This window comes from Sorex araneus, chromosome 6 (genome assembly GCF_027595985.1).
Source record: "Sorex araneus isolate mSorAra2 chromosome 6, mSorAra2.pri, whole genome shotgun sequence".
NCBI classification, from domain to species: Eukaryota; Metazoa; Chordata; class Mammalia; order Eulipotyphla; family Soricidae; genus Sorex; species Sorex araneus.
In genome coordinates, this window is record NC_073307.1 from 163873299 (window position 1) to 163925671 (window position 52373).

General features: G+C 57.4%; 2 protein-coding genes across 2 annotated transcripts; both read left to right on the top strand.

Annotated features, from left to right (window-relative positions):
- Window positions 1–2331: 2331 nt before the first annotated feature.
- On the top strand, window positions 2332–27743 carry POLA2 (DNA polymerase alpha 2, accessory subunit). Its single transcript, XM_004618412.2, has 18 exons — window positions 2332–2724; window positions 5651–5775; window positions 6613–6704; window positions 7577–7634; window positions 10647–10753; window positions 13032–13225; window positions 14183–14271; window positions 15930–16085; window positions 16743–16805; window positions 17674–17716; window positions 21396–21520; window positions 22331–22369; window positions 22755–22828; window positions 24824–24932; window positions 25028–25134; window positions 25936–25995; window positions 26170–26296; window positions 27329–27743. Exons 1-18 carry the CDS (start codon window positions 2646–2648, stop codon window positions 27479–27481), a joined length of 1800 nt encoding a protein of 599 aa, XP_004618469.2. The 5' UTR covers window positions 2332–2645; the 3' UTR covers window positions 27482–27743.
- A 17843-nt stretch (window positions 27744–45586) lies between these two features.
- On the top strand, window positions 45587–51749 carry CDC42EP2 (CDC42 effector protein 2). Its single transcript, XM_004618413.2, has 2 exons — window positions 45587–45705; window positions 50484–51749. The coding sequence occupies exon 2, from the start codon at window positions 50750–50752 to the stop codon at window positions 51377–51379; it is 630 nt and encodes a 209-aa protein (XP_004618470.1). The 5' UTR covers window positions 45587–45705; window positions 50484–50749; the 3' UTR covers window positions 51380–51749.
- The last annotated feature ends 624 nt before the right edge of the window (window positions 51750–52373 follow it).

The window sequence follows — 52373 nt, forward strand, 5'->3', positions numbered from 1 at the left end:
ACATGATACTGCCCAGGGGCCAGAGCAATAGTACAGCTGGCAGGAATCATGCCTTGCACACAGCCAGCCTGGGTTCTGTCTCAGACACCCCGTATAGTCCCCTGATCCCTGCCAGAAGTGATCTCTGAATGTACAGCTGTATGTAAGCCCTGAGTACCACTAAGTATGCCCCCAAAACAACACCACCAAAACCATGATGTCTTCCAGCTCAAGTTGCAGCAAGACAAGATTTTATTTTTTTCCCTTAGGGCTGCATAGTATTCCATTGCAAACAGAGACAACTTCATAATCCGTTCATCTATAGCAGATGGTTGGGTTGTTTCCATACCAGACTAACATACACGGTACTGCAGAAAAACATAGGTATTCATCTGTCAGCCAGTGTTTTTTTGTTTTTGGAATCGAAACCATGCAGTGGGATTGCTGGGCAATATGGAAGCTCTTCTCTTAGATTGGAAATAAGTCTCCGTTCTGTCTTCCAGAGGCTAAACCAGCCGACATTCCCACCAACAGTGAATGAGGGTTCCCCTTTCACCAATCCCCAACACTGGTTGTTCCCATTCTTTGGCTATACGCCATTACCACTGGTGTGAGATGCTATCTCGCTGTTGCTCTGATTTGCAAACATTTCCTTGATAACCAGTGACAATCAACATTCTCATATGTCTGCTAGCTGACCCTCCATCTCTTGGACAAAGTATCTGCTCATTTCTTCTCCCCATTTCTTAATGGCACACATGTGGTTGAGGACAAGACGGTGTTCTTCCGCCAGCAGGACCCCTGTCCCTCATCTTTCCTTGTGATGTCGCCTAGATTTTGCAATCTTGAAAATCAATGCTCTGGTCAAAACCTCATACATGCCTGAATTGCTCCTGTGTAGACATTCAGTTTTCTTTATAAAAATTACTAGACTATAACAGGGGCTGTAGCAAAAATGAGTAAAGCACATGCCTTGCATGCAGCCAAGCCAGTTCAATCCCTGGGACCACATAGAATCCACCAAACACTGACAGGAGCGACCCTTGAGCACAGAGCTAGGAGTAAGCCCTGAGCACCACCAGGTGTGGCCCCAAAACAATAACCAAAAAAGACAAACATCTTCATCCGTAAAACTTTAGGTTCTGGGGCTTGAGCGACAGCACAATGGGGAGGGCGTTTGCCTTGCACTCGGCCGACCCGGGTTCAATTCCCAGCATCCATATGGTCCCCTGAGTACCGCTAGGGGTAATTCCTGAGTACAGAGCCAGGAGTAACCCCTGTGCATCGCCGGGTGTGACCCAAAAAGAAAAAAAAAAACCTTTAGATTCTGGCTACTTCACCGACAATAAAGGCTGAACGGAGACACACATTTCTAAGCTTACTGATAGATGCTTCCCTCGTGTTCTTCGAGCCAGTCCACCGTCCACCCATCAACGGAGTGTGGTGCCTGGGTACTTAGATCCTATGGACCAGCGAGATTGTGGCTGCAAGCATTCGGCGGTGGGGCTGGAACAGCGGGGAGGGCGTTTGTCATGCACGTATCCAACCCGGCTTCAATTCCCAGCATCCCATATGGTCCCCCGAGCACCGCCAGGAGTAATTCCTGAGTGCAGAGCCAGAAGTAACCCCTGTGTATCGCCGGGTGTGACCCAAAGAGGAAAAAAAAAAAAAGAATTCGGCGGTGTTTGCGGAGGGAATCTCTCCCCGTCAGTGCCCGGGCTTCGCTTTCCAGCTTCCAATCGAACCCTGGAAACCCTCTGGCAATCCCAAACCAGTGAGTCCCAATGAAACCAACCAAGTCACCTTCCCGCCCCCTTTTTTCCACCGACCTGCCCCAGGTGGAGAAAACAGAGGCGTCAATGTAACGGCCCTGGCTTTTACACTCCCTCAGGGAGCCACTGTGTTCCTGAACGGGGGCGCTCGCAGCGCAGAGAGGCCACGGGACGGACAGGGCACGTCCAGCCTCTCCCGTGCCCGCTCAACGTTTGGGACATTCGCGGGCACAACATCCACGACAGCACCTGCACGGCAAGGCACGGGACACAGGGTGACATGCCCGCCGCATCGCGGGGCTTCGCCGAGGCTGCGAGGCCAGGAAACGGGTCTCCGACGACTCGGCGTCGCGCCGCACGCCCCGATCCGGTTTTCGTGCCTGGCAATGGACGCCTGCGCAGTCGCCCGAACCACGCGCCTACCGCCAGGCACCGCCCAGTGGGCGACTTGGAATTTCTGCGCAAGCGCCTTGGGCCGCGCCTGCGCACTGTGGCCCGGGAGGCCGGAGGAAACAGCGGCGGCGAAGGGGCGGGCTTGACCCCGGGTCTTACGCATGCGCGCGGAGCACAAATCATTTGGCGGGTTTTGCCCGCTGCGCGCTGTCTCCGCCGGACGCTGAGGTGCCCCGCGGCGGCCCTCAGGAAGCTGGACGCTCCCGTCGGAGAGTCTCTCTGGAGATTCCTCCTCTTTTCTTTCGCGGCGGGGGCTGGCACGGGAGCTCCCTCACTTTTGTTTTGATTTTTTTTGAAGTATTTCTGCGTCGGCTGAGGCGAACACGGCCTGACGTCTCTGGCCTTGGGGTCACTTTGCGTTTGGGCCGCGCCCCCCCGGAGGCTGAAAGGACCCAGAGGAACGTCGGGTCGGGGCCCCGGGGCGGCCCCCTGCGGCTCGCCATGATCGTGTCGTCCCAGCACCTGGCGGAGGAGCTGCAGCTCTTCGGCCTGGACTGCGACGAGGCGCTGGTTGAGAAGCGTGAGTCCCGGCCCGCGCCCGCTTTCAGCCGAGGGGGTGGTGAGGCGAACTGTTGGAGCCGTTGTGCCTGGGTCCCGGCTCGCACACAAACCGTTGTAAAAATCGACGTCTTTTCAGGAAGGTGGTGCTGGGGCGGGTGTGCAGGGCGCTGTTTGGGGCTCTGCAAGGTAACGGGAGTCCCAGACCCCCCCTTCCCTGTCGCGGCTCCAGGAACCCCAGAGAACCTCATCAGAGCTGGGAGGGGGCCTCGAGATTCAGTTGCCGCTCGGGAAGGGAGTTCTGGGGGCGATGGACACCCCCACAGGGAGCGGTGACAGCGGGAGGTGGCGCCCAGACCGTCCTGCCGGGCCGTGCAAGGAGCTGTTTGCCCCAGATCTCAGGACACGCCGTTTCCCGCTTGAGAGTGACCATGACAGGTCCCCAGACCAGACCAGAGCACTTTGGACTTCAGGACTGGGTGCAATTTTAGAGCTTTATCTTGTGCCTGGAGCCTTTTTTCTGAAAAGAGACTTTTGGGAGAGGGTGTGGGTCTGCATCCGGGGTGCTCAGGGCTTATTCCTGGCTCTGCACTCAGGGGTCACCCCTGGCGGGGCTCTGGGGACCTTATGGGGTGTCAGGGATTGACCCTAGGTTGGATGCATGTGCAAGGCTAGCGCCTTCCCTTCTGTACTATCGCTCTGGCCCCTGACAGGAGACTTAATTGAGAACCTTGGTCTTGGGCAGAAATGTCGGGTGCGCCTGACTCCTGACAGCCAAAGCGGGGTGTGTCAAGGCTCCAGCCAGGCGCTTCCAAATTCCCTGTTCCCCAAGGGGGTCCTAGAATGCAAGGCTTTTGCTTTATCCGTGCTACCTGCCATCCTTGTGTGTTCCCAGCTTGACTGCCCTTCGCTAACCTAGTCATTCCTGCTGCACTTTCTAGATGCTTCTTTTCCAGCTTCATCAGTGCTTTCTGTCCCACTCTCAGCTGATATCTTCCGACTTCGCTGAGAAGACAGACGCCACTAGAAAAGTTCCCTGAGTTCCCACCAACATTTGCCTGCGCCCCGCCTTCCTGCTTCAGTGGATAAATCCTCCATATTCCTCGAAAGAGCCCCACTCCTCCTCGAGGCCGTCACCCCACGACTTGCCTATTTGCCAAAATATTTTATCTTTTGGCCAGCACAGGAAAGTGGTTCTTTGTTTTGTTTGTTGGGCAATCTCCCTTAGCTCAGGGGATCTGCTTAGGGGTCGCTCCCAGTGCTGCCCGATGGACCACCTAGTGCTGTGGGTGGAGCTCAGTGCTCCCCCACGCGACACTTGTGCTCCAGCCCTTGGAGCCATCTCTCCAGCCCGAAGCAGGGTTCTTCGTCACATTGTTCACATCCCACTTCCCGCTCTGGGTCTCCCCAGTTAACAGTTACTCAGGAGGGCTGTTTCTGCTTGCCCTCCCACTTTCCTCTGTAAACCTATTTACCCAGGTTTCATCCTCACCTCCTCACGGTAACAGTTTTCATCAGGCGCCTGATGACCTTTATCTGGCTAACACCCGCGGTGACCATCTTGAGTGAGGCAGACATTTCCCCGCTCACCGTGGCCTCTTCTGTAAGACGCAGTGTTTGGGTGGCTTTGCGCACGCTGCTCTTAGTTGCTCTCCTACTTGCTTGCTGCGCTTTCTAGGTTCAGGCTTGTCCTGTGGTGTCCTGACTTGGTAGCAAAGCCCAGGCTTCCTGCTCGAGCTGCAGGCTGGACATCCTGCTGCCCACTTGCTGTCTTGGGTGGTTGCAGGGTCCGCCTCCCGTTCCCTTCCTGCCTTCCTGCACAGTTAAGAGCTCCGCATCCGGGGCTGGAGCGATAGCACAGTGGGTAGGGCGTTTGCCTTGCACGCGGCCAACCCAGGTTCGAATCCCAGCATCCCATATGGTCCCCTGAGCATCGCCAGGGGTAATTCCTGAGTGCAGAGCCAGGAGTAACCCCTGTGCATTGCCAGGTGTGACCCAAAAAGCAAAAAAAAAAAAAAAAAGCTCCGCATCCTTGGGACCAGAGGTAACAGCGAGCAGATAAGGCACTGGTATCGCCTGTGGCTGGCCTGGGTTCCTGGGGTCCATCCCTGGCACCACATGGGCTCCCTCAAGTCCCTCCGGAGGTGATCCCTTAGCCCAGAACTAGGAGTAGCCCCTGAGCTACACAACCTTCCTGATGTTCTGGCTGCAGCAGCAGTGACCCAGCCAGTCATCAAAGCTCCTGGCGTCACTCCCGTGATGTGCCCTCCACACAGGCTGGCGCTGCCTTCCCCTATAGGGCAGCAGGTCGTGTTCTTGCTCAAAACTTCTGATGTCCCTGCTGCCCCAGGGATACCAGCGTCACTGCAGTGGCCCCATCTGCACCCTCTTACCCTTCCCACTCGCTCACCTTTCGTCTCCCCCTTCCTCATACCAGGGCCCTGCTGGCCAAGCTTCTGAGTCTTGGCCTGAACCTCTTTCCTTTGGCCCTGCCTAGGTGCTCCTTCACTTCAGGTCCCCGCAGCCTGCCTTCTCGGGGCGCAGTTTGCTGGCCCCCTCAGCTCTCCTCTGACAAGACGAGGTTTGGGCAAGTTCTCATGCTTAGGACTGTGATGATGATGGATTGACAGATTATGCTCCCATTTCAGAGTGAATACTGCAAGAAATGGAGTGAAAGGCTTGAGCAATAGTACAGGGGGGAGGGCGTTTGCCTTGCATGCAGCCGACTCGTGTTCAATCCTCGGCATCCCATATGGTTTCCCTAGCATTGCCAGAAGTAATTCCTGAGTGCAGAGCCAGGAGTGATCCCTGAGCCTTGCCAGGTGTGGCCTCCCACAAAAAAAAAAAAAAAAAAAAAAAAAAAAAAAAAAAAAAACCTAGCAAAGAATAACAACAGCAAAAGAGAAATGGAATGAAATTCTCACTTTCCAACTTTCCTTCCCTCCCAGTGGTGGATCTGTGCGTCCAGTATGAGCAGAGTGAGGAGGGAATGGTGGGCGAACTTATCGCCTTCTGTACCAGCAAGCAGAAAATGGGCCTCACCTCAGAGACCCTGACCTCCTTTGAGCATGAGGTAAGAAAACGGAAGGAAAATGGAAGGGACTGGCACGTGCCGTTTTCCATTTGTGCTCACATTGTGCTCACATGGCAAGATGTGAGAAATAGAAGCGAGGGGCCAAAAAAACAGCCTGGGTTCCCGGTGAGCTGGGCTGGGCTCCGTCTCCGGTCTCATCTCTGTTGGCCTCGTTTCCCACCCAGCGATCCTGGAGTTGGTATTTGTTGTCTTTGGAAGAGCTGCATGAGGAGACAGCATTGCCTCTAACTGCCCTGGGGGTGCTGAGTTCCACAGATAGTGGTGGTAGTATTAGAATTGTTTCGTGGTGTTGTGAAATAGGAATTTTTTTAGCCTAGCGTGCATCTTTTTAATTCTTTAAGATATTTGATATAGGGGCTGGAGCGATAGCACAGCGGGTAGGGCGTTTGCCTTGCACGCGGCCGACCCGGGTTCGAATCCCAGCATCCCATATGGTCCCCTGAGCACCGCCAGGAGTAATTCCTGAGTGCAGAGCCAGGAGTAACCCCTGTGCATCACCAGGTGTGACCCAAAAAGCAAAAAAAAAAAAAAAAAAAAAGATATTTGATATATTTGGTTATAATTTGTGGGGTGGGGGATGGGCCACACCCAGTGGTGTTCAGAGGTTATTCCTGGCACAGCACTCAGGGGTCTTGCCTGGTGATGTTTCGGGGGACCATACGGGATGTTGGGGATCAAACAGGGTTGGCCTCCTGCAAAGCAAGCGCCTTACTCTCTGTGGTTATAAACTTGTCAGATCGTTACTTCCCAGGTGTGGAAAATGCCTCCTCTTTCACTTGTCTCGGAATAATTCATTTGTTATTTTTCCTTCCTCAGTTTCTGAGCAAAAGGTTATCCAGAGCCAGGCACAATGCCTACAAGGACAGTGGGCACGCAGGAGCTCGTGACATTGTTTCCATCCAAGAGCTGTATCCTTTCCTGCAGAAGGCTTTTTCGCTTGCACAACTGGGCTGCTTAATTGAATCTACAGTGACATTTAAAAGCAAGTCATAGGGGGCCGGAGAGATAGCACAGCGGGTAGGGCGTTTGCCTTGCACGCGGCCGACCTGGGTTCGATCCCCGGCATCCCATATGGTCCCCCAAGCACCACCAGGAGTAATTCCTGAGTGCAAAGCCAGGAATAACCCCTGAGCATCGCTGGGTGTGACCCAAAAAGCAAAAAATAAAAAAATAATAAAAGCAAGTCATAGGACCCCCAAAAGGGGCAGGGATGTGGTAGGGTGTTTGCCTGATACATGGCTGACCTGGGTTCCATCCCTGGCACCCTGTATGTTCCTCGAGTTCTCTAGGAGTGATCCCTGAGCACAGAGCCAGGAGTAAGCCCTGAGCATTGCTGGATGTGGCCTCAAAACATACCCAAAAAAGCCGGCCATAAATACAGTTCAAAGGTTCAGTCGCTTGCTTAGCACGTAGTTGTACCCGTAACCCTGAGCACTGCCGCATGTGGCCCAAAACAAAAATGACAAATAATAAAATACCTAATATTACAGGTTTTAATAATAAAATGCCTAATATTACAGTAGTCAACTACTGTCCGGGTAACATTAAGAGTCGAAGTGTATCGTTTTTCTTTCTTCGTTTTGTTTTATTTGGGGGCTGTACCTGGCTGTGCTCAGGGCATACTCCTGGCTTTGTACTGAGGGATCACTCCAGGAGGGACTTGGGGGACCATATTTGGTGTTGGAGAGTGAATCCAGGTCATCCGCATGCAAGGCGAGTGCCCTGCTCACTATACGATCGCTCTGGCCCCTGTGTTGTTTTTCTAAGCCAATATTTTCAGAATTGAAGTGGAAGAGGAAGAGGAGACTCTCCTGAACGCTTACACCACACCCTCAAAGGTGAGTAGCCGCTGGAGAGATGCATTCTATAAGTTTTCTTTCTCCTTTCTCCTGCAACATTTGCTCGGCCTTTGAAGTTCTGAGGAAAATTAACCTGTTAATACTGTCACCTACATATGCCATTTGTGGGGGCCCCACAGTGCCAGGGACCAAACCTGGGGCTCCCGCCTGCAAAGCATGTGCTCCGGCCTTTTGCTTCATCTTCCCAGCCCCTGTGTGGATGTTTTTACAGAGTCCTTGTGAACACACAAGTATCCTGTTTTTGTTTCCCGAGAATGCATCATGTTTCAGAACATGATTCCTTCAGAATTACTCCTTTTCCATAGTTGCATAGTTTTCTATAACCTGGAGGAATAGAATCAAATAATCCAGGTCTGGTGTTGGACCCGTGTGACAGGAAGTGCGTGATTGTGAGAAAGCGCTGCCCCTGAATCTTCTGCCTAAAGATCTCAGTGACTGACGCCAGAGAGACAATTCAGGGGTTAAGGACCTTGTCTTGCAGGCAGCCAACTCTGCTTCATTCCCTGGCACCACTCCTATTGTCCCCAGGAGTGAGTGCTGAGAGTTGCCAGGTGTGGCCCAAAAAAACAAAAAGAAGTGACTGCATGCTTTGTGCCAGGACCCAAGTCTGATCCCTAGCATGGTGTGCCCCACCCACCCACGCACCCAGAGCACTGCTGGATATATCCCCAGAACACGGATGTAGGAAGAACACAGCTAAGGGGCTGGAGCGATAGCACAGTGGGTAGGGTGTTTGCCTTGCATGCGGCCGACCCGGGTTCGATCCCCAGCATCCCATAGGGTCCCCGAGCACCGCCAGGAGTAATTCCTGAGTGCAAAGCCAGGAGTAACCCCTGAGCACCGCCAGGAGTAATTCCTGAGTGCAGAGCCAGGAGTAACCCCTGTGCATCACCAGGTGTGACCCAAAAAGCCAAAAGAAAAGGAACAGCCAAAAATGACCTAGTGACCTCAGCAGAATAACTTTTTCTTTGAACAGCAGCATCCTTTATGCCAACATCAGAATTTATTTAATGAGCAGCTACTATGTGCCCCTGCCCTAGACCCACTGGGAAGGCAGTAGCGAATGTCCAGGCAGGGCTGGGCTCTCCCCGCTGGAAGCTCTTGTTTGCGGATCTCAAATTCCTTCTATTTCTGAAATAGGACCATGAATGTTCAAAAAACCGCACCCAGCGGTACTGTAGTCAGTGAGGTTTCTGTTTGGTTTTGGTCCTGTACTTGATGGTGCTCTGGGCCCACTCCCAGCTCTGTGCTTGGTAGTCGTTCCTGGCAGTGCTCAGGGGATTGTGCAGTGCCAGGATTGCTCTCAGGTCTCCTGCGTGCGAAGCATGCGCTCAGCTATTGAGTTCTCTCCAGCCCCACAGTTAACTTTCTATAACATAAGTCTGTGGAGGGGCTGGAGCAATAGTACAGCGGGTAGGATGTTTGCCTTGCACGTGGCTGACCTGGGTTCGATTCCCAGTATCCCATATGGTCCTCTGAGCACTGCCAGGGGTGATTCCTGAGTGCAGAACCAGGAGTAACCCCTGTGCATTGCCAGGTGTGACCCATAAAGCAAAAAAAAAAAAAAAAAAAGTCTGTGGAGGGGGCCAAGTGATAGTATATTGGGTAGGGTGCTTGCCTTGCACACAGCCAGCACAAGTTTGATCCTTGTTCAATCGCTCCATCCCCCACCCGGAGTGATCCCTGAGCACCTATGGGGCATGGCTTGAGAAAAAAATAAGTATGTGGGACGATAATCTTGGAGCAGGCCTCCCTGCTTAAGTGATATTGTGGGATGGGGACATGACTCAAAGGGCTGTGCACATGCTTTGTGTGGGTGAGGCCCTGAGTTCAATCCCTGCCTGGCACTGCACGGTCCCCTGAGCACCACCACGTGTGACTCTAGTGGCACCCACACACACACACACACGTACACACACACCCCACAGATCAGAGCACTGAACCATCGAGCACCACAGCCGGGCAAGACTCAATGCATCCCAGGTCCCCTGAGTGTAGCTTGGGAAGCCCCACACCCCAAAAAAGACAATTAGATTACAGGAAAGAAGGAAAGTGACTTAGGCGTGCCTGTGGAGGGCACGATGACTAACAGCGTCCAGTGAGCCCTGGCACAGAACCAGGTGCGTGAGAGGAAAGGAAATAAGGAGATTTTCCCCAGCTCACCAAGTAGGGACAATGGTTAATGCTTGCTCTTCCTCCCTGACGCTGCTTCTCTCTTAGACTCCACATCTCAGCTAAAGCAGCCTCCATTCTTCTGTTTGTTCCCGCTGGGAACCCCGAATTCCTGGGTGTTGGCGGCTGAGTGTGATCCCTGGGTATGATCCACCAGAAAAGAATTTTAAAATCTACTTTCTAGTTGAGCTTCTTAGTGGTGAGAGTGAATCCTGTTGTCCCTCCCGTCCTGTAAAAACTCAAACACGCCACCAGGAGGAGCCCGCGAGCAGGGAAGTCGCTGCCCGCAGCCAGGCGAGCGCTTTCCTTTGCTGGGCCGCTTTTATATCCCAGACCACGAAGCAACTTCTAGAGAAGTGAACTGCGGACTCCAGCCCCCGTGGAGGGCGTATTTGAATTCTTGAGTGACCTGTCGTGAGGTACTTGCTGTGTGATGCTGGGGTCCAAGCTCGAGCTATTAGCTGCCCGCAGCCCTCAAGAAACACGTGGTAGGCTTGGTCAAAATGAGTAAGAACGGGGTGCCCTCCTGTCTCGGGAGAAACTCACCGCTGCCCTAACGCAGAGCCCACAGGGAAAAGAAAGTGCGTGTGGGGATTGGACAGGCCCATTCAAAGCTTAAACATGTTTGGGGGGCTGTGGGCTCACGGCAGAATGACCCGGGAAGCGGGGATAGTGTTCTGGTAAATAGCGGGTCCCTCGCTGAGAGAGATGCCCCCCTTAGCGGTTCTCTTCTCCCTCAGAGGCCCTGGGTTTGAGCCTCTGCATGAAAGTCAATCCAAAGCGGGTTCCTGAGGTTTGGTTTTTCCCTTTTCTTTCTAGGGTTCTCAGAAGCGAGCTATCACCACCCCAGAAACCCCTCTCACAAAAAGGAGGGCGTCGGCCCTCAGCCCCCATCAGCTCCTCTCACCGTCAAGCTTCTCCCCCAGGTACTGCCGTCTGTCGTCTATCGTCCTGTCCCCGTCTCCCCACCTCACGCCCTCACCCCTCCTGCTTGCCCTTCCTGCATGGAAAGTTACTGATTCTTACAGTAATTAAGGAAATTCACTTTCCACCCACTTTCTCAGGCCCATTTCCTTGATGGGGAACTGATACCCCGAACTGCAAACAACCTGTCTCTTCAGAGGCCTGCGCGTCCTGGGGGGGGTGGGGTGGGCGAATGGGGTCCCCCGCTGTTCGCTTGTGTGTTGTTGGCTTATGTTTGCAGCTAGAGAGTTTGTTTTTAAAAGGAGAGGCAGTTGTCTTTGTTCTGAATATTGTGTCACTTGTTTATTGTTCCTCGCTCAGGTTACAACTAGTTTCTGAGCGTTTTCTTGTCCCCGTGAGGCCACACTGACTTCATTGTAGGCTGAGCCCGGCCTGCTGCCACCATTGCCTTAAAACCACCAAGCTCAGGGGTGCTTGTGTGAAATCCATAAATGACATGTCTGACAGCCGAGAGCTCCGTGGGTGAGGGCCCTGGAGGAGTGGAGGCAAGGCTGGAGTTGCTGCCTTTTGGGGAGGGGAAGGGCCCCCCCATTTCAGAAAATGCTGACTGCGTGTCATTTCCGAGAAGCAGAGCTTAAGACTTTGCAGTCTCTTCACTCAGGAAGGGGAGAGTGCTACAGGCGGAGGCCAAAGCCGTCTCTGGCTCCCAGGCCGCTGTTTTTGGGAGGAATGCTCGGGCCACTCCCAGCAGTACTCAGGACTTACTCCTGGCCCTGTGTGCCTGGCAGTGCTCGGGAGACCATCTGGGATGCCAGGGATCAAACCTGGGTCAGCCCCATGCAGGGCATCACCCTCCTCGCTGTGCTGGCTCCAGCCCCAGGGCCAGTGAACTCTGTGGTCCCTCCCTGGGCTCCGGGGCGCGCTCCTCCCGCTTCTGAGAGCAGCTCTCCCCCCGCCGACAAGGGCATTTGTGAAACCTAGGGTCATAAGATGACCCTCCTCGGTGCGCCGGCAGGCTCAGCTCTGACCCCAGACGAGCCACCGCCCTGTGTGCCCGCTGGCCTGGCGTGAGCGTCGGACGCATTTGAGGTGGCCCATCCCACGCAGCTTCCCAGGGAGGGGCTGGTGGAGGTCGGGGCTTCGCCGCCTCCTCGTTTCTTAATTCATGCTAATAAAGCTGACATCAGAAACTGGTTTTGTAATTTCTGAAAGCAGCTCCTAAATTATTCAGCTCAAGGCATCCCTGAGCTAGTAATAATGAACCGAGCTCACTTTCTGGAAGGCTGCGTGGTCGCGTCCACCGTGGAGCCGCTAAAATCGGGCTGTGCGGTTTTGGTGCGTCGGGGGTGCTTTGCCCAGTGCACTCGCTGCCTAGGCCTGGACATCCACGAGTGGGGGCGCTCGGCTCACCAGCCGGCCTGATAACATCTTTTCCCGGGCTTTCCGCCTTGCACCCCGCAGTGAGCCACTGTTAGTTTGCATGCAACTCTGCACTTGGCCGAGGTAGCAAGCTCCGATGATGTCCCACAAAATGGTAAAAATGTCACCAGAAAGAAAAGAACGTGGAACTTCCAGCTTGTTCTTTCAGCCAGTTCAGAGTTGGGGATTTGTTCCTCTTTGTTTAGATTGAAAGCAGCAGAGTGGCAGCCTTTTAGCTGTCTCTGTCTCCCGGCTTCTCTAAACACGATTGGTATTCCTCCGCTGGCTCCCTCGGCCCCTCATTCCTGAAATTCCTTGAAGGTCCCGGTATGTCCAACCCCATTAAACTGATTAGATTCATAAATTCTGAGGCCAGCTTGCAGTTTCTCTAATCCTCACTTTCAAAAACTGCTCTCTGTGGGAGGGCCTGGGCTCAGTCCCCAGCGCGGCCAAAAAAAAAAGTGCAATAATTCAGGATCAGAAAGAAAGTAGCGGGTAAGACATTTTGCCTAGCTGACTCCTGAGCCCTCCTGAGCCGGATTCGACTTATGGCACCGCTCATGGTACCCTGAACACTGCCAGGGGCGCCCCCAGGCACACTGCTAAGAGGAGCCCCAGCATGGCCGAGTGTGGCCTAAAAATTAAAACACAAAAAAGTGGGCCAGAGAGTGAGTCGAGCCAGAAAGGCACTTGACTTGCACAGGGCCGGGCTTAGTTTGATTCCTCCAAGAGGGATCCTTCAGCACTGCTGGACGTGGCCCCCAACCCCGGGAACAAACAAAAACCCGAAAGCTGCCCACATCCTCCTGGCTTCATGTGGGTTCGAGGACGGTAAGGCTTGTCTGTTCGGCTTCTGTTCAGCGCCACTCCCTCCCAGAAATACAACTCGCGGAGCAACCGAGGAGAAGTGGTCGTGTCCTTCGGCTCAGCCCAGGGAGTGTCGTGGTCGGGGCGAGGAGGAGCCACTAACATCAGCCTGAAGGTCGTTGGGGATCCAGAGCCACTAACGGGAAGCTACAAATCCATGTTCCAGAAGCTCCCAGACATTCGAGAAGGTGATTTATTTCCCTTTGAAAATCTGGAGAATATCAAACCATCTGGAAGAGCTTAGAGGGAGTCGAAAAGCTTGTGAGGCTGCCAGACAAGTTCCGGGGGCACCTTTGAACCTCTTAGTTGGTGAAATTCCTCTGGGAGGGCCCCACTGGTGGGAGGGACGCATGGCGCTCCTCAGTCTTTCTCCCAACTCATGTTTCTTTTTTCTTTTTTCTTTTCTTTTTTTGGTTTTCTGTTTGGACCACATCCAGCATTGCTCAGGGCTTCCTCTTGGCTCTGCACTCAGGGATCGCTCCTGGTGGGCTTCAGTGTGCCTTACAGGGTGCCGAGGATCAAACTTGGGTTGGCTGCACGCAAAGCAAGCCTGTGACTCACTATACTATCTCTTCGGCTCCTGAGCTCACATATCTTTATTTTGTTGTTTTGGGGCCACACCCGGTGATACTCAGGGCTTACTCCTAGCTCTGTGCTCAGGGATCCAGGGATCTCTCCTGACGGTGCTTGGAGACCAGATCAGCCTCGTGTAAGGCAAATGCTCTCCCCTCTGTACTCTTGCGCCGCCATGCCCATCTCCCCACGCTCCCCTCCCACCCACCCCACACACACATTTCTTTGCTCAGAAAAAATTACAGTATCACCCACTTGAATTTTATGAATGAAACCGATTAAAGCCAGAGCTGCTTCTGGCTGCTCTGTAAAGTGGGGGTGCTCTCTGCCCTCCCTCCCCCCCCCACTGACGACTGATGGGAGCGAAAGTGGGCAGGGGGGTCATGCTGCTCGTGATCTGCCGCTGAAGTGAAGGCCCAGCATCCCACACCAGGAGAGAGGCTGGGGTCCTGGGACGCAGGAGTTGGCCCGGTGTCTGGGCCCTGACCTCCTTTCTTACCTACCTGTGGGCTGTGTTTTCTGTTTGCCAAAATGAAGTGTCCGACCAACAACTTTTCCTTCTGGGATTTCAGTTTTGACCTGCAAAATAGAAGAACTGGGCTGTGACCTCAGGGACCATTACGGGATCGAGTTATTCGCACCGGTCCCCACCCCGGCACAGGTAAGAGGTGGCCAGTGGCCCTTCCCGCGTGTGCCTGAGGGTAAATGAGGCCTCTTGCTTCCTTTTTCCCCCTTGTCTCCCTCTGGTAAGAGCATGTGTGTCGTGGTGGAATCTGGTCAAATAGCCTTTTCCAAAGAAAGACTTCAGGGCATAGGGGTTGGAATGAGAGGCCTGTGGGGCAGGCGCTTGCTTGTCCAACAAGTTCATTCCCAGGCATCACATATGGTCCCCTGAGCCCCGCCAGGCATAAGTCCTGAGCACTGCCGGGTGTGGCCCAGAAACAGAAAGGAAAGACTTCAGAGTGCTCTGTCCTTCGGGACCCGCTGTTCTCATTATACTCAGGCCTGGCACAGATTTGGCACCCCTCCCCCTCAGCAGCGAGGCAGCAGGTACCCCCCCCCCCCCACACACACACACCCCGGATTTCTCACAACTTGAACCATTTCAGTCTCAGCTCTGTGGGGCCGGAGCGATAGCACAGCAGGTAGGGCGTTTGCCTTGCACGCGGCTGACCCGGGTTCGATCCCTGGCATCCCATATGGTCTCCCAAGCACTGCCAGGAGTAATTCCTGAGTGCAAAGCCAGGAGTAACCCCTGAGCATCGCTGGGTGTGACCCAAAAAGCAAAAACAAAAAACAAAACAGTCTCAGCTCTGAGGCCACAGCAAGGGCAGGAGATTCAGAAAGAGTGACTCAGTCTATCCCTGGTTCGGTCTCCATTGTCACCGGCCAACTCCTGCCAACAGCATTTCTGTCAGGATTTAATCAGGCCAGTGCTTTCTCCAGAAGGTCTGTCAAGCTAAGGAGAGACAGGTTCGAGAAGATTCTTTAACTCTGTCCCATATTTGCCTTCGGAGAATGACCAAGTGGGAGAGATGTGCAAAACCATGTCACATAAGGAAGTTTGGGAGGAAGTGGAGGGGTGCAGGCAGGATGCATGAGCTTGTGGGAAAAGATTAGACAGCCTCCAAGTGCCCCGGGCTGGGACCAGGACAGAGGAAGCACCGGGGGAGAAATTTCAGCTCCATCTAATGAAGAGCTTCCTGTTACGAGCTTGTTGGTGTGTGGTTAAGGAAATGCCTCTGGAGCCAGCCTTGGCCTGAAACCCAGGCTTCGCCCGCTGCTTGCCCTCTGCACTTGTGTCCTCGGTGAGCGGGTGCAACGCTGGGTGCCCCCAGTGGGGCTCAGAAGTTTCAGTTCATCTGCACAAACCTTTAACTCAGTGCCTGGTGTTAGCCCGGTAAATGGGCTGTTGCTGACAGCCAGCTCCCCGAGACCCGGGGGTACCAGGCTGCCTTCCCCTTCACTGGAGATGTTTCCGGCCCGGTTTGCCACTAGGAGGAACTCGGGTCTGACTGGGTCCTTCATCCCAAGACTCAGGGACACAGTTTGCAGTCACCTTATGGTAAGCCCGCTCCCCAAGAAAGTTTGTGATTTTAGGGTTAACTTTGCTGTTCACCTTTGAGCTCCCATTTCAAAGAACTGGCATTCTTGAGTTTTTTTTGGGGGGGGTATTCTTGTTTTTTTAGGGGGATCACACCCAGCGAAGCTCAGGGCTTCCTCTTGGCTTTTGTGCTCAGAAGCAGCCAGGCCGCTGCCTCCCCCCTTACACTGCCTCACCAGCCCGAGACTGATGTTGTCCCATCCACCCTTGGGTAGGAGCCCGTCACTCTGCTGGGCCAGATCGGCTGTGACAGCAATGGGAAGCTCAACAGCAAGTCGGTGATCCTCGAGGGAGACAGAGAACATTCCTCGGGTGCCCGGATTCCAGTGGACTTAGCGGAGCTCCAGGACTATTCCCTGTTCCCCGGCCAGGTGAGGTGGATGGGCGGGCCCTTCCCGAGGCCCCTTGTTCCTCCCCTTCCGACGCCACTGTGTCCCGCTGAAGTGTGGCCCCAGAGCCCAGCTCCCCCAGCTGTGGCCGCCGCCCAGTGCCGGCCCGGGCTCCGGGCCACGATTCCCGGCAGGAAAGTGGAAGTCATCGAGCTGACCTCACGCCGTCATTGTGAGAATTAGGTCATGGGCTCAGAGCAATAAATTGTCCTCACCACTCTACCTCCCTAAGTTGTTTTCGGGTACCCGCGTTTGCATGAGTGAGAGTAGCTGGAGAGCACTTTTTTTTTTTCTTTTTGGGTCACACCCGGCGATGCACAGGGGTTACTCCTGGCTCATGCACTCAGGAATCACTCCCGGCAGTGCTCGGGGGACCATATGGGATGCTGGGAATTGAACCCGGGTCGGCCGCGTGCAAGGCGCCCTACCCGCTGTGCTATTGCTCCAGCCCTTGGAGAGCACTTTCTTTTCCGTGGACGATGCCCTGAGGAGCTGAGGGTTGGGATGGGCCAGCAGTGCCGGAGCCTGAAGGGGACACGCGCCCCAGCCTCGAGCCCTGGCCTGGACGGTCCGTGTCTGCATGTCAGAATCTCCGTTCCAGCCTGTCCTTTAGCCCCTGCGTTGCTTCTTGGCTTTCAGGTTGTAGTGATGGAGGGAACCAACACCACCGGCGGGAAGTTTGTGGCCACCAAACTCTACGAGGTACCTCGGGGCACACCTCCCCCGCTCCCCGCCTCCTGATCCGCCGCGCAGCTTCTGAAGCTTTTTCCACGCGTGACCCTTTGCTCCTGAGAAACGCAGCATGGGCGAGCACTGCCAGACACACCTCGGATTTATGACCTGCTTGATTTTCCCTTGATTTTTGGTCATTGCTTGTGTGGAGACTTGCTGTCGCCATGGTTTTTTGTGAGTCCCGTAAGGACCTTTCCGTTTGCTGCTGGGCCCTCTGGAGAGGCCGGGGGCTGGCAAGCGCGCTGCAACGCCGGTCTGCAGGCTCAGACTCTGCACGCTGCGGCCTGTGTCAGAGCTGCCTCAGCCAGTCCGGCAGGTTTGGCCAAGGGGCGAGTGGGGGCGGGGGTCCTCTTCCTGCCCCAGGCACAAGCTCCCCCACCAGGCTCTCTTGCCTGCAGGCACACAACACCCCACCCCCACCCCCCAGTGCTGCCCAGGTTGTGCTGAGGCACCTCTTTAGCACCCTCTTTCACTGGGTGTTTGGGCTTGAGCCTCCAGCTCTCCAGACCTGGGGTATTGGGAGTCTCTGGAGCGGGGAGTCTCCCAAGCGGTTCAGTGCGATGCCTGAGGCTGCAGGGGCCCTGTGGGCACCTCGGGGTCTGCCGTGACGGGTCAGGCGCTCTGGCGCATGAAGGGCTTGGGCTTCACCCCTGGACTGTCTCCCCAGCCCTGCCCCGCGCAACATAGACATTTAAACAGCAGGTGCCATCAGTCCTGCAGGCTCTGGGCTCCCTTGAGTGAGCGCCTCTCCCCCTCCACACAGCACAGACCCTTTCCCCCTGGCTTAGCAAAGGCCCAGTTGGGCCAGCCCTCAGTTTCTCTTTACTCCTCATTGCAGGGTGTGCCTCTTCCATTTTATCAGCCCACTGAAGAAGATGGAGGTGAGATGCGGTTCACACTTTTTCCAGAGCAGGGGTGGCGGGCGAGGGTCCGAGCTCCCCTCTCACTCCCAGAAGGCTGTGCGCCTGCCTGCTCACCATGGGGTCCACACCGGCCCTTGTGGGCACCAGGGTCTAAGCCTCAGGGTTGTGCCGGCATTACCGGCACATGTTAAGAACATGCGCACAGTTCTTAAATCTAGTGTTTCAGGCTTGGAGACTTTCTCCAAGGGCAGTGATGTACAGGAAATCTCGGCTTGGGGCTGAGGCCAGGGACATCAGTGGGGAGACAGTGCCATCCAGGTGAAGGGTCTATGGTGGCTGAGATGGGGCGTGAGGGCTCTGGGCTGGCTTTACCCTCTGTCCCGTCTTTGCACTGTGTCTCCAATTCTGCTCTTTCCAAAAGGAAGCGTTTCCCCAGAAACTAGATGAATATCAGAAGGCCGGGAGCTGTTTGGTAGCCAGTGTAGAGGGGAAAGGCAGAGAGCAGTTTGGGTAAACAAGGCTCAGAGTCATTCCTAGCACGTGTGTCAGGGGTGACCGTTGGGGAGTGAGGGGGCAAGTCTGCCCCATGCCACCCATTGGTGACGCAGATTCCTAGAGACCCCTCACCTGGGAACATAGATTAGGGTTCATGCCTTGGTCCAGGCAGTTGGAAGTAACGACTGGCCATGAGAGCAGTGAGATGGTGTGGCATGGCCCTCAAGGAACAGGTGGTTGGGGTCTGGAGTGATAGCACAGAGGGTAGGGCGTTTGCTTTGCACACGGCCAACCCGGGTTTGATTCCCAGCATCCCATATGGTCCCCTGAGCACCACCAGGAGTGATTCCTGAGTGCAGAGCCAGGAGTAACCCCTGAGCATCGCCAGGTGTGACCCAGAAAGCAAAAAAAAAAAAAAAAAGAAGAAACAGGTGGCCACGAGCGAGGTGTGATGTGGGGACAGCGTGCTGTGCACCAGAGGCGCATTTGGCAACAGTGTAAGAAGCTAACACATTGTGGGGGGGATACAGCTGAGATAGGCCCATCCCGGCCTGCAGTGGGCTCCGCCAACCAAGAGTCATCTTTGTCCCCTGCCTGAAGCTTTGACTTCTCCAATTCCGCTGTGCCTCTGCAAGGCTAATAGTGCCTGGCCCCTAGATCCAAGGCTGGTGAGTCTTCGTTGTACTTGGCAAAGGGGACTTGGCAGGAGTGACTGGCTTAGGCATGTAGAGATGCAGGGACCTCGCCTGGGACTGCCCTGGCCCTTCGTGTTTGTTTGGCTTTTTTTTTTTTTTTTAACTTTTTCTAAGGGTTTATTTATTTTGCTTTTTGGGTCACACCCAGTGGTGCTCAGCGGTCACTACTGAATTACTCCTGGCAGACCACATGGGATGCCAGGGTTCAAACCCGGGTTGGCCGCTTGCAAGGCAAACGCCCTCCCCGCTGTCCTATTGCTCCGGCCTCGACCCTCCTTGCTGACAGGGAGCACAGGAGAATAGAGTCAGACCTGGAAGGTTAGGCTTTGGCTTTAAAGCTGGGAGGAAAGGGCCGAGAGCTGAGGGCTGCAGGCGGCCTCCAGCAGCCGGGGAAGCCCGGAAACAGGCTCCTGCACCTCGACTCTAGGACCCCTGAGCTCCAGCATTCGGGCCATGTTCCGGCAGCCCCTAGGGGCTGGTTCTGAGCTACAGAAATTTCAGGCTAAGAAAAAGGGAATTTTTTTCTTTTTTATAGTCTGTGAGGAATATATATATATATGACATATGTATCCCTCACCCCCGGGCCCTCTAGAAACTGAAAAAGGGAAAATATTAGGGGAAATCCAGGCTGAGAACCAACATCACATGCTCAGCTCGCAGCAGTTTTGCCAGCTGTCTCCTGTCGCCTCTGCTGCACTTAGTCAGCTCAGTGGTGGCCTTTCCGCACCCTTGGAGAGCTGGCGGTGCACAGGTGCACTTTTCCCTGAGCTCGGGGGTTCTTGAGAACTGCATGAAAGACTTGCACAGACAATGCAGAGCTATAGTGAGGTGGGGTGAGTGTTTGCCTTTCATGTGGCAGACCCGAGTTCCACCCCCAGAAGCCCCACCAGGAGTGATCTCCGCACAGAGCCAGGAGTAAGTCCTGAGCACTGCCAGGTGTGGTCCACCCACTTCCTCCCAAAAAAGTTGGGTCCGGTCCCTCCCCGGGGTCCAGGCCTCTCCTTTGCCCATGTACCACATCACTCATCCCTCAGTGTCATCCAGACTAGCTGTTTGCATCCTGACCTTCGCCAGCCGCTCACTCCAGTGTACGGTGGCCCGGTCTTGTCCTTTCTCTGTCTAGTGGACACTTTCCTAGTCTGAATTTTGCAGCTGGAGCCCTATCACTTGTGTCCTATTGCTGAACCTCTTTAGAGCTATACCCCATGGCTCCCTGTCCCCTCGACTTTCCTTAATTCCTCACATCCTTGTGTAGTTGGCTCAGGTCCCTGCTGTCCTGCCGTCTGCCTGGACATCGGTGAGGGGGGCAGAGTACCCGACTGGCTCTCCTCTCTTCTGCTCTCCCAGCTGTCCCATTACCTATTTGGACTGGATACCTTTTTGGCAGGGAGGTTTAAAGTGACCAATTGTGGGGGAGGGGCAGGGTGATAATATACCAGGTAAGGCCCTTGTCTTGTATGTGGCCAATCCAGGTTCAGTCTCCAGCTCCCTATATAGTTCCCCAAGCACCGCCAGGGGTGACCCCTGAATACAAAGCCAGGAGTAACCCCCTGAGCACTGCGAGGTGTGGCCTATAAAATGACCAGGTGGGGGGCTGGAGAGATAGTACAGCAGTAGGATGTAGGGCATCTATCTTAACGAATGTCCCAGCTGGGTTTGATCCCTGGAGACCCATATGATTCCCCAAGCACTGCCAGGAGTGACTCCTGAGCCAGAGCCAGGGCTAAGCCCTGAGCATCACTAGTGTGACTCAACAACAAAAAGACCAACTTGGGACTGGAGAGGTAATACAGCAGATAGGGCTCTGCCGTACACGGGGCCAGCCTGGGTCCAATCCCCAGGATTCCTGAGCACTGCCAAGTGTAGCCCCAAAACAAAACCAAAAAACTAAAAATGGCCAGTTAAATTAACCAGCTCACCTGCATTCCACCTTTCCACTCCACCATATCAGGCTTACCTGGGGGTTCCAGAATCTGGATCGTGTGCTTGGCAGGGGCTGGGTCCCAGGCCTGTCCCCTCATCCAGGGGCCAGCAGGACAGCCCGCCCGAGGACCTGAGTAACTCGGCCGCCCTCCCTCTGCCTTGCCCCCCAGCCTGCCTTTCTGCCTTCCTGTTTTACGGTGAAAGTTAGGGAGAAGGATGGTGGAGTTGGAGGTGCCACTCAGAACCTATTTAGTACCACCTAGATGTGGGCTTAGGCTGGTCAGGATGGTAAATTTTAGGGTCTTCATGTGTCACTCAATAGAATAGAACAGGAGGGCCGGAGCGATAGCACAGTGGGGAGGGCGTTTACCTTGCACGTGGCCGACCCAGGTTCAATCCCCGGCATCCCATATGGTCCCCCAAGCACCGCCAGGAGTAATTCCTGAGTGCAAAGCCAGGAGTAACCCCTGAGCATCGCTGGGTGTGACCCAAAAAGCAAAAAAAAAAAAAAAAAACCCAAACAAATAGAACAGGAGACCCCGTGGGCAGGCCTCCCGAGATCTCGCTCCTTTCTGCTGTCATAGATGCTGAGCAGAACATGGTCTTGGTGGCCTGCGGGCCCTTCACCACGTCGGACAGCATCACCTACGACCCCCTGCTCGACCTCATCGCCGTCATCAACCACGACCGGCCGGATGTCTGCATCCTGGTAGGCCGCCCGAGGGCACTGCCCGCTCACGGGAACGGAGGAGAGCGCTTCGCCGTTTTCATTCCTGTCCCAAGGGCCCATGTGGTGCTGTGGAGGTGGGGGGGGACCCCTAAGTCACAGCCCAGCTCCCAGGTGACTCCTTTTATAGAACTTTTTTTCCCCCCGGGCTGGGGGTGGCTGGACCATACCCAGTTGTGCTCAGGGATCGCTCCCAGCGAAGCGCAGGCGACCATATGGGGTGCCCAAAATTGAACCCAGGTCATCCTGTGCACAGCAGGTGCCCGACCCGCTCTGCTTTTCCCCCAGCCCCTTTAGACATTTTTTTTTTTTCTTTTTGGATCACACCCGGCGATGCACAGGGGTTACTCCTGGCTCTGCACTCAGGAATTACCCCTGGCGGTGCTCAGGGGACCATATGGGATGCTGGGAATTGAACCCGGGTCGGCCGCGTGCAAGGCAAATGCCCTACCCGCTGTGCTATTGCTCCAGCCCCCTAGACATTTTTCAGTTCTCAGTCTCCCTGGTGTGGTCTCCATCTGGTTCTCGACTTTTACCTGACCTGCCTCCTTCCTGTGGCCCTGACCTACTACTTGGCCTCCCATCACACGTGGCCACCATTTAAGTGATTTTCCCTGTATCCCGTTGGAACGTCCTAGGGGTCCATGGGACTCTGGGGGCCCCAGCTGCGAGACACTGGCCTGCATCTTTAGCACCCACTGTCGGCCAGCCGGCCCTCCAGTTGTCTAGAAGGTTCTCATTTGTCCTTTTTCTTCCTTTGTTTCTGTCCCCCCTTACCCACCCCCTGGGCAGTTTGGACCTTTCCTGGATGCGAAGCATGAGCAGGTGGAGGTGAGTGACTGGCGCTGAGCGGTTTGCCTGGATTTGCGCTCTCTTAACTCATCTTTGGGAGTTTATCCCACACCCGGAACCCCCCAGACTCATCCTGTGGTAGCCAGCAGCGTCGTCGGGTCCCGAGCATGCGCCCAGCAGACTGCCCGAAGGCTGCCCCCCGGCCCGGGCACAGCACACCACGCCCTGCCACTGTCTGTGGGCGTCTCCCTGGCGTCTCTCCCGACTCCAGAACCTTGTTCCATCCACAGACGAGCTCTCCGAGCACTGTCTCAGCCTCCCCAGGGACTGTTCTTCCCTCCTCTCCTGTCCCCAGACGTGGTGACAAGCGGGAAACGCCCCCACCCAGCCTCCCGCCCGCCAGCTCTCCTTCCTTTCCTCACAGAACTGCCTGCTGACGAGTCCCTTTGAAGACATCTTCAAGCAGTGTGTCCGGACGATCATCGAAGGGACCCGCAGGTCAGGCCCGGGCCGGGTGGAGCCTGCCTTAGCTCTCTTACAAAACACAGCTGCTGCCATGTCGGGTCTCCCGGGGGTCCCTTTGAACTCCCGGGGGTCAGATAGGACACTTGAGCTCAAGTGTGCAGACGCCGTGTCAGAGGCATCTCTGCCCGACACGAAGATAAACATGAGCGCGACTCACTTCCTCTCTCGCTCCCCCGTGTCGCCGTCTGCTCCGGGGGCCTGATGGCTCCCCCAGCATGGCCCCCCACATCTCGCCATGAGTGGTGGTTTGGGGGTGAGCTCAGCCCTGCCCCTGAGTAGGTTCTTCCCACCCCCCCGTTGCGCAGGCGGGACCACAGCCAGTTTGAGGATCCTGAACCCCTGCCAGGGGCTCCCCGACGAGGGACACGGGTCTAATTAGGAAGCCCCTGCTGATCAGCACAGCAGTGGCCACCCGAGCCCCCTGGCCCTTTCCCCGAGGGTCAGGGCTTGGAAGCGCTTGGTGCCGGTCACCCCGACATTCCTTGGGGTAAGGTTTTCCTGACAAGTCCGCAACAAAGGTGGTTCTTGAAACGGCAGATCATCTTCTGCCTGCTGCCGTGAGAACTGATCCCAGGGCTGATTAGCTGTAACAGGACCTTCCAGGGGCTGCAGACTGGGGACACGCCCCTCCAGTGCCCGGGGCACAGTCCTTCAGTGACAGCCTGAGGCCCCTGGGGAGGACAGCCATGTCTTCCCTGGGGTTCCCAGCGAGGCCCCCGAAACAGAAGCGCCCCATTGCAGGGACTTGGGGGGGGGTAGTCATCCCAGTGCGCTGGCCCTCGCTCCCCAGGCTTGTTTTGGTGCCTCCCCCCATGTGGTACTGACAGCAGACAAACAAAGAACAAAGCCGGCATTGTCGGGCGGGGGCGAGCGCCCCGGCACCGCCAGGCACTTTCATCTGCGGCCAGTGGGTGCCATGGGGGAGGGTGCGGCCCCACCCTTCCAGAAGCCTCCATGAACCCTTCCTGCCGGGCGTCCTGCGCTGTGACTGATGCATCCGTGCAGAAGCACCTCCTTCCTTAGGGGAGCCCCCGCATCATTCCAGTCCTTTCCCTGCGAGGAGGGCGGGGCCACTGTGGGGCCCCTCCCACCGTACCCGCTGCCCTTTGAGGTTGGCACACAGCGAGCATAGCTGGAATTCTCCTGCCCGGACAAGCAGGCGCGGGCTGTTTCCTCCCCCTGCTGCTCCTCTGCCCTGCCCGCAGCCTGACCACCTCCTCAGCGGCCTTCAGTGGCCAGCCGGACGCAGGCGATGGGCGGGACACAGCCTTCCGGGCCCCGGCCCCCGCTCTCACCTGTTAGCCAGCGCCCACACGCCTGATGCAGTCATCCCAAGTCAGAGGGACTGTCACCCTGGGGCATAGTGCCACTGGCCTCAGGTTTTCAAATGGGTATGACAGACAAGTGTGAGAACAGTCCCCAGCACCTCTGTCCCCCAAGAGGGTCCTGCGGGGCAGCTCAGGGTGGAGGCCGCAAACTCACCCCTGTCCTCCGCGTGGCAGGAGGGACCCAGTGGCCCCGCAGTTACGGGGACCCCAGAGATTCTCCTCTGCCTTGGGCAGGGACGCAGCTGTCACTTGGAGGGTGCCAGGAGCCCTGAGGCAGCCTTCCCTGTGAGGACGTGAGGGGACATGGGGCCCAGAAGCCGCCCTAGGACACCTTGTCAGCACTGGCCCAGGGAGGCCGAGCCCAGCATGTCTGACCCCCAGGGTGCCCTCAGCCCCCCTCTCAGGCCTAGCTCAGAGATTTGGGCTGTGGGGCCGGGTCCTGCCAAGTGAGTTTCTGTACCGTTCTCCCAGTATGACAGGTGGCAGGGCAGTGCCATGGGCCGCCAGCAGTGTTCAGGCAGCCTCCCCCCAAGGGGGCTATAGATGTGCCCCAGGAGTCAGCACCTCGCTCCCCTGGGAGCTTAGTTCCCAGCCTGCTCTGGCGATGGGAACCAGCGTCCGCCCCGTCCTGTCCCCCCAGCTCGGGCTCACACCTCGTCTTCGTCCCGTCACTGAGAGATGTGCATCATGAGCCCCTGTACCCGCAGCCGCCCTTCACCTGCCCCGACCTGCCTCCTGGGGACAAGAAGGTCAGCAGTGGGGGTGGCCCGGGTGTTTCTGTGGCCTGTCGCTGGCCCGCCTGCTCTCGGGGGTCAGCGTCTGGGCCACGCCCTTCTCGTTGCAGCGTGTGCGATTCGTGTCGGAGCCCTGCACGCTGTGCGTCGGCGGCGTGACCCTGGGCCTGACGTCCACAGACGTGCTCTTCCACATGGGCGCGGAGGAGATCAGCAGGTGCGGGCCAGTCGGTGGTGTCAGCGGGGTCTGGATCAGGGGAGCCCAGTGCTTTGGCCCTGCGAGTCCTCTCCCCACCAGGGGGCTGCCGGAGCCCGAGTCTCTGTTCTGACTCTCACCTTGGCTTCCGCTCTGGGTGTCTGGGGCGGGGGGGCGTTCCTGATGGGGTGAGGGGTCTGCCTGCGCCCGCGGGGAGCCAGCCCAGCAAATCTGCAGCCCACGGCTCCTCCCCGCTGGCTGTCGGGAAGCAGCGTGAAGCCGTCCTGTGGAGCAAGACGGGTGTGTCCGCCTTGGTGTGCTCTGGGCTGCGGGGGTCACCCCAGCTACGCGCTGCCCTCCCTGGGCCCGGCTTCGCTTGTTCTTGCACAACCCGCCGCTGGCTGACGGCCAGCCTTGGCCTGGCTTGCTGGGGATTCGGGGGCAGATGATGCAGTTGGGGGCCCTTTCAGCTTGCCTAAGGGTCAGAGCACTACCCAGAATAACAGCCCTCCCCAGACTTCGGGGGGACCCCAGAGCACTGCAGGGTGTGACCCAAAAACAAGACTAAGGCTGAATGATTCCCTGGTACTTAGTTCCAGGATAAGCTTTGACGTGGGCCTGCACCAGGGGTGCTGAGCCACGTGATGAGGCAGGAGGAGTCGGGGTGGGGGGGGGGCTGCTGGTTGTTAATTCCCCAGCCAAGAAAGCAGGTTGGGGGCAGGGGCAGAAGACAGGAGGTGGGAAGGGGTGCTCGCGCCCTGAGGCTCAGGCAGGCCTCTCCCAAGCGCCTTCTGTCGGCCACTTGTGGTCTTCCTTCCTCAGAGCTTCTGGGACATCGGACAGATTCAGTCGGATCCTTAAGCACATCCTGACCCAGAGGAGGTGAGGAGCAAGCGGACTGGACTAAGGGCCGGCAACAGTCTCGGGGTGTGGGGCTCTGAGCACGGGGCCTTCACAGGCCGGTCCCCTGGCGAGGACAGTCTGAGGGCGGGGAGGGCCAAGGGGGTGCCTGAAGCGCAGCTAACGGTCGCAGCTAACCGCTGTCCCCACCCGCAGCTACTACCCGCTCTACCCGCCGCAGGAAGACCTGGCTGTGGACTTCGAGCGGTTCTATGCCTACGCACAGCTGCCCTTCACCCCGGATGTCCTCATCGTCCCGTCAGAGCTGAGGTACTTCGTCAAGGTGGGTTCGCACACAGCTTTGTTCCGGTGCCCTCGTGTCCCCCGACCCACACAAGCTGGAGTTGGGGTATGGACAGGGTCCATGGGCATGGGGTGCTTACCAGCTCCCAGCATTCCCTGACTCTTAGGTCGTGCTCCCGTCACCACTCAGCCCAGCTCCCCTGGGGACCCCACTAACCAGAACCCTTCACGAGTCAGCCTGGGGTGGGCTGGCAGGTAGAGCAGAGCTCCGTGTCGGCTATGCGAGACCCGCTTAGGCCCTATCCCTGGCACCAGATGGCTCAGGCATGCCTGGGAGGGGCCCAATTAAAGCAATTTTTTTTTTCCTTTTTGGGTCACACCCGGCGATGCTCAGGGGTTACTCCTGGCTCTGCACTCAGGAACTAACTCCTGGCGGTGCTCAGGGGACCATATGGGATGCTGGGAATGAACCCAGGTTGGCCGCATGCAAGGCAAATGCCCTCCCCGCTGTGCTATCTCTCCAGCCCTCTTCTTTCTTTTCAGTAGAAGAGGCAAATTGGGGCTGGAGCGATAGCACAGCGGGGAGGGCATTTGCCTTGCATGAGGCCAATCCAGGTTCGATTCCCAGCATCCCATATGGTCCCCTGAGCAGAGCCAGGAGTAACCCCTGTGCATTGCCAGGCGTGACCCAAAAAGTGAAAAAAAAAAGTACAGCGGGAAGGGTATTTGCCTTGCATGTGATCAGTCTGGGTTCGATTCCTAGCATCCCATATTATCCCCCGAGCACCACCAGGAGTAATTCCTAAGTACAGAGTCCAGAGTAACCCCTGAGCACTACCAGGTGTGACCCAAAAAGCCAAAAAAAATGAAAATCACTCTCTACCCAAGTTTAGGGCAAGTTCTTCTATAATCTCTTTCCGAGACTCAAAGGAATTCTGACTTTCCCAGACACCCCCTCTTTTCTCGGTGGGGGTGGCGTCCTGGTGCCCCCCGCTAGGCAGGCCCGATGCACGAACCTGATTGAGCCTCATGTACCTGCTTGCCCCCGTCTCCCCTCTCCCCTCTCCTCCAGGACGTCCTCGGCTGTGTCTGTGTGAACCCCGGGCGCCTCACCAAAGGGCAGGTGGGGGGCACCTTTGGCCGACTCTACCTCAAGAGGCAGGAGGCCGGGGCCGGGCAGCAGAGGCGCAGCCCCTGTGTCGCCGCCCAGGTGGTCCGGATCTGAGTCCCGTCCATCATGGGCCCCAGCAGTGGCGCCAGGCTGACCTCGAGAGCCCGGAGTGCCCTGGGACCAGACCCTGGGGGCAGGTGGCCCAAGGACAGCCAGGAAGGCCGAGCGCTGCACCCCAACTCCAAGCCGAGCTTTCCTGTTTCCTCCCGGACGCAGCCTGGAGCAAAGCGGCTGAGAGGCAGCCTGCTCAGAAGAGCCTCAGAGCTCTGGACTTTCCATGTGACTCAGACTCAGAAACGACTTGTGGAAAAATAAAACTTTGTTCTGAGTGTGACTTCTGAGTCTGATCTTCGCGGCTCTTTCGTTTTCCTGGTGGTGAGCAAAGAAATGAGGCCGCCTTGACCTCCCAGCCTGTCGCCCGGCTGTGCAGCCAGGAGGCGGGCCTGGCCTCCCCGCGGCCCTCACGCGGGCTGTGTCCCAGCCTAGCCGCCCTGCGCAGCCCGCAGCCCTCACACACACACTCCCCTCACATGCGGGCTGTGCTCCCAGCCTGGCCTCCCTGTCTGTAGGGGCCAGTCCGCAGAGCTGGGCCAGAGCCAATGTAACTGGGGACACCGGGCCGAGCTGTAGAGCCCGGAACATTCGCCCTGTGGCCTTTCAGGGTCACCCGCCCTGAGCCCAGGCATGGGGGAAGAGCGCGTTTCTGCAGCCAGGGGGCAGGGACTCGAGGCCAGCGGGCGGTAGATGAGCCGATAAGCGAACTAGGTGAGGAGGCCCCAGAGAGCGGGTTGGCCTGGCTGTGCGCCTTCCGTGGAAGGGAGGTTTAAGACAAGCTACAGCTTCCCAGCTTCGGGGGCGCCCCCAGCCCCTACACACGACAGCGACCAGACCCAGAGCAGCACCTGGAATGCAGCCCGCCCTCCTCTTCCTCTTCCGGGGATGGTGCCGGCCCCTTCCAGGGCCGCCGGAAGCTGGCCCTCCGCGTCCTGTCCAGCCACACCCTTATTGCGGGGCCGCGCGGGGAATCTTGTGGGCTCTGGGCCAGACTCTTTGGCCTCGGCTTGGACGCAGGAGATGCTCGGAGGGCAGGAAACGGCCCGCATCCTGACTTGGGGTGGGCAGTGCGGGGGAGGCCCGGGAGGGCAGGTGTGTGCTGGGCCGGGAGCGGTGGGGTCAGAGTCCATGTGAACGGAGGGAGCCCATTGCGCCCGTTGCCCGGATACGAGTTGTCATGAGGTCATCCACATGTGTCAGCACTGGGCAGGGCAGGGCCAGCCAGAGAAAGGACACAAGCCCCAGAGTCCCCCATCCGGGGAGGACGCCTCCCGCTCTGGGTTAGCCCCCATGGCACCCGGCCATCCCCCAGCCCTGAGGGCCGGCAGATGGTTCTGCCGGAAATCAAGGTCCTGCCCTCGAAGCTTCACCTTCTGCGCCCAGCCCTGCCTCACCCTCCCACATCCCCTTCCCACCCTGGTCCTGCATCCGGAGCCAGCTCTGTCTCCAGAAGATTGGGGGTGGGGGGAGCTGGTAGGGGGGCCTGGGCTCAGATCATGCCCGTCCTGAGATGTCCATCCCGTCCTGCCCTGCAGCCCATCAGGGTCCTTGTCGCCTGACCTCTGCTCGCCCTCCCAGCTCTGCTGCTCCGTGACCCTTCTGGTCTCTGTTTGGAACACAGTTTCCTTTCCCTGCTGGGGTTCCGGTGGGCGGGTGGCAAAATTAAAAATACATTTTTTTGGCACAGAGATTTTTTAACATTGAAAAAGGTTTTATTGAGAGCCAGTATAATAATAGCATAAACTTCACCGAATTCATGTGTATTATTCAATGGTATTGACTGGAGGGATAGCACAGCAGGTAGGGCATTTGCCTCGCACGCGGCTGACCTGGGTTCGATTCTTCCATCCCTCTCGGAGAGCCCGGCAAGCTACCCAGAGTATCCCGCCCTCATGGCAGAGCCTGGCAAGCTCCCCGTGGTGTATTCGATATGCCAAAAACAATAACAAGTCTCACAATGGAGACATTACTGGTGCCCGCTTAAGCAAATCGATGAGCAATGGGAGGACAGTGCTACAGTGCTATTGTGAAGTTTGGTTGTATTTTTTTGGGGGGGGTTGTGGCAGTAGTGATCAGGGGGCTCTTCCTAGCACTGTACTTGGGGGTCCCTCCCAGCAGTGCCAGGGATGGAACCCCAGTCTCCTGTGCACACAGCCTCCCCAACCCCTGCGATGGTTCTAGTGGGTTTTAGGAACCCCATTTACAATATTGTAATATTGTAAATGTGGCCATCACCACATTCCAGAATTTTCCAGAATATTCCTCCAAAGACACTCAGGTAACTATCACTCCCCTGCCATCTCCCCATTAGTCAGGAGTCTTGTAGATGAGCCCACTCCCACCATGCCACACACGTGGGATCCTGCTGTCTGGTTTCTCCCCCACCCCCACAGCTGGTCCCTGGGGCCTTACAAACACTTTTATGGGGCCATGTTTTCTAGGAGAGCTCTAGAAAAGGGGCTTGAGAGCCTTTAGATTTCTGGAGGTCAGAAATGAAGGAGAGGGAGGGAGGGAGTGTGGTGGGCCTCCAAGGGGTGTCCGGAGGCCGACAGGACCTTGGACTTGCTTTTGTGCCTCAGGGAACCTCAGAGTTCCTGAGCAGGAGGAAATGACCCAAACCCCTGTCTTTTTGGGGGTTTGGGACACACCCTGCGATGCTCAAGAATTACTCCTGGCGGTGCTCGTGGGACCATATGGGATGTTGGGGATTGAACCTGGGTCGGTTCACCTGCAAGGCAAACACCCTCCCTGATATTCTATCGCTCTGGCCCCTCCAGCTCTTGGCTTGCACAGCGGGTAGGGCGTTTGCCTTGCACGCAGTCGATCCGGGTTCGATCCCCAGCATCCCTTATGGTCCTCTGAGAACCACCAGGAGTAATTCCTGAGTGCAGAGCCAGGAGTAACCCCTGTGCATCGTCGGGTGCGACCCAAAAAGAAAAAAAAAAAGCAAAGGGGAGGGGCTGGAGAGAGGTACAGAGGGGAGGGCTCTGGCCTTGCACGCGGCCCCACCCAGATTCAGTTGATCCCCAACACCACATATGATCCCCTAAGCACTTCCAGGAGTGATCGCTGAGCACGGAGCCAGGAGTAACCTCTGAGCATCGCTGGGTGTGGCTCCCAAACCAAACCAAAATAGAATAAAAGAAAGAAGGGGGGTCTGGGAGATAGTTCAGCAGGTGAGGCGCTTTCCTTGCTCCCGCCCAACCTGCAGGTGCCCAAGATCCCTCCAGGTGTCCAGGTGTCCCTGTGCTTGCCGGAGGCCTCCTAGTTAGCCCTCCAGCTGTGGGCCAGGAGACCCAGGAAGACCCCAGTCCAAGAACTCCCGAGGTTTCTGTTAGAGCTAGTGGGAAGGTCATCCACAGGGCGGAGCTGCTGCAGCCACTTTGTTGCCAAGAAGTCCTAAAAGGGGCTGGAGCAGAGGATTCACCCCACCTCTAAATCTAAACCCCAATGATTATCCCCCTCGTTTTTTTTTTCCCTCATTAAACTCCTCAGAGAAGAATATTCTATTGCTTGTCACCAAAGGCTGGAAGCAAGCCAGCAGATCGGGCGGAGTGCCAGGGGACAGATAGGGAAACCAGCCTCCCAGCAGGAAAGGGAAGATTTCGACTCTGCACTGGGGCGAGGTCAGATAAAGGCTTCCCTCCCCTCCCTCTCCTCCTCCCTCCCTCCCCCTTCCCCCATCCTCCTCCCCCTCCCCTCCCTCTCCTCCTCCCCTCCCCCTCCCCCTCCCCTTTCTCTCCTCCTCCCCTTCTCCTTCCTCATCTCTCCTCCCCCTTTCCCTCCCCCTCCTCTTTCCCTCCCCCTTCTCCCCTTCCCCTCCTCCTCCTCAGCATCCTCAGCTCCCCCTGCAGAGCCCCCACTCCCCCGACAGCTGAGACCGAGACCGTAGCAGCTGCTGGGCCCTGTCAAGGCCTTGGACAGCTGTGGCCTGTGACCCGCCAGCCCCTGGTCCCTTTGCTCAGCCCAGCAGAGCCCAGCTCGGCCAGTCTCCCCCCTCCCCCCCTTTACTTCCCTATCTATTTCCTGGCTCCCCTGAGGAGAGCTGAAAAGAGGGCTGGGGAGGCAGGGGTCTCCAGGCCCCCTTAGACCTGCCTCCAGCTCCCACCCCACTGGGTGGCAGGGCCCCCCACGGGCTCGGCCTCCAGCCCCCTTTCAGAGCAAACCACTCAGCACCCTCCTGGGAACCGGAACTTTAAAGAACTGGAGCCCAGCAGGGCGCTTGCCTTACATGAGCTGACTCAGGTGGGATCCTGGCATCCCCTGGGGCCCCCCAAGGCCTCAAGGAGTAACCCCTGAGCACAGCCGGGTGTGACCCCGAGAAAGAAAAAAGAAAAAGGAAAACACCTCCCAGTAGCACCAGGACCAGTGCCCGGACGGCGGGCGCGGCACCCACTTTGGGAAACACTGTAAATAAACGGAAACAACCTGGCGTCCCTGTCCTGCCCAGCGTCCCCTCCTGCCCAGCGTCCCCCTCCTGCCCAGCGTCCCCTCCTGCCCAGCGTCCCTGTCCTGCCCCTTCCTTCCGGTGAGCCAGAGCCGAGGGCAGGGACGGGGCGTTCCTCAGCAGGCCGTGAGGGGCCAGGAAGAAACCCCTGACCCTCCCTGTCCGGGGGCAGGCGCCTGGGAGGGCCAGGACGTGCCCAATTCATGCTGGCCGGCGGCTGCTGGTGGCCCTCGGCTCTGGGCCTCACTCGGGCTCTGCCCTGCTTCCACGCTCAGAGACCACAGACGAGGGAAGACGACAGATCGCAGAGAAGCTGCGGGGGTCACGGGCCAGGGTGCCCTGGAGCTGCTGCCGCCTGTCACCTCCAGGCCTCCTGTCTGTGTCCTTCCCTTCACTGCTGTTGTGCGTCAGTTTGGGTGTCACACTTGCTTCTGGCACTCACACACGCCCGCAGTGCCTTAGTGGGGGGCTCAGGCACACCTGCATGGGGGTCCCACACTCACTTGCTCACTCCCTGCTACCTGCCTGGGGCGTGCCAGAAATGACCAGCCTGGGGGGGCAGGGGGTCCCAGACGGCAGGGCTGCCTGCACCCCACTCAGCAGTATGGGCGCCGGGCTCAAACACAGCCTCACCCGTGCAAGGTGGGCACCACGAAGCCACAGCGTTAGCCTGGCATTCACACTCACTCATTCATCCCTGTGATCACTGCCGCTCACACTCATTCATTCACTCCCGTGATCACTGACACGCTCATTCATTCATTCACCTCTGTGATCACTGTCACACTCTTTCGTGCATTCATATGATCACTATTGCTCACACTCATCCATTCATTCCCTGATCACTGTCACACTCATTCTTTCATTCATGTGCTCATTGGCACATTCATTCATTCCTGTGATCAATGTTGTTCACACTCATTTATTCTGTGATCACTGGAACCTGCTACAGACATGCACTCAGGGGCGACCATGGAAGTGCCACCCAGGGAACGAACACATCTCAAATGACAATGGTCCAGGGGCTGGAGTGATAGCACAGCGAGTAGGGCATTTGCCTTGCACGTGGCCGACCTGGGTTCGATTCCCAGCATCCCATAGGGTCCCCCGAGCACTGCCAGGAGTAATTCCTGAGTGCATGAATCAGGAATAACCCCTGTGCATTGCCGGATGTGACCCAAAAAGCTAAAAAAAAAGACAATGGTCCAGAGACAACAGTGAGCCCAGAGTTCCTCTGAGGGAATGTGACATACTGATACCGACAAGGGGCTCAAGGTGGGACAGGACAGCTCAGAGCAGCAGGAAGCGCAGGAGGGGGCAGGTGAGGGGGTCAGCAAGAACTGTCCCCCAAGAAGGACAAGCGGAAGGAGGGGGCCCGGTGACAGTCTCATGTCCTTTGCCGCACAGCCTCCCGGGAGTTCTCTCCGAGGCTGTCGCCAGGAAGCCGCCTTGCTCAGGCTGACTCAGGGGGGCCCGGCCAGCCCGTCAGCTGAGGCTCCTGAGGAAGCCCTGGCTGACCCCTGAGATGGGCACACGTGGCTGTAAATGAAACCCAGGGTGAGGGGCGGGCCTTGCACGCGGCCAGTCCCAGTTCGAGAGTTGCCTAAGCACAGAGCCAGGAGTAAGCCCTGAGCACAGCTGGGTGTGAGCCCCGCCCAAAAGAGAAAGAGAGTCAGAGTGACAGTCCAGCAAGTAGGGCGTTTGCCTTAATGTGGCCAAGCCAGGTTTGAGCCCCGGCGTCTCCGTGGGTCCCCGGAGCCCCAGCAGGAGTGACCGCTGGCCACAGGCAGGAGAAGCTCCGGAACTGTGCCCAGGTGCGTTTACAAGGAACTGATCCCAGTGAGACGGGGCACAGGGCTGGTTCCCAGGGAGGGGAAAGGGGGAAAGTTTGGCATCATCTAACTTTTGTTTTGGTTCCACTTGATTTGGGTTTGTGTCATCCCCAGCAGTGCTCTGAGCTTGCTCCTCGCTCTGTGTTCAGAGACCACTCTCTGTAGGCTTGGGGGACCATATGAGGTGCCAGGGATGGACCCAGGGTTTGGTGCCAAGCAAGGCAAGCGCATTCCTCACTGTGCTGTCTCCCCCGCCTCCCGGGGGTTCTGAGTATTGAACCTCATGACAATGTGGTTGCCTCAAAATGTAATGCAGAAAAAATTATTTTTGTTTTGGAGCCACATCGAATGCTCAGAGCTTATTTCTGGCTCTGCACCCAGGGATTATACCTAGAAACAGTTAGGGGACCCCATGGGCTGCCAGGGATTGAACCCCGGTTGGCTGCTTGCAGGGCAAGTGCTTTACCCTCTCACTATTGCTCTGAAACCCTTCAAAATTATTTTCAGGGCCAGAGAAATAGTGCAGAGGGTAGGCACGCTACCCAGGTTTAATCCGACATCCCATAGGGTCCCCTGAGCACTGCCAGGAGTAATTCCTGAGTGCAGAACCAGGAGCAGTCCCTGAGCATCGCCAGGTGTGTCCCAAAATAGAAACAAAAGTGTTTTTAAGGAACTGGAGTGATAGTACAGCAGGTAGGGTGCTTGCCTTGCATGCATGCGACAAATACGGGTCCAATCTCCAGCACCCCATATGGTACCCAAGCCCCAGCTGAATGACTCCTGAGCACAGAGCCCAGCATAAGCCCTGAGCACCACCAGGTGTGCCCCCAAATTGTTTTTTTTTTTTTGCTTTTTTGGGTCACACCCAGCATGCACAGGGGTTACTCCTGGCTCTGCACTCAGGACTTACTCCTGGTGGTGATCAGGGGATCATATGGGATGCTGGGAATCAAACCAGGGTTGGCCGCATGCAAGGCAAATGCCCTACCCGCTGTGTTATCGCTCCAGCCCCAATTTGGTTTTAATAAATAAAGTCAACCACCTCCCGCCAATCATCTACTCAGAATATCTCCAGCCGCATGTTGCTGGATTTGGTGCGTTTGATTAATTGAGCTCCTACTACAATAGTACAGCTGAGGGATCAGAGCAATCGTACAGCAGGGAGGGCATTTGCCTTGCAGGCAGCCGACCCAGGTTCAATCCCCGGCATCCCATGTGGTCTCCAAGCACTGCCAGGAATAATTTCTGAATGCAGACTCAGGAGTAATCCCTGAGCATCACCAGGTATGACTCCAAAAGCCAAAAAACAAAAACAAACAAACAAACAAAACTCTCAGCCATTATCACAACCACTGGTGGACGTGGGCCTGATTTTGTTCTCTTCAACTTAGCGCCTGAGTGGAATCACCCAAAGTTCGCCTTTCTCCTTTCAGCATATCTCATATACTCCCTGGCGTTCCTTCCATGTTTTTGTTTTGCTTTTTCTTCCTGGCTCCGGGATGGGCCTTCACTCCTGTACTGCGCCAGTGGGCGGGGTGAGGCCGAGGAAGCGCCAGCCAGGGCTCTACCTTCTATTCCCTCTCTCTGGCCCTCCTTTCACTTTGATGCAAACGGCAAAACTGTCCGTTCTTTGGTACAAATGTTATTCCGTGAGTCTAGATCCCACATCCTCCTTATCCAGTCATCAGCGGGCACTTGGATGGCTTCAATAGTTTAGCTATTTGCTTCTTTGTTTGTTTTTTGTTTGCGGGCCACACCAAGCAGTGCTCAGGGCCTACTCCTGTCTCTGTACTCAGGGGTCACCACTGGTGGTTGTCCGGGGGGTTGGCGGGGAGCCTCTAGGGTTCCTGGGGTCAAACCCAGCTCAGCCACGTGCAAGGCAAACTCCCTATCTGCTGTACTATCACTCCAGCCCCTAGTTTATTTATTTATTTATTTGTTTGTTTGTTTGTTTGTTTGTTTTTTGGGTCACACCCGGCAATTCTCAGGGGTTACTTCTGGCTTTGCACTCAGGAATCACTCCTGACGGTGCCCAGGGGACCTTATGGGATGCTGGGAATCAAACCCGGGTCAGTCACATGCAAGGCAAACGCCCTACCCGCTGTGCTATCGCTCCAGCCCCAAGTACAAAACTTTTTGCATTAATGTTTTCATATTCTTCCAATAGACACCCAGAAGTGGGATTGCTAAGTCAGAGGTCAGTTTTATTTTTAGCTTCTTGAGAAAGTTCCATACATATTGCTTTATAAAAGAGTTGTGGGGGGCGGGGGGGGGGGGGAGGCTGAGTGACAGTAAAGTGGGTTGGGTTCTTGCTTTGCACACAGCGGACCAGGATTAGATCCCCAGCACCCCATATGGGCCCCTGAGACCACCAGGGAGATGGTCCCTGAGTGCAGGGCCAGGAGTAAACCCTGAGCACAGCCAAGCATCGCCCAAAACACAAAATAAATGAATAACTAAAAAGAAAAAATAATAGTTGTACAAGGTTGGGGAGAGGGCTCTAAGGCATAGATCCTAAATTGTATCCCCAATACTACACAGTCAACTGACCACGGCCCAGCGTAGCTCTTATGGCCCCAAGAACTGGAGAGGTCCCCCAAACAAACAGTTGCACCCATTTATATTCCCATCACAAAGGTCAACTGAAGTAAAAGTGAAAAAGCAAGTCCTGGTAATGTCGCCTGCTTATAAAGGTCCTTGGTCCACTGCAGCCGTCATAAGCTTTTATCCACTTTTGCTCCTTCTTTGATAGGCAAGATTCTCAGCGATAGAAACCCAACACCAGCTGGATTCAACAATGCTGCCATTTGCCGGTTCAGAGCAGGGAGGGCTTCAGGCTGGGCTGGATCCAGGAGCAAAGCCAAGCCATTGAGCCACAGTCTCTTGGCTCAGACTTCCTCTTCTCTGGCTTTATTCTCGGGCAGCGTCCCTTCAGGGTGGCAGAGGTGGTTACCAGCTGCCCCGGTTGGCATCTGGGTCTTGGGAGCCCTAGTAGTCCAGTCCACAGGTTAAAGTTAGGCACCCTTTGGGGCGCAAATTACAGACCCACTGAGACCCACTTGGAGAGCCCGTGTGGTCAGTCACGCTGGAGCCGGGGCAATGAGTGGAGGCTCTGAGAATCTGCGGGCTGGGCCGGAGCGACAGTATAGCAGGGAGGGCATTTGCTTTGCATGCGGCCAACCGGGGTTTGATCCCCGGCATCCCGTATGGTCCCCAAGCACTGCCAGGAATAATAATTCCTGAGGAACCCCTGAGCACCGCCGGGTGTGGCCCCAAACAAACAACAATCAAAATGAGTCTGAAGGCTGAAAGAAGTCATGGAAATAGTGCCCCTGCCCCAGCCTGTCCTCTCTGAGGTCACAGGCATCCCTGCAGCCGCTCCAGGCCTTGCTGGCCGCCTGACATTGACCTTGACTTAGCCCTCGCTGCTAAAGGAGTACCTTTCTCTTTCCTGCCTGGCAAACTCCTATTCATCCATGAAAACCCTCCCCGCGACCCCCCTCAGCTCCCCAGCCTTGAACAGAACAAACCTTTCTCACTTCTCTTCCTGCTGTTTGTCCCTGAGTCCTTTCACCACCGGCTGCCTGGGCTGGGCAGTGAACCAGGCCCCCTTTGACCTCAGGTCGCCAGCAGCCACTGAGAACTGTTTGTTTCCCCAGAGCCAGTTGTTTCCTGGGGGGGCTGGGGCCCGGCTCCCGCCTGCTGGAATCTTCCCCACAAGTTGGACGTAAAACGGGAATTTTCGACTGAGTAGAGACAAATGCCCGGCGGGGTGGGAAAGGCTGAGGGGTCCCCCGCTGACCGTCCCCAGGGCAAAGGGGCCGCTTGGGTTAGAGTTTTCCAGGGCCCCTGGGAGGAAGGACTGTCCCCACTCTGGAAACCCCCTCAGTGGCCCTGAGCTGGGGACCCTAATGCAGGCACAAGGGAAAAGTTCCCACCATCCCCACCCCCGCGGGGCCTGGCCTGGCTCCCCCGAGGGCTGGGGATGGGAGGGGGGCCATCAAGGGGCTTCTCCTGACAAACGCAGCCCCTGCCAAGGACGGGCTGTCTCCGGAGGGTGAAGTGCAGGGGTGCAGGGCCGCAGCTGGCCGGAGCCCAGGAGGAAGGAAACAAGAAATCAAGGAAAAGGCCGCCCGGCCTGGGGTTGGCTCGGGCCAGGCAGGCGGGGCGCGGCCCGGGGGGACGGGAGGCAGCGGTCAGCCCAGGAGCGTCTGCCAGTGCTCCAGCCCCGAGCCGAGTGGACGGTGGGGGCCCCTCACCCCAGACTCCGGGGCTCCACGCCCCCAGGACTCCAGGGCCCTGGCCACAAGGCTGGGGTCCCGTTGTGCTGGTTCTCATGCTTGCCCCCTCGGGGAGGATGAGGATGGGGCTTCCGGCCTGTCCTTGGGGGCCCAGAGGCCAGGGGCTGTGACGTGGCCATTTCCAGGAAGAAGAGCTGGGACTGGACACAGGGCTGAGTCAGCCGGGGGGTGGGGGTGGGGGAAAGGAGCCCCATAAGGCCCAGCTGGGGGTGGGGAGAGCCTGGGGCTGGGGGCAGGAAGCTGGAGGTCCCCTCTCTGCAGGACACGCCCTTGCTCCTACACGTCCCCCCGCCCCCAGCAGCCAGGGGCCTGGGCCCTCAGCCCCGGGGCTCCAGGACAGTCCAGACCTGAGATTCAGACCCTGGACATGGGCCACAGACTCGGGGTTCAGGGGTGTCTGTGGGTCACAAATCCACAGCCCCAGACTGGCCTGGCTCAGACGGCCCCACGCCCACCCTTAGCCGGCCGGGAGCTATGATTGCAGGGACCAGGGAGAGGCTTAAAGATGGTGCACCCAGCACCGGAGGGCCAGGGACAGCCCCCAACAAAACCCAAGGGACTGGACCAACAGCACTGTGGGTAAGGCCTTGCACATGGCTGACCCAGGTTCGATCCCCAGCATCCCATAGGGTCCCCCGAGCACTGCCAGGAGTAACTTCCTGAATGCAGAGCTAGGAGTAACCCTTGTGCAACTCCGGGTGTGACCCAAAGAGCAAAAACAAAAACAAAAACAAAAACAAAGACAAACAAAATGACAATGACCAATTTTATTTTTATTATGAGGCGGGTTTGGGCCACACCTTGTCTGGTGATATTTAGGGGACTGCGGGGTGCCAGGCATAGACTCTGGGTCTCCTGTATGCAGAGACTGCGTGGCCTGTTGAGTGACCCCTAAAAGGCCGATTCAGGGATGGGGACACACCTGGCGGTGCTCAGGGGGTTACTCCTGCCTCTGCACTCAGGAATTACTCCTGGCGGTGCTCAGGGGACCCTATGGGATGCCGGAGATTGAACCTGCAGGCCAGTTTTAGTCACCCGTTGACTGGCGGCGCCCTCGGCCACACGGGCTGCAGAGCCAGACAGGCTCTCAGGGGACCCCACCCCTCCTCTTGGGGAGCAGAAGCTGTCCCCCGAGAGCCCAGCTACAGAGAACGGCAGGCGTCAGCGCAGATGGGACCTGCGAGGGGCCACCCTCTGGCAGATGAGGATGGGTGGGGCTGGGAGGGGCCAGGAAGTGCCCCCCCAATGCAGGAGCTTCCTGTGGCTTTGTCCTGGCAGAGGAGACATCACTGGCCAGAGAGGGGAGGGGAGCCAGGCTGCTGCTGGGGGTGGGGGTGTCGCTGTCTCGCCCTGTCACCCAGCACCGTCCCTCCGTGCTCTTTCTCGGGGCGAGGGTGCTCACACTTGGGGGCGAGGGTCCAAGCAGCGGGTTTCTTCCCTCCAGCCTGGGGGCTTCGCCGTGGGGGTGGGGAGCTGCCGAGGACAAGGCCCGTGCAAAGACCTTTTGCAGTGTGACAAGGACCTGCAGTCCTGCCCGCGCCCATTATCACTCAGAGGGCCGGGAAGGGACAGAACAAGCCCCCCCTCCTGAGGGAGACTCCAGGGAGTCGGCCTGTGCCCTGTCACCTGGCCCTCTGCCGCCCGGCCCGGCCCGAACCAGGGGCTTGGGGGCTGCACGTGCCACTTGTTCAGGCCACTCAGATCAGAGCCCCCAAATTCAGCTGCTAGCTCTGAAAGGGGGAGTCGGGGGCTCAGCAGCGCCCACAGGCCGGGGAGCTGGGGGGTGCGGGGCCTGGTAGGATCTGGGAGGCGGGAAGGGGGAGAGGAGAGCGCCTTACCTGCCTGGGTTCCCCCAAACAACCAGGTCCAGAGTCCGCTCTCCCAGCTGGCAGGCGCCTCCCGGGAGTGCCGGAAGCCACAGGCTCTGGAGAAGCCGCCCTGCTCCCTGCGGGCTCTGCCCTGCTCCCCTCGGGCTCTGTCCCGCCGCTCCCATGCGGTGGAGTGAGCAGCGGCTACTGTGCATCCCGCGGCTCAAAGTCCGGCGTGGACACAGAGCTGGTCCCCGCCCCTCGGGTCCGATTCCTTCCCGAGGAAGGGAAACCTGTGTCCTTTCCCAGCTCCTAGTGATGTAGGCAGGTAGATAGGGAAAGGCCCTTGGCAATGAAACAGATTATCAAAGTCTCTGGGAAGGAGAATCCTGAGACTGACCCACCCTGTGGATGCAGAAAACAGACCTAATAAGACCTTCTCCAGACCCTGAGGAGGTTGGACCCCTCCCCATGAAGTTCCTGGAATTCTATCGACCTCTCCCTTAATCTGATTAAAATGTGATCCAGCCTAAAGAAGACCATCACCACTCCCAACCTCCCTGGTAACCTCCTTAGCAACGGACTTTTACCTGGGAAGAAGCCCCCACGTGGGGGCAGGTTGGAGAAACCCTATAAAGGCCACCTTGAACAAAGGAAGTGCGCGCATATGCTGCCTGAGCCCATGTGCTGCTTGTGCCCACGTGGCCGAGCACATGTGGTGCCCAAGCACATGTGTCGCCCGCATCTCCCCCCTTGAGATGTGTACTTTCATGCTTTCGTGTCCAGTGCTATGATGTGTGTAGAGCTTCCTCCACCCTTGGAGAAGCCCACGTTCTCTCTTGAGCGCGTTATTCTTACTACTCTCTCTCCCACTTATCCTTCCTCCTTCCCTCAGAAACCTCTAAATAAAATCTGTTACTTCACTGCTTGTCTACTCCTGAAATTCTTTTCCGAGAGCGAAGACAAGAACCCAGTAACTCTGGGTCCCGGGTGGTAGAGGTGGCTGGGGAGAAAGTGACGTCTTTGTCCTCTCTGCTTCACGGAAGTCACCCGTGGGGCCCACCGACATCACTAGGGGACCCCACACCCTTGGCCACGGCAACCTTCCGGCCTCACACCCCTTTCTCTGGACCCCCCCGGGGGTCACTCATGGCTCTGCACTCAGGAATGGCTCCTGGTGGTGCTGGGGGCTTGAACCCAGGTTGGCCTAGTGCAAGGCAAAGGTCCCCCCCGCTGTGCTATTGGTCCACGCCCCCCCACACACACACACCTTTAAGGATCCTTGGTATCACTCTGCACTCTGGGCCCCGCCAGATTCTTTAAGATCATCATTCTGCTTTTTTTTTTTTCCTTTTTTTAGGTCACACCCGATGATGCACAGGGGTTACTCCTGGCTGTGCACTCAGGAACCACCCCTGGCGGTGCTCAGGGGACCATATGGGATGCTGGGATTAGAACCCGGGTTGGCCACGTGCAAGGCAAATGTTCTCCCAGCTGTGCTATTGTTCCAGCCCTGATCTTTCTGCTTTTTTTTTTTATTTTATTTTATTTATTTTTTTTTGCTTTTTGGGTCACACCTGGCGATGCACAGGGGTTACTCCTGGCTGTGCACTCAGGAACCACCCCTGGCGGTGCTCAGGGGACCATATGGGATGCTGGGATTAGAACCCGGGTTGGCCACGTGCAAGGCAAACGCCCTACCCACTGTGCTATGGCTCCAGCCCCTAAACTGCTTTTTAATACTTCTTTCTACTCCAGGTCTTTGAGCACCTGTCTCGACCCCTTTCTCCCTATTTAATTTTGTGTAATCATAAAACGACTAGGAATCCCGCGGCTCTCTCTCGCCGTCTGTGTTTGGTGGTCTCGGGCTGCTTCCCCACCCGGGATAGCCGATGCCATGGGCGAACGAAGGAGGAAATGAGGGCCAGGCTGGTTGGTGATCAGTTGCCGTTTATTCCGTTCTCCCCACGTGCCTGTTCCAGCCTCACTAAGCCCCCCATTCCAGTCTCACCTGCCCCTCGTCCCCGTCTCCTCCTGTCCCCTTGCTAGTCTGCCCTCACTCCAGCTCGAAGCCTCCTCGATCTCTCTAGTCTCTCCCAACCTCCCTGCGTTGGGTGTAGCACAATCAACACATCAAAGCCCTTTCTGATCTTCTGATCCTGCAGCAGCCTTGATCAGGCTCAAGGTCCAAATACCACCTGGGGGCTTTTCTCCTCTCCTTTCCTTACTCAATATTAGTTGCTTTGTATGGACACACTAAGACATAAACTTGTAGGATGGCTCTCCTGGGGACATCTTGCTATAGATCCCAGACTACAGTGCTCAGGCCAGATTAATCTTTCCTAATCCTAGTAGGATCCTAATCTAGTTGTTACTTTTTTTTTTTTTCTTTTTGGGTCACACCCAGCGATGCTCAGGGGTTACTCCTGGCTTTGCACTCAGGAATTACTCCTGGCGGTGCTTGGGGGACCATATGGGATGCCGGGGATCGAACCCGGGTCGGCCGCGTGCAAGGCAAACGCCCTACCCACTGTGCTATCGCTCCAGCCCCTCTAGTTGTTACTTTTTGGATCATGACAGAATTTGTCCATGACTGTGCTCTTAACTTATAGTTAAGTATTATGGCACTTTGGCCTGGCCCATTTCGATGCCAGGGTAGCTCACAGCTTGCCCTGGGTCCATCTAGTCTCACCAGGACCCTGCTTTTGGGGTGCTAGGAAGTAAGGGCAACTGAGGCTTAAGTCAAAAACACAGATGCCCAGGAGTGAATATCATTCGGAGTCAATTAACTCCCAAGTTCCAAAACCATAGCATGAACTGTTTTCCTGTGTCCACACAAAAGGAACATTACTCCGAATTAACTATGCAAAGGACATTAGGAGAAGAGAAAAACTATATTTATAAGCTAACAGTGTCTGATTAGAAGATAAAGGTGACTGACCAATTGGGGAAGCAGAGCACAAAGAAAGAGGTTACAGATAAACAGAGAGGAATGGGAGCACTGTGATGGGAGTAACCCAATAAACCTAGCTTCCTGTGGCAAGGCAGAACAGATAAACCAATGTTATCCTACATATCTTATCTTTTGTTTTTTTTTTTTGCTCTTTGGGTCACACCCGACGATGCACAGGGGTTACTCCTGGCTCATGCACTCGGGAATTACTCCTAGCAGTGCTCAGGGGACCATATGGGATGCTGGGAATTGAACCCGGGTCGGCTGCAAGTACAAGGCAAATGCCCTACCCGCTGTGCTATCACTCCAGCCCCCTCTTATCTTATTTATTTATTTGTTTGTTGAGGGAGTGATTTGGGGCATCCCTGGCTGCATTCAGAGCTTATTCCCAGGATGGCCCAGGGAACCACGTGGTACCAGGGTTCAAACTCATCTTCCCCTGCAAGGTGTGTGCACTGGCCTTGCTATCTCTCTGCTTGCTATCTTGCTATCTTGCTATCTCTTGCTATCTCTATGCCCTTGCTATCTCTCCAGCCCCCGGTCTCCCAAGTTTTAAATTATTTTGGGGTTTCTGGACTTGGTGCCCAGGGGTCACTGCTTGGTCCCTGGACTGTCTCTTCCGCCCTCCCAATTCTATTTCTCTTTGTGCCGTGTTTGGATGGGGCGATGGGCCTCACACAAGCAAGGCGAGTGGCTAGTGCTGGGCCCCTCCCCAGGTGGGTCTCCCTAATTTGTTTTGCTTTAGGGCCACACCCAGCTCAGGGGTGATCTCTCTTTTTTTTTTTCTTTTTGGGTCACACCCGGCAATGCACAGGGATTACTCTGGGATGCTGGGAATTGAACCTGGGTCGGCTGCGTGTAAGGCAAATGCCCTACCCGCTTGTGTTATCCCTCCAGCCCCTCAGGGGTGATCTCTTGGGGGAGTGAACTCAGGTCAGCTGCAAGGCAAGTGCCTTACGTGCTGTGCTCTCTCTCCAGCCCCAATCTCCCTATAATTATTAGTTTTGGGGCCACACTTCATAGTGCTCGGGGTTACCCCTGCCTCTGCACTCAGGAATCACTCCTGGTAGGGCTCAAGGGACCATCCAGGGTGCCAGGAATCAAACCTGGGTCAGCGGCATGCAAGGTAAGCGCCCTCCCCACTGTGCTATCACTCCGGCCTCAGTTTCTCTGGTTATCTAGGGCTTTCTAGATATGAGAAATTTCTTTATTTAGAAATGAGAGCACATGCTTAGCATGCAGAAGGCCCTGGTTGATCCCTGGTACTGCATGAATTCCCAAGCACTAATGGGACCAACCCCCAAACAGAGGCAGGAGTGGACCCTGAGGATCATAGGGCATGACCCCCCCCAAACAAACAGACAAAAACATGTCAGTTTTTTACAATTATAATTCCAGCTGTGACCTCTGTTATCTTGGCTGCTGAGCAACAGAACCCACAGATGAGAAGAGGTGCTGGGTGGTAGGGTGGGGACCTTATCCCCCTCCCAAGCTCCCTTTCTCCCCATCCTTCCCTCCCTCCAGAACAGGCTGGCCCTACCCCGACACCAACATCTTCCTCTTCCAGGAGGCACCCAGAGTCACTTCCGCATTGACAGCACGGAAGCTTTTCTGTTCTAGTCACATGGAAACTTCACAACTTCACCCCTCCAGAAATCGGGGTCCCACCACTCTCCCCTGCACCTGTCCAGCAGGTTATCAGGTACACTTAGGGTGATCAGAGCCTGAATTCCCAGCCAGGAGATGAGGCCTTTAACAAGGAATGAACTTTTGTCACTGAATGACAAAAGTTCAGGATAAGAACTTCAAATCATCCAGGAGCAGGAGCGATGCACAGCGGACAGGGTGCTTGCCTTGCACGAGAGAACTCCGGTTTAATCCCCAGCACCCCACATGGTTCCTGAAGCAGCCTAGGAGTAATTCCTGTGAGAAACCTTTGAGCAATGCCAGGTGGGTGGCCGAAAACGGAAAAATAAAACAACAAAAAAGGAACATCCTCTCCAACACCCCGAGGGCCTACCCTTCACCGAATGCTCTCAGCACTGTAGGAATGAACCAAGAAACAATTCAGCATTAGAACCAGTTTAAGTAGATCCCACCCACGCCCCAGAAGCCAGGCCGGCATGCCCAAACCACTGCCCACAGACCCCCAATGTCATCTCTTCTAGGGAAGAATAAAGTCTTTGCTCTTGCAATTTTGTAATAGTTCAGTGCCGACGCTTTAAGATTTCATTCATTTCCTTAGCAGTTTCTGGACATACAGTGTGGGCACTTTCCCAGGCCAACTCCGAGGGTTCCAACTGGGCCAAGAACGTTTTCCAGCTGCTTCCCCCTCATTCATTCTCTCTCTCTCTCTCTCTCTCTCTCTCTCTCTCTCTCTCTCTCTCTCTCTCTCTCTCTCTCTCTCTCTCTCTCTCTTTGGTCACACCCGGCTGTGCTCAGGACTTACTCCTGGCTCTGTGCTCGGGGATCATTCCTGGCGGGGCTCTGGGGGCCATATGGAATATCGTGCAAGGCGAGCGTCCAACCCTCTGTCCCTCCAGGCCCCCTCTTTCCTTCTAGAACCAAGGGAGCCCCAAGCTCCGGCGGACTCTGCGGAGTCTAGCCAGACACCCGCAGCGTCTGGACCCTGGACCCGACGGGGCTGGGAGCAGCCCTGGACCCCGGACTCCGCGCCTCCAAAGGAGGATCCTTGCGAGCCGGGGGCGTGATCGGGGGCGTGGTCACGTAGTGCTGCCTTCCCATTGGATCTGCGGGTCGGGGGCGGGGCTGGCGCGGCCGCGGGCGGCCGGGCGAGTTCGCAGCGCGAGTCGGCTGGCGTCTGGGAGCCGAGCAGCTCCCGAGTGTTTGCAGCCCGCGCAGCTGCAGCCAGCGGACACCCAGGTGAGTTCTGGCCGGGACCCTGCAGCTCGGCCGCGACAGCCCCCCGCCCCCCGAGAGCCCCATCACCGTGGGGCCCCGCCGCTGCTCGCTCGGGGCCGATGTCACCTCCGCGCGGGTCCTTTCCTCCCAGCCTCGGCCTCCGCCCATGCATCCCGCAGCCCACTGCCTGCGGGGCGCCTCACACGCGCTCCGAGCCGGAGCCCCTGCCCCACCCCGAGACGCGGGAGCGCCCTGCCGTATTTTTAGCTGACGGTGAGGTGTCGCTCCTATCTTTAGCGGCGGTCGCGACTGTCCCGAAACGGATCCGAGCGCGGCTGCGCTCGAGCCGAGGCCGGGGAGGGCGCTGGAACCCGAGCTGGGGCTCAGGAGCCGGCCCCGCGGGAGCCAGGGGCGGGGGCCCGCACGCTCGAGCTCTGGCTGGGCGCCCAGCGGACACTCGGACAGCGCCCAGGCCGGAAAGCTGCGGGGAGGCTCCTCCCAGGGTTGGGAGACCCGAGCTGGGTCTCCGCTCGCCCCTATTGTCCGGCTGGAAGACCAGCAGCCCCCTTGAGAAGAAAACACGCCCCCATAATATCTGCATCGGGTACGTTTACGAGCCGCCCGCTGCGGCGGCGGTGGCGAAGGGGGCGCCGGCCGGCCGAGAGCCCGAGACGCGCTGGAGACCCCAGAGCGCGCCCGGATCCCTCCGGGACACCCGCATGGAGGGAGGCGTGCGCCACCTAGCGGCCGCGCATCGGAGCGCCGCTCCCACCCGCACCCGGGAGTCCCCGCAGCGGGCCAGGGGAGCCCCCTCGGGCTTGGTGGGGACGCGTGGCGGGGGGCAGACGGTCGGCTTCTGGGGAGGGCGTTGGTTTTCGGTCTTGTTGGGAGCCGCGTGCGGGAGAACCAGCCTGTTGGACGAAGATCCTGCAGCTCCTTGCAGAATGAATGAGGGGCTGTCGGTGGCTGGCCGCGAACCGCAGTTGTACCTTGGCGCTATCCCCTGGAGTCTGGCTGTAGGGACCTTAGGTTCCGGGCGTGATTGTCTATAGATGGGAAAGAGGGGGATGGGGAGGCGCGGAGGGCAGCGCCTTGCAGGGGCTCCCAGGTCGAGGGATTCAAGGTCGGTGTTGGGATTTCAAGGTCAGGGGGCTGCTCCTTGAAAGGCCACGCGGAGTGTGGCTCAGATGGGAGTGGACAGAATCTGCTTCCAGGAAGCCTTTTTTTTTTTTTTTTTTCTGAATGATGTTCTGGCTCCAGTCCAGAGCAAGCCCACGGGGCTGGGCTGGGCCCCGTGTACCCCTCCCGCTGCTGGGGCCCCCCATTCCTCCCAGCCCCCTGATCCTGCGGATTGGTCTATCTTCCCATGCTTGCAGCCAAGAATTTGGACAGAGACGGCCTGAGGACCCCGTGGTTCTAGCACAGCTGGAAACCGTTTCTTTTAGCTCACCCAGCAGATCCAGGGGGCCGGGCCTCAGTGCCCACCCTTCCTCTGCCCCCTGAAGGGACAGGAATGCCACCTATTGTTCTGGGGCTGGCCGCGCTGGAATGAGAGCAGGGCGGGCAGCTGGCCTGCGGGCCGGTGCCAAGTCTGAATACTTGGAGAGTTGTAATCCCCTGCTCCCCTCCAGGGTGGCGCACCCACCCCTTCCCCCCAGTGTCGAGTCTCCCACATCTGGAATTGGGCGGGTCCATCTGGCCGAGAGTGAGACAGCTGTCAGGGACGCCCGATTTGTTGTGGAAACGCTTGGGCTGTCTTGGCGGCCATGGGGGGAACAGGAAAGGGGGGCGGAGGGCTTTGCAAAGTGGGGAGGGACCTGGCTCAGGTTCCGGGCAAATCCCATCAGTGACCCTATCTCAGCGTTGAAAAGGAAGGAAAAGCTACCCGGGACATCTTGCCAGCGAGGGGCGCGGAGAGGACGCGTGTCCGCCGGGTCGGGGCGTGGCCTGTGGGGAGGGGGCGGGACTCCAGGGGACGAGCCAATGAGCAGCTGCTTCAAGACCACGCCCTCCAGCCTTGCCCCGCCCCTGTGTGGCTGAAATCCGAACACCCGCGGGTCGTTTCTTTGTTTCCTGTCAGTCGCAGGTGCTCCGGGAGGAGGAACTCGAGACCCGACCCGGGTGTCCGGTCCTGGGTGGGGCTTCCTGAGAGAGGAGCAGGGCTGGGGGAGAGAGCCGAGGGGCGCTGCCGCTCTGCCCCCTCTTCCTGCTTCCACTACTAGCCCCCTTTTGGCCTCCTCCCCCCACCCCGTCCCACGGGGGACCCTCCGGAAGGAGCATGCTGGGGGAGAGGGTGGGCGCCTCTGGTTCCCCACTGGGGACCCCGACTAGGTCTTTCTTGCTCTGATTGGACACTTGGGCTGTCGGGTGTGGGTGTGTCAGCAGCCCCCGCCCCCCCCCCAACCTTTTCCTCTTAAAGCCACTGACACCCCTCCTGGGGATTGTTTTTCTTCCACACTGAAAAGTTTAACTCTCTAATTTCATTAAAAAAAAAAAAAAAGATATGCCTCCGATGAAGAATTCCAGCCCGCTTAGGAAAGTATGCACCAGGGGCCCTGCACAGGGCGGGAGAAGTCTGACTCAGGCTTTGATCCCTGGCAGCCGTTCCCCTGAGCATCTCCAGCAGCCCCGCACCCCTCCTTCCCCTCGCACGGAGCTGGATGTAGCCCCTGAACACCAACGGAGGTTGCCCCCTAAATGCAAAGTCCAAACAAGGGAAAAAGCCTCCTGAAAGAGCACATAGGATGCCTGTGGCTGACCTGGGTTTGGACCCAGGCTCTGCATAGAGTCCCCGCCAGATGGAGCCCTGAGCACCGCCTGGTGTGACCCCAAACAAACAAAAAATTCTATCACCTGGTGCCTGCAGGACCAGGCGGTGCCAGGGATCGAATCCAAGCCAGGCCTGCGCTCCTGCACATGGAGCCATCTCCCTGGCACATTGGTGACCACTCTGTCACATGTGTCACCTTCTGGACACAAAACCAAATATGATCAGTCATTTGGGGTAGGGTTGGGGCCACACTCAGAAGTGCTCAGAGGTTACTCCTGGCGCTGCACTCAGGAATCATTCCTGCTGGAGCTCGGGGAACTCTATGGGATGCCGGGGGTCGAACCTGGGTCAGCTGCGTGCAGGCAGGCGGCCTCCCCGCTCTCTGGCCCAGACAGGGTATCTTTATCGGGCGCCTTCCCTCCCCCGCGCATTCCTGCCCTCACCCCCACAAGGCCGGCGGGGTCGCACCCTCGAGCTTCCATACTCTCCTCTGCTCCGACGGAGGGTGCCACCCAGGCGGGCCTGTGCGTGCGCGTGTGCGGGTAGCACACAGGAGCTGAGCACTGCTCATAGATGGAACCTTCCAGCCTGTATTCTCGCGTCTTACTTCTCTCGGCAGGGCCTGTGGGAATCTCGTCTAAAATGTCTTGTAGCTCTGATCCTTCCTTCCTTCCTTCCTTCCTTCCTTCCTCCTTTCTTCCTCCCTTCCTTCCTTCCTTCCTCCTTCCTTCCTTCCTTCTTCCTTCCTTTCTTCCTCCTTCCTTCCTGACTTCCATCCTTTCTTCTTCCATCTTCCTTCTTTCCTTCCTTCCATCTTCCCTCCTCCCCTCCTTCCTTCCTTCCTTCCTTCCTTCCTTCCTTCCTCCTTTCTTCCTCTCTTCCTTCTTTCCTTCCTTCCTTCCTCCTTCCTTCCTTCTTACTTCCTTCCTTCCTCCCTGACTTCCATCCTTTCTTCTTCCTTCCATCTTCCTTCTTTCCTTCCTTCCATCTTCCTTCCTTCCTGACTTCCATCCTTTCTTCTTCCTTCCATCTTCCTTCTTTCCTTCCTTCCCTCCCCTCCTTCCTTCCTTCCTTCTCTTTTGCAGTGCAGAGGAGCTAAGGCCTGTGCTCTACCATGGAGCCCCGTCCTTAGTCTTATAGCTCTTATTTCAAGTTGGGGTGACAGGGCCGGAGAGATAGTAGCGGGGAAAGACACCTGCCTTGCATGTGGCCAACCTGGGTTCTATCCTGTCACCAGAAGCACCTCCAGGGGTGATCCCTGAGCACAGCCAGGTGTGGCCCCCAAAGCTAAAATAAAATGGGGTGACAGAAAGTGATTGAATGAGATGTGTTTGCAGAGAGCTCAGCAAAATGCCACGCTCACCCACAGTCCTCCCTCAAATCCATGTCTCTTTCAGCTCCAAAGGGACACATGTTATTAGCTTCTGCCCCTCCCTCTGGAGCCCTGAAATCAGGACTGCCCTCCTGGTGGATCTGAGGGTGGGCCCGGCCTCAGCCCTCCTGTGTGGTCTGCGTGGTAGGATGTGAGAGCTCAGTCCAGGGTCTGGTAAGGAATTCATGAGACAAGTTTGAGCCCCCAACCCTCGATTTGGCAGATTTTCCTTTTTTTTTTTTTTCTTTTTGGGTCACACTGGAGAAGCTCAGGGGTTACTCCTGGCTCTGCATGGGAATTCAACCCAGGTCAGCCACATGCAAGGCAAATACCCTACCCGCTATACTAACACTCTACCCCCCAACTCCCCCCCACCCCCATTTGGAATCTGTCATGTTTAGCGCGCCCTGGTGGTGTGTCGGGCGCTCAAATCACCATGGTAAGGTGTGGCACCCGGGACCCAGGGCTAGACACCGACTTTGGGTGTGACCTCTGGCCTGTCACTCAGGCCTCAGTTTCCCTAATAGTACAGGGAGGAGGCACTGACTGCCAGTGACCTGCGTGTCCCTGATTCCTGCGGTAGGGTCTGAGAGGGTCAGCGACAAGGCTGGCCGCTGCTGTCTGTCCATCTGTCCCTGACTTGCTCTTTTGTTTCAGCTTCTCAGGCCCCAGAGAGTGACGGGGAAGTCTCCCGCCGCCAGAGGGCGCTGTCCACCTTCCGCTCCGCCGGGGTTTCAGAAGAACTGTCCAGCCTCGGGGAGATCTGGACTTGGGGAGACCCTTCTGATGCCCCCGGCCCGCTGACTGTGGTCACGCCCAGGCCCCAGGCGTAGCCCTGAGCAGGTGTGAGAGGCGGTGACCGGAGGGCTCCCCGGGACTGGGACACTTCCGGGCCGGACAGCCGGGCCCAGCGACCTGCCACCATGTCCACCAAGGTGCCCATCTACCTGAAGCGCGGCAGCCGCAAGGGCAAGAAGGAGAAGCTGCGGGACCTGCTGTCCTCAGACATGATCAGCCCCCCGCTGGGGGACTTCCGCCACACCATCCACATCGGCAGCGGCGGGGACGGCGACATGTTCGGAGACATCTCCTTCCTGCAGGGCAAGCTGCACCTGCTGCCCGGGACGGCGCCCGACGGGGCCGACGAGGACGCCCTCGAGCTCCCCTTCCAGTTCACGCGCACGGCCACGCTGTGCACGCGGGAGCTGCCCACCGGGCCGTCGCCGCTGCTCAAGAACGCCATCTCCCTCCCCGTCATCGGGGGGCCCCAGGCCCTCACCCTGCCCCCGACGCAGGCCCCGCCGAAGCCCCCGCGCCTGCACCTGGAGACCCCGCAGCCCTCGCCGCAGGAGGCGGCCAGCGTGGACATCTGGAGAATGCCGGAGGCCGGCTCGGCCCACAACGGGCTGAGCCCCGACTCGGAGTCCGAGGAGCCCTTCCTGTCGCACGCCAGCTCCTTGCTCTCGCTGCACGTGGATCTGGGCCCCTCCATCCTGGATGACGTCCTCCAGATCATGGACCAGGACCTGGACCACACGCAGCTCCCCACCTAGGACCCAGGGCGGGCCAGGAGGGTGCCCAGTTGAGCTGAACTCCTGCCGTTTCTCACTAGGAGCCTTTGTTCGCCTCCTTGCACCCTCCTCTGCCAGCAGGGGGCGCCTTCGGGCTCCCCCCAAGTGACACCAGGACATTTGCTCAATTCAGTGACAAGGACCACCTGGACCGCCGACATCAACAGCCCCTTCCTTCCCTCAGAACCTTGGATGTAAGCTCTGCTCAGAGGCCCCATTTTTATTCCCCTTCAGCCTGGTTGGATGCCCTGATTTTGGGGGGAGGGGAGAGTCGGGGCACAGACTCAGTCTCTCTGCCTCAGCCCCCAGCAGGGAGCTCTGGCTGCAATAAAACTCGCTGCTGCTGCTGGTACTTGTGCTTCCGGTTCTCTTGTGCCAGGTTCCAGGGAAGCCACCAGGCTCCGCAGCCGAGGGCCAGGCTGGCAGAGATGCCTCCCCAGTGCCTGGCCGACGTTCTGACACAGATACAGGTGTTTGGCCAGGGCAGAGCCAGCCTTGGAGAGCGGGTTGTCGGCGGGGGAGACCCGGGCGGAGGGTGAGGGAGCCCCGACTTCTGCAGCTTGACAGCAGGGGCGGGGGCAGGCCTGGCACTGGGCATCGGCTCATCAGCCGGTTTGTCCCTCGAGCTCTGTGTTGGGCAGGGACGGTGCACTGGGCAGCCTGGCAGTGCCAGGCCGAGGTGACCTCGGGCTCCTGCAGCTCGCCTTCCTGCGGGGGGAAGGATATCCACCATGGGAGCAGGTGAGGTGACTTCCCACAGCGGGGAACACGAGGAGCCCCCGGGAGCAGACATGCGCGCAGAGGCACGGAGGGTGCGGGCCGCATCAGGTGTCAGACCAGATTCCCAGCCCGGCGGCCTGGCTGTCCCGCTAGTGCAGACTCAGGGGCACCGAGGCCCGGGTGGGCCAGAGCCGTGTCCCCTGGAGAAACGGCTCACATCCCACCCATCCTTGTGAGACTCAGTTTCCTCGTCTCG

What these genes read in the sequence shown, in the direction of transcription:
- POLA2 (XM_004618412.2), top strand. Translation starts at nt 2,646, where the DNA reads ATGATCGTGTCGTCCCAGCACCTGGCGGAGGAGCTGCAGCTCTTCGGC. An exon ending in GCTCCCAGACATTCGAGAAG is followed by an intron (nt 13,226 to 14,182) that starts GTGATTTATTTC and finishes CTGGGATTTCAG; the next exon opens with TTTTGACCTGCAAAATAGAA. An exon ending in TGCCTCCTGGGGACAAGAAG is followed by an intron (nt 24,933 to 25,027) that starts GTCAGCAGTGGG and finishes TTCTCGTTGCAG; the next exon opens with CGTGTGCGATTCGTGTCGGA.
- CDC42EP2 (XM_004618413.2), top strand. Translation starts at nt 50,750, where the DNA reads ATGTCCACCAAGGTGCCCATCTACCTGAAGCGCGGCAGCCGCAAGGGC.